The sequence below is a fragment of the Sceloporus undulatus genome, chromosome 8 (assembly GCF_019175285.1).
Source record: "Sceloporus undulatus isolate JIND9_A2432 ecotype Alabama chromosome 8, SceUnd_v1.1, whole genome shotgun sequence".
Taxonomy (NCBI): domain Eukaryota; kingdom Metazoa; phylum Chordata; class Lepidosauria; order Squamata; family Phrynosomatidae; genus Sceloporus; species Sceloporus undulatus.
In genome coordinates this window covers 24048268-24118166 of record NC_056529.1, presented here as the reverse complement: position 1 = coordinate 24118166, position 69899 = coordinate 24048268, and the positions used below count along the sequence as shown (strand labels likewise).

Genomic DNA, 69899 nt, shown 5'->3' with positions numbered 1-69899 from the left:
ACACTTTATTTATATATTTACCTTGGCACAGGGAAAAATAGGAAGGCAAGCGGACAGACTTGGCAAGGGGGACTTTGCCAAGAAAATCTGGGTGCAGCTGATATAAACCCCTTTTGGGGAGTCAAGCTGGAAGCGCAGGCAGCATCCCTTGGAAAGGTCAGGATGCTAAAAAGGTGTAAGAAAAGTTGGAGAGGGGAAAAAAGAGTGGTGTTATAATAACCAAGGTGGCATGAGACCAGGCTTGCATTGCGTGGTTGTCACGCCACCAAAGGCTGCCCAGGTGGCCAACCTTTTTCCCTGGGCAATCTGGACCCTTCCAAGGATGCCTGGCCCAAGGCATGGCTTACTCCCAAGGAAGCCCACCCCAACCCCTTTCCAAACCAGGTCAGAATTACTGGGCTTTGCAAAAATGGGGCCAAGATCCCACGCAGGATTCCCTACTCCAGAGTAAAGATCCTACCCTCTGCAGGGATTACTTTGGAGTAAATTTACACCCAGGCTGGTCATTCAAATGTTTCCCCTTGGATTCGCCAAAGAGGCACCAATCCTCAAAGAGTCCTTCTTTCCATTTTGGTTTTTACTCAAAAAGTCAGTCTTCTTGCAAATCCAGTCTCCTCTTTTTGCAGATGGAGTCCTCCAAAGTGGATCTGCTTACTCCAAAGTAAGCCTCCCCTGGACTCAAGAGGGGACCTTCAAGGTGCAAACTCACAGGCGACTGATTGATTGATTGATTGATTGATTGGCAAATGCTTGCATTCTCTTTTTAATCCCTAGAGGACAAAACCCAGCTCAGCCAACCTTGGAGCGCATCAAGCTTGGTGTTTACTCCAGAGTAAGTGCCACCAGGCTCAAAGGGAAGCCACTAACATCCAGCCAATGCTATCTTTATGGGGCCAACCCAAATGCACCATTCCAGGTTGCAAGTTTCCGAAGTCACACGGGCTTCTTCATCAGGCAAACCGGAGGAAAGAAAGGGAAGGCGTTAGGTCTGTTTTCAGGCTCAAAGGGGCTTTCCATTCTGGTAAAGCCCAGTGGGGAGGGAAAGCAAGAGAGGAGCCCCATTCTCAGATACATATATATATATATACATATATACATATATACATACATACATACATATATATATATATATATATATATATAGCTAAAGATGCCACTTAAATCCCAGCAGAAGGAAGGCATCTTCCAAAATACTGTAATAGTAATAATAGTAATAATAATAAGGGTATCAATTGTGTAGGAGCCAAAGATAGCTCTCTTTGCCGATCACCAACTAGTCCGGGGCTGGCTGGGACGATCCCTCCCTGGCCTTCCAAGGGGCCAAGCGGCGTCGCCCCCTGCCCAGGTGCCAAACCTCCGCCCCCAAACACCCCACACGACCCTCTCCCCCAACCTCTGTCTAGAGCTAATAATCCAAGACAGTAGTCTATTACATCTCTCTCTCTGGCCCCATCTAAGCCCTCTTCTGCCAGCCCCGGCTGATGGTGTGACTCACTGCAGTGGCCCTCCCCATAATGCCAAGCTGGGAGTCTTCCAAGTCATCGCCAAAGGCTGGCTGGACCCCCGAGAGGAAAGGGCGCCGGGGGGGGGTCTCCTTTTTGGGGGGAGGGCTCTTTTCGCCGCCTTCTTGCCGGTCTTCCTTTCCTTGCTTTGTCCAGGATGGGGAGCCTCTTCTCCTGCTCCTTTAGAGAGCCAGAGAAGGCATGCTTCCAGGGATCCTCCGCGTGGCTCTTGTCCTTCGCCGCAGGAAAAAGGCAGGAGCCGGAGAAGGAAAGGGGCGACGCCAAAAGCCCCCTCCTTGCCGCCTGCCTCCGATGCCAACGCAACACACCCCCCCTCCTCCGAAAGTCCTTCCTGGGCTCCAAGTGGGAGCAAGGCGGTGCCAATGGCCAACAAGCGGCGGAGCAGCTGGGGAGACTTTTACAATGCCCAGCAGCAGCAGCAGCAGCAGCAGCTCCCTGCCATCCGAGGCAGAAGAAGGGCTCTCTCTCGCTCTTGCCCCGAAGCGAGCCCCGAGAAGGGCAGGCCCTGAGTCTCTCCAAAGCCCAAGCCAAAGGAGGCGTTTGGGAAGAGGCTGCCAGGAAGGAGGCAAGGAGGCAGGCTACAGCTGGGGGGCTTCTCGGGGGGGCCCTTCCCGGAGTCAGGCCAGCCCCCTCCCCTCCTGCTCCCCGGACCCCTCCAGCCAACAGCCAGCGGAGCCTCTTCTTCCTCTGCAGAGAGAGCAAAGGCGCCCGGAGGAGCCAGGATTGGGGAGAGGAGGAGGAGGAGGAGGAGGAAGGAACGGAGGAGGCTCCGCTGCGCGCCCCCGAGGCCTCGGGCGGGAGCGCGCGCAGCCAAGTCCTCCTCGCTGCCTTGCCCTTGCCTTGCCCAGATCGAGGGGGCCTTGGAGATTCAGGGGGTCTCAGCCAGGCTGGCCCAAGGCAGCCAAGGCAGGAGCCTCTTCTTGGCAAGCCCTCCAGGCCAAGGGCCCTCTCCTGGGGGCCAACCTGCCTTCCAGGGTCGCACTTGGAGAAGGGGGGTCAGCAGCAGAGGTTGCTCTTCAGGCCTTCAAGGCAGAGGAGCCCTCTCTGGTTGGCAGCAGAAGTAGTAGTTGAGAGAAGGCTCCTCTGCCTTTAAGGGAGGGATGCATTGGAAACTGGAGCCAGGCTGGGCCAAGGTCCAAAGAGGGCTGCCCTCCGCTCTCTCTCCAGAGGCCTCCTTTCCCAGTCCATCCACTAAAGCTCCAGCCAGGAAACCTGCTCCCAAAAACAGGGAGAGTTCCCTTCCAGACAGTCTGCAGGACAGAGCAGTGCAGCCAGGGGGGAGGAAAACCGCAGGGTGGGGAATGCAGTCGCCTTTTAGGTGCTGTAAGACTACAAGTCCCAGCATGCACCACCAGCAGCTCTGCTGGCTTCGGGGTGTAATCCTTTAAGGGCCTCAGGGTAGTAATCTGCAGTGGCCCCAGAGCTCTCTGACAGAGAAGGCTCAATGGCTCCCAAAACTACAGAATTCTCTAGCATTGAGCCAGGGCAGTTAAAGCGGTCTCAAACTGGAGTAATTCTGCAGTGTGTTTTGGTCCAGAGTTAGCTAAAGTTGTTGGGAGTTGCCTGGAACAGCTTCCCATCCCCAATAAAACCAGTCCAAGTGTCTTAGGGAGTCCTTTAAAAAGTCCAGCAAGATGGACACTTCTCTTCTGGGCCAAGAAAATACAACGCAGGGCTCTTGTGCTTTTAATTGCATGATACCTGCTGAAATCCCTTCAACTGTTAAAGGTACAGGAGCCCCATCCTTGGTTTTGTGTTTTTCTTGCCAGGAATTAGAGTTGGCAGCCAGTGTCTCTCCATCCGCACTTTCCAGGGAACAGAAAGACCCCCCGTTTTGCTTGGGAAAGACTCCTGCAAAGAAGAAGCCAACACAAGACAGGAGCTGCCCTGTTTCACAATCCATCAAACCACTAAAACATCCATGGAGAACCTCAATCGTGGGACCATCTCTGAACCTTCGCTGGTCGGTCTCCCAAGGAAGATAACCTGAAGCTAAACTATGCTGGTATGTAGAGGTTTGGCCTTTCCTTTTTTAAACCTGGGTACAAACCCCACCAAACTCGATGATGTTTCAGTCTGCACTTTCTTCCCCGCCTCTGATGATGAGCAGCTTTGCTCTCGGTGGTTGATTCTCATTTTAAGGCTGTATTTCAATGGGATGTTCATGTCCGCAACCGCCAAGGGTCACCGTGTGAGATCACTTGTGGCTCCAAAGGAGGGAAGGCCAAATCCTATCAGAGCATTTCTTTTAAAGTTCAAATGGCAAGATTGGTTTGACCCGTGAAGCCGATTTTGCAGACCTGCCGACTGCAAGGAGGGTCTCCCCCAGAAGGAGAAGCAGAGGAAAATTGACTTCTGGAGGAAAAGTACGGGAGCGCCAACAACTATTTTAAGCCCCTTTCCCTGGCAAGAAAGGAGCCTGGATTATTTATAACAAATCTATCAGCCCGCCGGACGCCTTTTTCCATGAGAGACAGCTGTTCGTTCCAAAATGATTGAAGAGCCCTTATTTCATATTTATATTTAATCCGTGACTTGGTTCATGAATCTATTCATCGGTTGCAAGTTGCTGATGGATGCCTTTTTTTGTCCCTGGAGAGAAAGAGGTTTCCAAAAACAAAGGGGTCTTCTTCTAACCATTTCTCCTCCCCAAAGTAATTTCAAGGCGCCACAACTGCTCTAGTGTCCATTTGTTGCTGTTGTTGTAAGCCTCCAAAATCAATTTCAACTTATGGAGATCCAAAGACAACACCATCATAGGGTTTGCTTGGCAGGTTTCCCTCGAGGGGGTTTGCCATTGCCATCCCCCGAGGCTGAGAGAGTGTGACTTGCTTGAGGACACCGAGTGGGTTTCATGGCTGAGCAGGAATCGAACCCTGGTCTCCAGAGTTGTCAGGCAATGCTCAAACCGCTATATCTGACTACAATGCCTAGACATTGCACCTGTGCTCAATGGGGGGGTGATGAGTTGCAATCCAACCCATTTGGACTTCTGGGTCCTGGGGTCCAAAACACTGGAAGATATAAAGTTTGGGGATCGCTGTAAAGCAACTTGAAGGCCCTTCTATACAGATCTAGGATTCCATGGGAATGCCTCCCAGTCCAAGAACTTGGCAGGAGCGTTTGCATGTAGAAGGCAGCATCGTCATTTGATGGCTGAGAAGAAGTCCATCTGCAGAGATGGAATTGGCGCAAGGATGCCAATGATGTTGGGAGTCTGGCAGGGAGAATGGGGGCCAGATGGATCTGGGCCAAGAAGCCACGCGAGCAAAGCCAAAGAGAAAGACTGTGTGTGTGTGTGTGTGTGTGTGTGTGTGTGTGTGTGTCTGTCCGCACGGTGCCCGCTTGGGCCCAGCCTAGAAACATTTATAGCTAGGTCAGGAGGAATCAATGGACCGCCAGGACGAGAGGTGAGCTGGCAAAGCCTGTGCACTCAGATTTGGAAGGGCAACCTGATTCCTCTTTCTCCAGCCTTTAAATAGCTTGCCCTGCAACCAAAGGTGGAACGGGCGTTCAGTAGCACTGCCCAGTCTCAGAGGCTCTGGGTTCAAGTCCTCTTTAGTAACACAGGTCCCAAAATAGATTGCAGACGGCTTTAGCTGCCTTGGCTCAATGCTATAGAATTCTGAGAACTATCGTTTTGTGAGACATTTTGGCTTTGCTCTGTCTATTTTTGCAGGGAAAGGAGCAGGAGGAAGAGCTTTGTTCAATTTGTTCCCGGGGCTTGCAGGTTTTTTTAAATCACACACACACACACACACACACGCAGAGGCATTGGGTCGCAGATGGTCTCCTTATCAAAAACTGGCTCCGTTTTCCATTTGGCATCTCTCCTTTCGCCTGCAATTTACCAAGCCAGGCGTGAAAGGATGGCCTCACGCGGCCCCCGGCCCAACAGCTGAAGACATGAGCTGGCTGCTTCAACAGGAGAGGAGGCAATGCACAGTTTGCACACAACCCACACACAAACACACACACAGCACACACTCTGTATCCCCCCCCCTTTGCATCTCCAGGGTCTTTTCTTCATCCAGACACGGTCCTCCCCAGAGGATTTCTGCACTTCTGTCTCCCTCCGTGCCTCCGGAGAACCAGAAGGTCACTTGAGGTTCACAGGAACCGACATCCACGCGCTCTATTTTTCCTCCGCACTTAATGCCTGGCGCATGCGCCAGCGCATGCATGCAAAGTCCACTAATCATTTCATCTTCAGATTAATCTCTGACGTTCTTGGAAGGCCTGGGCCGTTTCAACATCTTGAGACCTGAATTACTCATCTTCCCTGACCTAGGTCGGTCGGGCCAGGGTCTGCTGCAGAGCTTGGGGCTTTTTAATTAAAAGCAGCTCGTTAATAACAACCAAAGGGTGCCCTGCGCTGCTTTACTCCAGGGAGGACTCATTCAGCCAGAGCCCATTCATTGGGCTGGGCATGCATGCACCACCTGGCTCCCGTCATGTGCAGGTGGAAGAAGGGTAGGATTGGTTTTCTTTTTCGATCCAGTAAATAAATACCTGTAGCCTTGTGGAGGAAAAGCATGCTATAAGTCCAAGGGTTGGGAGCGACCCCAAGGTCTGTCTATTCCATCCCCCTGCCATGCAGGAATACGCAACTATATTGCTTCTAAAAGATGTAAAAGATGTCCATCCAACCTCTGCTTAAAGACCTCCAAAGATGGAGAGGCCATCACCCTCCAAGGCAATCTGTTCCACCGTGGACCAAATCTTGCAGCCATGAAGTTTTTGCCAGTGTTCGGATGGGATTTCTTATTGTTTGAATCCACAGGTTTATGTCCTGATCTCTGAAGCAGCAGAAGACAAGATGGCTCCATCTTGGTCCTTCAAGTCTTTCAGACTTCGCCTCCCAGAAGCCCCAGTCAGCTTGGCCAACAGTCAGGAATTCTGCAGTCCAAAACATCTGGAGGAACAAAGTTTGGGTGCTAGATGGAAGGACTCTGTTAAGGAGATCTAGGGTATGAATTTGCAGGACCAGAGCAGAGCAGCGGAGGTTAAGGAGTCTTGGCGATGTCTCATCCAAAGGGTCACCATGAATCAAAGGTCACAACAACAACAGTGTCTGAGACGGTTCTTCTAAGAGCTCTGGAATGAAATCTCCACCCGTCCAAACACACCTCCCCGGGTCATGCTTCACACGCCTCTCGGTTTAAGCCGGGGATTTAATAACAGCCATTTTGCAAGCGTCGCAATTGGCTGTCGTCGTCGGTCCCTCGAATCCGGGAGGATTAGGCCTGAATGACAGCCAGAACTGTGCTAAGTCCCCCCTTAGCCAGTTTGGTTTCTTTTAAGGGAAGGCATGAACATCCAGGGAATGCCGGGGCAGAGAATTCACAATCCTCCATGACAAACGCTAAGCTCTGGTTTTCTGTCTTAATTTTGTAGTAACTAATCTCAGCTATTAAAAGAAGAAGAAGAAGAAGAAGTAGCAAAGGAAGGAAAGAGCAACCCTCAAAAGAGCATCTTCAAGGAGTGTTTTTCTAACACAGGAACCAGAGCAATATGCCCTTTTAAAAATCTTGCTTTCTGCTGTTTTCTTACCAAAACGCCCTACCTTTTCTTCTTCTCCTCTTCTTTCTGATTGTGTGCCTTCGAGTCATTTCTGACTTGTGGTGACCCTAAGGTCATGGGGTTTGCTGTGGCTATCCTCTGAGGCTGAGAGAGTGTGACACGGTCACCAGACATCATCCTTGCTCAGACCAAGTTGCACCAAGCTGAAACAGGCCCCATGCAAACCCCAGAGCTGCGTCTGTAACCCCAAGCCTCCAGGTATCTAATAAAATTGTTCTAAAATACTGTATATACTCACCTATAACTCGATACATAAGTCAAGGGCAGGTTTGGGGGCCAAAATTACAGATTTTGATATGACCCGTGAATAAATCAAGGGTAAAACTTAGGGGCAGGTGACAAAGGATCTAAAGGATGAAGCAAAGAAAGCAGTGCCAAGGAACTTACAAAATTTCAGCAGGCCCAACTATTTGTGCTCATCCTAATCTGTTTCCAGGACAGATTATGCTCTTGCTTTTCACTGCAGCATGGTTCCTTTTTAAATAAGAGTGAAAGTACAGTACTTACATTGACCCATGGATAAGTCAACTCAGGTTTTGGGGGTCAATTTTTGGCTAAGATTTCTGAGTCTACATAGGGACCACCAAACGCAGTGTCCAAACACGAATCAAGGGCCATGACAGACACTGCTGACCGGGTAAGCGAGAAAAATCAGCCGTAGCAGAACACATTATAAACCATCCTGGGCATAAAATGCTGTTTGAAAACACTGAAATTCTGGACCATGCCAACAACCATCAGGTCAGAACGCACAGGGAAGCCATTGAAGTCCATAAACATCAACAACAGGAAAGAAGAAACCCTTAAAGTTAGCAAAGTTTGGCTCCCAGTCCTGAAAAACACCAAAATCAAGACCCAGCAAAATGCAAAGGAAAACCAGCCAGGGTCAGAGGGGTTTCCCAGAAGACAATGGATCATTAAGTAAGTAGACATCCGAAGGCCTTGCCATTCAACATAGAACAATGCACAGATTCACATGGAAATTGCTTCCTCGCAAACCAGGATCACACAGTGTGTGTGTGTGTGTGTGTATTTACCCCACTCTCTTCTATGCCAGCATCCTCTGAAGATGCCAGCCACCAATGCTAGCGAAACACCAGGAATAAATTCTTCTGGAACGTGGCCACATAGCCCCAAAAAACCTACAGAAAACTATGGATGCTGGTCATGAAAGCCTTCGACTTCACACTGCTACCATTTTGCAATGTTGCAGTTCCAAGCCATTATGGATTTCTTGCATTGCTCCATCAGGGGTTGGAATTGATGACCTTTGGGGTGCCTTCCAACACTATAGTTTGCAAAGCAAATTGTCTCAGTCTTTATCCCCAGACCAATTTTTGTCAGAAATGGAAATGCCAGAGGCTGGGAACAGGAGCTACATCCACCATGGTCCCACCTTTGCTAATATATGTTTTTTGAATAATCTCTCTGGCTCCATCCCCAGTCCCTCAGTTCTGGCTCTGGCTCTAACTCGCAAGGCTAAACATCCTCCCAATTGGCTTCCCTTGGAGAGGAAAAACAGCAGGAAGTCCGGCGTCCCCCAGAAATGGGCAGAACATTGCGTTTGGAAATGTCAGGGAACATAAGTTGTCCCATGGGGGGAAGGCAGGAGGGAGATGAACAGGGGGGGGGATCGAGGGGAAAGAAACCGCAGAGGTGCCTTCTTTAAATTGCACAGTGATGGTTGGTTTCAAAGAATGAGCAGCATTCTGTGGGGTTTTAAGCCATATAATAAGGAAGGTAAATGCAAAGCAATTCCAGCTTCAAAGTGTGAATGTCAAATGTAAAACAACAACAACAGAAGAAGAACCGAATTTCCAGCACATGCATTTCCTTTTGCAAAGAGACAAGGGATGGAACAGGGTTGGTTCGCCTCTGTACCCAAATGTGGTTAATTCCATACTGTTGTTGTGTGCCTTCAAAGTGGTTTCCAATTTATGGTGACCCTAAAAGGCAAACCTATCACAGGGTTTTCTTGGCAAGACTTTTTCATGGGGGGGGGCTGCCTTCGCCTGCCTCTAAGGCTGAGAGAGTGTGACATGCCCAAGCTCACCCAGTGGGTTTTCATGCAAGGATTCAAATCCAGAGCTGTAGTCCAATGCTCAAACCACTTTGTCGTTGTGCGCTTTTGTGTCGTTTCAGAGTAATGGTGACCCTAAGGCAAACATATTATTGGGGGGGGGGGTGTCCTGGGGCTGAGAGTGTGTGACTGCTGGTCTCCAGAGTGCTATACCTCACTGGTCTTGAATTCCAGGAGAGATAGGCTGTAATAGGGAAAGCCATTACAGGTGAGACCAGCCAGTCCAGGTAGGCCACAGGTAATTGAAGGAGTTTGCCAAAGCAGAAAGAAGGTGCATAGCAAGATCTCCAAAACATCTCACAAGGAGCCAAGCTTTGGCAATAACCAAAGGCAAAAGAGGAAGACAAAGAGATGTAGAAACATAAGCCAGTCCTCCGGTCAAGACTCCAAAATAATCAGCTTGCAAACCCCAAGAGAGAGATGCATAGTTAGTTGCCAGACCTTGAGATCCCAGGTGATTAATTGCTCAATGTTTTGCACTTACGGGCAGCAAAGGGCCTTTCCAAAACACTGCATTTGTTTTCCAAAATGCTGCGAAACAAATTGCTTTTGGAAATGTTAAAGGACAGAAGTTGTCCCATGGAGGAGAGAGGAAGTAAGAAAAAGGGGGATGCGCTTCGACTCAAATCAATGCAGCTTCCAAGAGCTGCTCCCAAAACTTGAGGAAGGAAGGAAAAGGCAACCCAGGCCTCTTTCCCTGATTTGGGGGCTTTGCTCAGACTTCGTGTTTATGACGTATTGCATTTCATGCCATCTATATTTAGAGGGAGGCTGCTGTGTGTCTGTGTGTGTCTGTTTTCCTTCCCCCTCCCACCGCCCCGTCCTACTTTTAATATAAATTATTACACTTGAATCAGCTCCTGACCTAGATCTTGAAGAACTCAGGGATGTTCTTAGCTCGAATCCACAGACGTCTCCCCATCTCCCCCTGCAGAGTGACAGTCTATCCGGTCTGCAAGGAAAACTGGGAGCAAAAACATGACAGAAGAAAGGGATTTGCGTAAACACTGCAATACAAGGCGCTGCAAAGATTTCAGTGCTGGGAAGGCGGCAGAAATCAAACTGTGGGATGAGAACAGGTGTGAATTACCTGATCAAATCTTGAGATTCCTTGAGTTCTCCCATTGTTCAATGAGAGAAGGAAAATGGAAGCAGCTCGTGAAATGGATATGTGGCTTCCAAGGGCCAAACAAGGATGGCAATTGCTGGAGAATTGGGAAGATGCCATTTTAGAGGAGCCAGGATTGATACCAGGCCTGAAAGGTTCGGGTCTTTCCCAGGATCCAAAACTCCAACCTACATCCAAGCCTACATCGGTCCCCATGAGGACCAGAAACCTGACCTTCTCTCGGGGGTTTCCCCAGAACAGCAATGAGACCACCTTCTGCGTGCATTTTTGGAAAGGCGAGAGGCAACCCCGCATGGGGCATTGGGGCAGGGATTTCTGGACGAAAGAGGACAAAGGAGGGCATTGGAAGAAAGCAGGGGGGTGACTCTGTCTTCCATGCAAGGCAAGAGCCTCATTAGGAGCGAGTTACGATTCAATTATTCAGATGCCGCTGACGGAAGAGGCTCTTTACGGATGAAAGCGCATGCCACAATGGATCTATTAAACCGCCGCAGAGCTCACGGTCGTTTGATATTCCATCGTGCGGCGGGTCAGACAGATGGGTAACTGTCCACTTTGCAGCCGCTTTCTATGACCTGAGAGTTCTCCTGCTCTATAAATATCCAAGCCAGCAAAAGAGAAAAGGAGGCGAAGGCATGGCGGGCACCTGCTTTTTGGCCAAGCGACAGGAACGGAGCATGTCCCCTCCTTTACACTTCCCTGGCATTCATTATGGATGAGGAAAAATGGGATTTTTTTCCTCCCTTTAAGGCAGCAGCAAACTCCCAGGACAGATGGAAGCTGTTGTATTGCTCCTTGCCCTTGTTAGCGGAGCATGAAAAGCACACAAAGGCCTTCAGAAACACACAGAGACATGGATAAAGGCAACGCACCCCTTTCCCCCAAAATAATTTTGCTAGGTAACACTGTCCCATCTGTGATCGGGTTCTTCTTCTTTGCAGAGGTTAAAATCAGCATGGGGAGAAAAGATAAATTGCAGCGTCTTGAGACAGCATCTCCACCCATCTTTGGCCCTACAGACGTTTAGGGACTTCGGTTCCCAGAAGCCTAAATAACAACGGTCAGGGATGCTGGGAGGGGAAGTCCCAAAACATCTGGAGGGATGAAGGATGGAAAATTTAGGTCTTACACTATGCAACTATAGCTGTTTGGTCCCCCTTCCACAGCCTTTCGACACTTTGGAGATCTTCTATGAGGTGCCACCATAGCAATTCAGCTTTTTGTGGGATCGTGTGAGACTCTGCAATAGCAACAAAGTCTGTTGTTTAGCCTTCAGGACCGTGATATCTCATATCATCTTCTCCAGGCTTTTAGCTCTGTAAGAAAGTCTTTTCTATCTGTTCCAACAACCTTGCAATCGTGTTTGGTGGGATGTATGAGAGGGTCTTCTTGGTGGTAGTTCCCAAACTGTGGAACTCCCTGACACAGCAAACTAGCTGGCTCCATCTCTGCTTTCCTTCTTCTAGCAAGCAAAGACATCATCATCATCATCATCATCATCATCATCATCATCATCATCATCATCATCGTTTTCCTTTTGGCAACCAACTGCCTTGGGCAAATCCTAGCCCAACACAGTATTTTTCCCTAAGCTTCTGGATGCAACTCAAGAAGATGAACTTCTGAACTATTGGCTGGGAAAGTGTGCCAAAGCCGCTGCGTCTGTCGCTCCTTCCTTGGGATCTGCTTAAATAAACACCATTTCTCTCTCTATCAGCATTGGCATTGTCATCTTTGTTTCTCAGAGTCTCAAATTAAAGAATATCTTTAAAAAAAGAAAGACAAGGGGAACTGATTCATGTTCATTTTCCAAACCTCAAAGAAGTGCCAAAGAATGCCTGGCAGGCGTTCAGATTCTTCTTGGCTGATTATAATCTCAGGAATATATTAATATCCGCTCCGTTAATTTGGCCTAGCCTGGCTTCTAAATGGCTAGAGAAAGAGCCTTTTCTCTCTCTCTCTCTGAAAGCAACACAAATTAATTGTGCCTTTTATTAAGACGATCCATCGCTGTCTCTTGGGGGGAAATGGATTTGAACCCCGGATCGCCAAAAAGGTGCTACAATGATAATAACAAGAAGAAGTCAGGGTTGCTTTTTCCAGGTGGCACAACAAACACAAACACATACTGTACCAGTTGCAAAACACGCGTGCTACAAACGGGGAAAAGATGCAAGCAAGATAACAGCAGCAATGGCTGAAGATGGTATTATTGTCACTTGTGGCAATCCTTTCATCAGGTATTACTGGCCAGATTGCCACCATTGCCTTCCTTGAAAGCTAAACAGAGTCAGCCCTGGTTAATCCTTGGATGGGATTAACCGAGGAATCCCAGGTGCTGGAGGCTGCATTTCAGAGGAAGGAACCAGAAAAACCACCTCTGGGTATTCCTCGGCTAAGAAAACCCTATGATATCCATAGGGTTGCCATAAGTCAACTTGGAGGCACATATACACAAACAGACTCTTATGTCACTAACAAGTTGCCATCCCAGATTTGTCCATGATTTAGAGCACTGCAGGCATTTGCAAAGTGTGAATAAATCTCTCCTTTCCTGCTGGCTGTGAACTTTAGGCCGGAGACGCAGCCTTGAAGGGGGTTGTTTTTGGGGCTGGTGTTTTTGGATGCTGTGGCTTTGGCCCTGCTGGGCTTCCTCTTCCTTGCCTCACCTCTTTCTTGTTCTTTCCTGTCGGCGAAGGTTGTCAAACACCATCCCCGCTGCGGAGTTTCAAAAGGGCACATTAAAGTTGCATTGCTTGCTGGTGTCCATCTCTGCAAAGGCGCCCCGCGTGGGAACCGTGGGGGGCTAAAACATTATTGATGTTTTATCTGGAGGAGAGAAGAGGAGAGGAGAGAAAGATCACCTCCAACAAGTTGCAACTATCCAGCTGGAACTAAACTTTTGGGAACCCCTTGGGAAAACTGCCCCTTGCTCTCATCAAAATGAGGCACATAAATGGATTTAATGCCTGCAAGCGAGAGGTAGTTGCAAAGGTTTGAGCATGGATAACCTGTTGCAGGAGGCAGGCTTTCGGAGCTCCATGGGTTTCTTCATCATCAGGCAAGAGGTTACAAACCAAACAGGAGGAGAAGAAAAACAACAATTGGAGCTGTTAGTCAGATGCCTGCATGTTGTTTCAGTCCTTAGTAAAGATGGTATGCTGAGGAGGAGATCTTTGGCAGGCATGCCGCAAGAGGGAGATTTCCAAAGTCCAGGAAATTTAGGCCGCATTCCTATTTACAAATAAATCGCTTTGCAATCCGAATGATGGATCGGTTCGGCAGTGGAGCGTGGTTCATACTGCATTTGCCCCGATTGCATTTTCTTGCTGCAAAAAATAACTCACTTGTGGTTCACATTGACGAATGAATTCAAATGGGCCGCTCCACTGGTGAAGAGCAATTTAAATCAATTCCAATCCACATCTGGTTCACACTTGCGCGGAATTGATTTATCCAAAAAGACGCTGGAAAAAATCAGCATCAAAAAAACGTGGGTTTAAATGAGTCTAGCACATGCCCCCCCCCCGAAGTGATTCTGTTTAAGTGTGAACCTGGACAAGTATGGTCCAAAGTAAAACACAGGTTTATTCACCGATCGGGGCGAACAGCAACACTAAAATGGGTGGGAATCTCTGCACCCTTTGGCACAGGCACGAGCATTTTATAGTCCTTTTGTTTCACAATGCCTACAGTCTCCGTGTAACTTTTCTGATTAGTCTGTCCTGCTTACCAGTCCTGTCAGCAGGTAATTGGCTGCTTGAAGTGTGCACACTTTGTTCCTCTTCTTACCATAGATGGTGTTACCCTAAAAGCAGAAGCAATTGTACAAAAGCGGAAGGCAAAGGTTATGCCATATGTCCCTCTCAAAACCACTTTGCAAACCGGTTTAAAACGTAGTGAGAATGAGGCCGCAGTTGCGCATTGTACATTTTAGATATGCACTGTGGTTGTGCATTGTGAATGACCAGGTACCATCATGCAATGCACAATACACGCTACACAACTGCAACACACCCAGCCATTGACTTGTGTTGTGCCAATGTTGTGCTTCTGGATTGTAGTCTTGGCGTAACATATATTTGCATGCAAACGTATATCTTATCAAGAGAGGATACTGGATTGCAGCCTGTCATGAGCAAGAACTTTTTTGGTCCAAAACACATTGCAGAAACAATCCAGTTTGAGGTCCTGGCTCAATACTAGGGAATCCTGGGAACTGTAGTTTATTGTGGCAGAGAAGGCTAAATGTCTCACAAAACGTTTAGGTCTCAATCTGGATTGTTTCTGCAGCGTGTTTTGGACTGCTCTCAGTTCTGTTCAACTGGCCCCAAGATGCAAAGTCCCTCTTGCATCCTAAAACAATATCTATCTGCTGCAAGTGGAGAGGAAAATATCCTTTGAAACCATCCAAGTTTTGTTATAGAGCTCCACCTAATGTCAAGATGAATTAGGAAAAACCTGCAGAAGGAGTGATTTGTGGAAGTACATGTGCCTTCAAGTCCTTTCCAACTTATGGCGGCCCTATCATGGGGTTTTCTTGGCAGGTTTCATCAGAGGCTGCCAGCTCCTCATCCTCCATTTCAGCCTTCTGTCCAGGAGGCATTCCAAAGTGTCCTCCATTGTGAGCATGACCAAGAAGCATGGATTTATTATTTACATGAGTGCATTCAGCTTTTATTTGGCAGTCTACATCTTCCTTGCATGCTCTGCGTTGTCCTCCTTTGCACTTATGATATCTGGTTACTCCAGGACAGGATCTGTTTTTGCCAGTTTCTGCCCAAGTATTTCTCTTGAAGCCTTCTGCCGAAAGAGTTAACCATCTGGAAAGCTGGGAAAGCAACGAAGGTTCATACCTCCCACGGAAAAGCATCAGGAGCTGGCCTTGGAAGAGCGAAACAGAGAACGGCAGCCTTGAAAGGACGCTGCTTTTTAGTAGCAAGCCATCAGGTTGCATCATTTGCAAGCTCTGGCTCTTCTCGCTGTTGTTTGGAAAGCATTATAAAATAGAATATAATGTGAAACTGTCTATATACAGTTCTTATCTCACAGGGAGATGCGGTCAGCCACCAGTCAAAGCCTCCTGCTTTCTGCAGCGGATGTCGGTGCAAAATGTGAACTGTTGCACTTTGCCTAATGCAAAATGCAACATGTTGCATCATGTCCTATTTCAAACCTGGCTTCTTCTCTTTTTTGGTTTTAGCATACAATTAGCTATCACCGGACTAAATTCTGTTGGTTACTATTACTAAAGCAAGAGTAGCATAATGGATTTATAACTAGGGAATGCCCCAAAGGCACCAGATCCTGTCTGATCTTGGGAACTAAGCAGGGTCAGCCCTAGTTAGGACTTGGATGGGAGATCGCCAATGCATCCCAGGTGCCGCAGGTGAGATTTCGGAGGAAGGAACTGGCAAAAACACCTCTGAGTGATTCCTTTCTTCTAGCATTAGAACTCTCTGACCAAGAAAGGGAAATATCCCCTGAAACTACAACTCCCAGGGTTCCACAGCTTTGAGCCATGGCATTTTAAAGCGGTGTCAGACTGCGTCAATTCTGCACTGCAGATGGATTTGCCGCCCTGCTGACATGATGGGAACCATCATCCACTATTCTGCGAAATGATGGAACAAGGATTTATCAGCTTTTTCTCCATCGGAGTTAATCTGGAACGCCTTTCACGCCGGCAGCACTGAATTAGCACCACATTTGCAAGGGAGATGATGTTGCACAGGAGAGATCTCCGGTTGCTCTGGTGGATTAGCAGTCCTGGCTTGTTTGTGGGCCAAGCCTGATCGGAATATCAGGTCTGGCAAAAGGACATTAATACATCTTTTTGTTCCCTTTGTTTAAGACTTTCTTCTTTAGAGTTGAATTGGAACGGAAGAGGAAGGAAGGAAGGAAAGAAAGAAAGAAAGGAAAAAGAAGGTGGAGGGAGGAAAGAAAGAAAGAAAGAAAGAGGAAGGGGAAGGAAGGAAGGAAGAAGGGGAAGGGCAAAGGCAATATTCCAGACTAACATGGTTAGGTCTTTGGGGAGGACACAGGGATCATTGCAAAGGGTCTCTCTCCTAGCTGGCTTTTTAATCTGGCTCCATTTGGCCTTTGAGTTCCAACTTTGCAGGGAAAAAGCAAGATATAAACTATGATTACTATTATTATTATTATTATTATTATTATTATTATTATTATTACTAGAGGAGTTGTTGAAACCTGAATTCACCGCCTGCCATCCGCCACGGATGCCACCAGCCTCTAGCTGGGTCCAGATGTTTCATCTGGAGGCTACAAATGAGAGAGAAGGTCTTTTTTAAGAAGCCCATTTTCTCTGCACTCCTAGTTAGAGAGCCAGCTGCTGCCCACAAGCTCTTAACAACTGCCATGACTTTTAAAAGGGCTGTCAGAGAGATGCTCTCGCCGGAGGAAGTGAGTTAATGATTCAAAAGATTTTATATATATATATATATATATATATATATATATATATATATATCTCCTTATCCCCTACTATAGGGAAAGATTGTTGCAAAGAAGAACAGAAAGGGAAGAGAGCCACCAGAGGAAAAAGGAGAACCTAGTCTGGACCACATAAAGGGACCCAAGTGACAGGTGCTCCTTGTTGGAAAAGTCATTATTTTGGACAAATGACACTCCAAAAGCGGCAAGAAATGGTAAAAGGTTGCATTATAAGACTGAGAGACAGCACAGTGGTGAGAGCGGAGACCTAGCGGGTGCATCTACATTGAAAAAATAATGCAGTTTAACACCACTTTAAGTACACTACTTGGTGTACAGTTTATTCATGACAATATACAGGTTATATCGCGGAATTACACAAAACGGTTTCACACAGAACCCGCCATTAAAGTGGTCCTAAAGAAGCATTAACGCGCATCTTTTTACTTTTGGGATTTCCGATCTTGCTTTATTTGCGCAATTGCGTGTGGTGATCATTCGCGCAATGACTCCCCATTTCTGCTTCATTTGTGGGATGCTTTAAATGAGCTTTAATCTGTCTTTAATGTTGAAATCGGCCCCAGTGTGGTAAACTCCACAGAGGCATGGTTCAGTGTTTAATTAATCTCTTGCAAGTAGCAGCATCGTTGGAGAAGGGATGCTCTGATGCCGTCCCGGCCTTCACACTTCCCTTCCAAACCTGCCTCCCTTCCTGTGTCTTTCATTTCACTCCGGGCGATATCTGATCACTCTGCTGGACGGAGGAAAGGTCACTTCTTCCCCTGTCTTTTAATTAGAGAGAAATGAGCCTAAATGGCTGCCACTGTCCTCAGGCTCTAACAAGGCCCACCACCAGCTTGACCAGTCTCTGCCCCAGAGAAATGTCGCCAATTAAAAAGATTGTGCTTGTCAAGCAGATGGCTGTCGAGGTTTGCAGGGCAACAAGGCCGAGGAGGGGACCGTCCTCTTCTCTAAAAGGTTGCCAAAACAGGGACCAAAACCCAGAGTCATGGAATCATAGAGTTGGAAGAGATCTCAAAGGCCATCCAGTCCAACCCCCTTCTTCGGCCATGCAGGAACTCTCAATCAAAGCATCCCTGAAAGATGGCCCTCCAGCCTCTGTTTAAAGGCCTCCAAAGAAAGAGACTCCATCAGTCTCCAAAGCAGTGTCTCATACTGTCGAACTGCTCTTATTGTCCAGAGGTTCCTCCTAATGTTGAGATGGAATCTCTTTTCCTATGGCTTGCATCCATTGCTCCAGGTCCTATTCTCTGGAGCAGCAGAAAACAAGCTTGCTCCATCCTCAATGCAGCACCCCTTTAAATGCTTAAACAGGGCTATCATAGCACCTCTTAACCATCTGTTCTCCAGGCTAAACATCCCCAGCTCCCTAAGTATCTCCTCATAGGGCTTCATGGGTTCCAATCCTTCCACCATTTTGGTGGCCTTCCTTTTGACACATGGCTCCAGCTTCTCAACATCCTTTTGGTGCCCAAAACTGGACCCAGGATTATTCCAGGTGAGGCCTGACCAAAGCAGAATAGAGTGGCACTATTAGCTCCCTCAATCTAGGCACTATACTTCTATTGATGCAGCCTAGAATCGCATTGGCCTTTTTAGCTGCCACATCACACTGTTGACTCATGTTCAGTTTGTGGTCTACTAGGACTCCTAGATCCCTTTCATACATATAAGTCTCCTTAAGCCATTCTATATATATGCATTTCATTTTTTTAATAAAGTGATAAGATTCAACGTGTGAATGGCTGCCAAGGTTGTCCCTGGAACAAATGCAACAGTTTGCTAACACAACAACAACAATAACAACAACAACAACAGGTCTGGGGATACAGACATACCCAGCAAGGCCAACCTTTCAATGATTACGTAAAGGAACTTGGCAGGAAAGCCCATCCACAAAGTAGGAGTGCATTGCCAGTGACTAAAAGAATCATCGTCAGGAACTGAGCCATTTGAATTAATGAATCATCGGTGGCTCAAAGGAGCTGGCAAGGAAACCAACGCAGACCTTTGGATTAAAATAAAGCCCCGGATTGTGTCATCCACCTGCTTAAAAAACACCCTCCAACCCATGGGGCTGGGGGCATTTCCCAGGCCTCCTTTGGCACCTTTTTAGCTTCGAGGTCACGGCTAGAAACCCAGAGCAACAAATCCAGAGACCTGGGTTGGATCAAAACAGGAGGAAAGGAGAGAAAAGCGGGGAAATGAGAAGAATACACTGGGATGGGCAAAGAGGGGGTTTGAGGATGTTGTTGGAGTACAACTTTCAGAATGCTGGGAACTGCAATCCAAGGACATCTTATTTGCCACTTTGATCCCTATATAGAGAGAAAGGAGGGATATAAGATGATGATAATAATAATAATATCTGGGTATGATATCTGCTTCTCCAATCTCTCTAGACTGAGTCCCCTCGCCTTATCCAAAATGCTTAGGGCCAGAAGTGTTCTGGATTTTGGATCCTTTGTCTATACGGTGGTCCCTTGGTATCCGCTGGGCTGGGGTTTGGTTCCAGGATCCCCAATGGATACCAAAATCTATGGATGCTCAAGTCCCATTATTACTGTCTTATGCTTATGTTTATTTGTATGCCGCTTTCCTCCTAGTACAGGGACTCCAAGTGGCTAACAAATCCAAAACAGTCTAAGTTAAAACACTATAAAACATGCAAAATACAAGTTTAAAAAAACAATTAAACAATTAGAATCATATTGAATCACAGAATCGTAGAGTTGGAAGAGACCCCAAGAAGGGCCCTGATCCAGTCCAACCCCTTTATTCTGCCATGCAGGAACTCCCCTTCAAAGCATACCTGACAGAGGGCCATCCAGCCTCTGCTTAAAGGCCTCCAAGGAAGGAGACGCCATCCTTCTCCTTTGAGGGAGCCAGCGTCTTCCTCCTGAGGCTGAGCTGGAATCTTTTCCTGTCGCTTGCATCCATTGTTCCGGGTCCTGATCAAACAATTAAAAACATTACATTATTAAAATGTTAAAGTTCAAAACTCTTTAAAAACAATGATAAACAATGCATTATTATTATTATTATTATTATTATTATTATCCCTTGGTATCCCCTAGGGCAGTGATGGAGAACCTTTGACAGACCGAGTGCCCAAACTGCGACCCGGACCCCACTTATTTATTGCAAAGTGCCACGGATGTCCCTCTGGCTTTCTAGTAAGAAACTCTGGCAAACTCTGTGCTAAGGCAACAGCATGTGTGCCCAGAGAAAGGGCTCTGAGTGAGTGCCACCTCTGGCACACGTGCCATAGGTTCGCCATCACTGCCCTAGGGTTAGGTTCCAGGATTCCCAATGGACACCGAAATCCATGGAAGCACAAGTCCCATGATATACAATGGGATATTCTTATTATCTTTATAATTATCCTTATTAGTACAGTAGGGCCCTTGGTATCTGCGGATACCTTCAATGGATACCCAAAATCCATGGATGCTCAAGTCCCATTATATACAATGAGATATTATTATTACTACTACTATTAAAGTGGGCCCTTGATATCTGCTAGGGTTTGGTCGAAGTGTTAGAGACCTAGGTTCTTGGGAGGAGCCATTGAAGGAATAGTCAGGAGAGATCAAATCTGGTCCAAAGCAAACACGGGTTTATTCAGCTGAGGCAAACAGTTGAGCACCAAGTAGTACTAAAGAAAAACTGCCGCGCTATTGGCGCAGTTCCAATACTATTTATAGACAGAGACAAACAAGTAACAAATGTAGGATAATGTACACAATCATAGCATGACTGGTTAACCATCTGTGCCTGACCTTTGGGTTTGTGTACTTAGTAATAGTTAACTTTATAGTTTCCTGAGGGAAGAATAAGATTTAACTTTTATGTCTAACTAGCAGGAGATTCTTCAGTGTCACACAATTGACCTTTAACATGATGGGTCACTGTTTAACATGGTAAGTCAGGTACTGATTAGTTGTATATGTGCACAAATTCATCACACAGGTTTAATTAGTCCTACATTCTGAAGCCTAATAATATCACATATCAGCACTGCTAAATGCTGCTATGGCATAGTAGCCCTGGTATTAACATTGCTAGTGCTGATGTGTGGCATAGCTTTAGTAACCTTTGGAACCAGTTTTTACCAAATAACACAGTTCTTGCACCTATTTCCTTGTCCTGTTTGCAGAGTTACACTCCTATCTTAACATTTCATAGGTACATTGGTGCTAAACACCTGCGTTTTATATTTAACTTCAATGGATACTGAAATCCATGGATTCTCCAGCCCCATTATATACAATGGGCTATTTATTATTATTATTATTATTATTATTACTACTACTAGAGCGGACCCTTAGTATCTGTTTGGGTTTCGTTCCAAGTGGATCCCGAAATCCATGGATGCTCCAGTCCCATTAAATACAATGGCATAGTATAAAGGTGACCCTCCTATAAAATGCCAAAATCAATTGCCTTTGGGGGTATATATATATATATATATATAATGTTTTTGAGCCATGGATGGTTGAATTCATGGGCTAAAAATCCCCGGATATGGAAGGCTGAGAAACCTTGAAGATCATAGGAGCCAAGCCTAAATGTGAAATTCATTTATCTTTTGTGTACATAAACAGCCACTTACTGTATTGAATTTTAGGGTGATGATCCTATTAGGAGGATGCCCTGTGACCCTGTTTTGAGTATTTTAATTGTATCATTTTTAATATTTAATTATGTTTAATTGATATTTTAGGGGAGAGAAGGAGGGAATAATTGGGATTATTGTTATATTGTATGGATTTTACTCTAAACCGCCTCAATCCTGAATGGAGAGGAGGGGTAAAAATAAAGTTTTATCATATTATTATTATTATAGTTGTTGTTGTTGTTGTTGTTCTATACTTTATACACATGGCCTGAAAGGTTTGATACACAATACTGTTACGGCGGGAATCAATAATGAGTCAACTTACAATGACGGAGACAACAGCCAGAAGTTCAGTAGCTCAGATATGCTGTTTATTTGCTATAGCAAAGAGACTGACCCCTTGAATCACTTCAAGAAGAGCCAGCCTCAAAGGTTGCACAGAAACCACAGAAACAACCACAAGCTGTCACAACAAGTGTTCAGTTTGACCAGACAATTACACCATGGTCTCATTCTTACTTTCTGCAACCTAAGCAAGTCTATATTTGCAATCCTTGCAAGCTAGCAAGTTAACATGTGGCCCCCTTGTCCCCCATGTCTCCCCCTCCCCTATATATTTCCCGTTAGTCTAACCGCAGGACAGAAGTTTCCCGTACAGCGAATGTCCAGTATACTACCTACGCAATTTTGGTTATCCCTTGTCACACATCTCTTACAGTTAGGTTTGGCAATTTCTTGTCACATTATAGCAACTTTGAATTGTCAATGGCTTCTAGTTATCATTTACAGTATTACCTTTAGCCCTTAATTTAGCCTCCTTTTTACCCTATCAATACGAAGAAGCCACTTTTGTGGTCTCTGGGGAAGCAAAGGCCTCGCTGCCTCAGCATTAATCTGAGGGAAAAGACTGTAGTCCCCAAAAAGCGACTTTCCCAAGCCTTGTGTGATGCATTGTTTTACAAATTAAATGGAGTTGGGGACAAATGTGAGAAAACCGAAAAACCTGACAGAGAAAATGGGTTTTATAACCTCTGTCGTCCCCTGAGGTAAAAAAAAATCCTGTGACACGCATCTTTTGTGCACTCACACGTTACACTCAAGCGAGTTTCCCCTCATGAGTAGAAAAATCGCCTCAGAGAGAAGGCGCGTTTGTGAAGCCACGCCCCCAATCCCTGAAAAGCGTCTGTGATTGGCTGAAGCGGCCCCTGTTTCGCTTTCCTCTAAGGTGAAATAGAGTTGCTGGAGGGAAGGGCGGGAGAAAGGAAAAACTCGCTTCTGATTGGCTGGCGACCTTTTTGACCAAAAAAAAGGTAGCTGGAGGGAAGGCAGATTGGTCTGGGAGGTTTCTCTCAGCTCAGCCAATGGCGGCGAGGCAGGAGTCAAGGGCGGGCTCTCTCCGATGAGTGACAGACGAAGCTTCCAATTCCCGCCTTTGTATTTATCTCTCTCTCTCTCTCTCTCCCGCCCAACCCGTGCTGAGATTTGGCGCGTGCGCAGTGCTCCTCCTGTCTTCTCGCATTTGAACGGCGAGAGTGCTGCTGCTCGCTCTGTCCTTCCCGCCCCCAACCGGCGCCTCCAACGGTTTTGGAACGTTGGCTCTGCGAACGTTCCAGGGGCTCCCAGGGCCCCCTCCCTCTCCTCGGCCGCGCGTGCGCAGAAGGGAGCCAGGTGAGTCGGAGGCCTCCGAAGGGAGGGGCCCCCGTCCTCAGAGCGGAGAGAGAAGGTGGCGCTTTTTACACTGAAGCACTGCAGCTCCCAGAATCCCCCGCGTCCAGCCAGAATGGCTGAGCAGCTACAAAGCCCAGAATCCCCCCCACACATATAGACACCCCCCCAGGGGTCCTTCAGGATGGGGGATGCTGGGAGTTGTAATGGTTGAAGTGCCCCACTTTCAGCTCCCAGAACTCCCCTCAGACAAGCACACGCCATTGTTCCTTCAGGATAGGGGATGATAGGAGTTGTGGTGCTGGAATGCCTCAGTTGCTGCTCTCATAATCCCCCTCAGATAAACACACTCCATCATTCCTTCAAGCTAAGGAATGCTGGGAGTTGTAATAGTTGAAGTGACCCAATTACAACTCCCAGAACCCCCCTCAGATGAGCACACGCTCCATTGTTCCTTCAGAACAGGGGATGCTGAGGGTTCTGGTGCTGGAATGCCTCAGGCGCAGCTCTCAGAATCCCCCTCAGATTGACACACTCCCTTGGCCCTTCAGGCTGGGGGATGCTGGGAGTTGTGGTGTTGAAGTGCCCCAGTTATAACTCCCAGAGTCCCCCCACACAGACGCCCCATTGGTCCTTCAGCCTGAGGGATGCTGGGAGCTGTGGTGGAGGTAATGTGCCCCAATTACAACTCCCAGAACCAGACACAAACACCATTGTGACAACTCCCAGAATCCCCACCCACCCACAAACACACTCCCTTGGCCCTTCAGGCTGGGGGATGCTGGGAGCTGTGGTTTGCCCCATGCCTGCTTTCTACGTATATCATCTACTCCTTTATTATTATTGCATTTAGACCCTTCTTTTGCCCTCAAAGGGAGGCCAACCGGTCTACTTCTGAATTCCATTTACAGCCTGCTTTTGACCCTAATGTGAGGCCAGTGTAATTACTTAGGTCTCTGTTGTTGTTATTATGCCATGTATGCCCCTCTTCTGCCCCCAATGAGAGGCCAATGCAGCTGGCAACGTAACCTATCAACAGCCCCAAACGCACTGCAGGGATAATAGCCCACTTTGCGTCCGCTTCAACTGCCCTGGCTCAGTGCTAGGGAATCCTGGGAAGTGCAGTTTCTTGTGGCACCAGATCCCTCTCTGACAGGGAAGGCTCAGTGTCCCTTAGGACTACAGTCCCCAGGATTCCCTGGCATTGACCCAGAGAAGTTAAAGCCTGTGAAACTGGACTCTTATTTCTGCCTCTCTGCCAGGAATGTGAGGCATGGCCTTGATGGCAGAGACTGCCGCTTAGAGAGGCCAGAATCAAGGCTGGCAATCCGGGGGAGGAATGCCATTGCTTTCTCATCTCTGTCTCCGCAGGACTTGATGCCAGTGCTTTCCAAGGCTGAGAAAGCAAGCCTTTTCCTTTTGGAGGCACTTTCCCTCCAGCCTTTGGACCTGGCCAGCATTCAGGTAAAAAACCCAAACATCCCGAAGCCTCTGGAAGCATTTGCTATTTCTTTCCCTTTCCCTCTATTGATTGTTCCAAAAAGCAGCGACAGAAAGACAGACGTGATTCCCTTTCCTCGACTTAAACAGCAACAGCCAAAGGGTAGTTTCACTATCAAACCTCTGTCACAGTTTCCGCTTCCTCCTACTTTGCCATTAACTTGCCAATAGCTTTGCATTCTTTTAAATGGGTCTGAAACGCTTTTATCTCTTCTAACGGTATTTCATTCTTTCATACGCAATCTCTTTTAATGCTGCAATAGTTCAATTCTGGTTTAACGTAACACTTCTCTGTGTTTTCGGTTGTCCTTGCAAGCCTCTCCGGCTCCCAGTTTTGGGAAAGGTGCAGGATATACATAAATATAATAATAATAATAATAATAATGAAGATCATAATTGTTCTCTTGTGATCAATATTACCCTTTTGTTACTCCAGTATGTATATTTTTCTCTTTGTTGTGTATTCTGTATTTCCCGCCTCTAATGACTTAACTTCCTCACACCTTAGTAGCAATTCAGTAGTGAAAAACCAGTGTATATAGATTAAGAAGTTCCAGCATAAAAAAACCCACAGTGTTTAAAATCTTACTTCCACTGGTTTGTAATTCCACAATCTGTAACAATAAGGCAAGTATTTGTTTGCTTTTTTAAAGGGAGTGTGGAGGGATCCTGTCCAAAAGCAGAGGCCTTGCTCCTGGACGCCTCAAAGATCGGTGGGAAACGCTCCAAAGGATGGACATGGCCTTTTTCTAGGCAACCTCAAGGTACCTCTATGAGATACTATGCGGCTACTCTCCCTCGCAGGCACCACTTTTCTCTATCCACTGCTGCCACCGCATATATATGTCTCTAGGAATCTCAAGGTGCTCCAGTGCAGCTCTCTGGTCAACATCTACCAGAGATTGACCATAGAATGGCCCTGGAGACCCTACAGATGCCTGAAAAGTGCTCTCTAGGAATCTCTCGGTTCTCCAGCACCGACTCTGCCATCAACGTCTATCAGAGGTTGACCATAGAGTTGTGCTGGAGGGCCTACAAATGCCTAGAAAGGTGCTCTCTCTAGGAGTCTGTAGGTCCTCCAGTGCAACATCTGATGAAAGCTGGTCATAGAGTCATGAAGGAGGACCTAGAGGTTCCTAGAGAACATATTAATCAAATTCACGAATAAGCAAATCCACCAAAGTCAAAGCCACAAATGTGGAGGGCCAACTGTGTACAAACATACATATATGTGTGTGTGTGTGTGTGTGTGTGTGTGTGTATACTAAATTAAACAACAGCAGCAGCCCATAACATCAGAGTAATTGCCTTGAATCCCAGTTTTGAGAAAAGGGCAGCATACCATCATCATCATTATTATTTCTGTCATTTATCAGCTTAGTGACTCTGGCCATAATTGTCTTCAAGTTAGAATGACTTTTAAAAAGACTTGTTTTAATCCTAATCCAAGCACTGTTCCTCTTTTTAGGCTCAGAAACCAAAACAGTAGCAATCAGAACTGGAGCTTTGGTAAAAGGATCCAATGCTAGCTCAAAGTAACAACTCTGGTAAATGTACTCTTTGATTTGTTCCTTAAATCATGATATTAGAAAGGGGCAGGACATTGTTTGCTTATAACCTTGAGGCGCTGTTTTGTATCTTTAAGGTGTCAAAATGAACGGAGGCACGGACGTCAGGAAGCCCATGCGTGCCCGAAAAACCATGACTCCGAGCAGCCGCAGACAGATGAAAATGTTGAACAAAGTGAAGGAACGAGCAGAAATAGCGCCAAGCGGTGCCTCCAGTCAGGATAAAGATCTTAAGAACGCCGACGTCAACCAGTTCCTGAACTCTGGCGCTTTGCAGGACATACTGTACAGCTGGTATGAAAATGAACCCAGTTCCTCGCTGTGCAAACCGGTGGAGGTACACCTGGACGCAAAGCCCATCGGCTGCACCTTGGACGCTTCAGAGGCACGGCTTTCCGGTTCCCCTCCGGCAGGAGACACCCCTTCCTCAAGCACCGGGAGGAACACCGGAGGGATGGTTTTGGAACAGGAGAGTACCAACTTTCGCTTTCATGAGAAAAATACTACTGCGTTTGTGCCAGGTAAACATGGGTTTGGGAGACTATTTTGGAAGGAACAAACATATTTAAAGGACTTTGAGGACCACATCTAACATACCTGCACACGCCTCCATTTTCCAGTACCATTCCTTATGCATTGGTCTCTAAGCTGCTTAGACATTTGGGGCACATTTCCAACTTATGGCAACCCCAAGGCAAACCTATTGTGGGGTTTTCGTGGCAGGTATCTTCAGATGAGGGTTTGCCATTGCCATCCTCTGAGGCTGAGAGAGTGTGACTCACCCAAGGTTGCCCTGTGGGCTTCCATGGCTGAGCTGGAATTTGAACCCTGGTCTCAAGTCATAGTCCAGCACACAAACCACTACCCCACATTGGAAAGGTCTTGGATCATATAATAATACCGAATTAGCAGTATATACTGTGTGTGTTCACTGATCTTGGGCAAGTCCCATGCTCTCAGCCTCAGGGAAAGGCAATGGCAAACCTCCCCTGAACAAACCTTGCCAAGAAAGCGCTTGATAAGTTGGCCATAGGGTCACCATAGGTCGGAAACAACTTCAAGGCTCACAACAACAGCCACAACTGTGTTTGTTCAGGTTTCTCTGGTTGGCACTGTCAATTCGATTGAGGCCCAGGCCTTGCCGGCAAGGAGGTGGCTTCTTATTCCTTTATTCCTCCTTCACCTTTTAAAATCCTGCTGTACATGCCAGGCTCCTTAAAACCTGGAAAGGAGTCTTTATTTCAGTACTGACCGGGTTCAGCACAAGGCCTTTCAAGGTGCTGGGGCTGCCCTCCTGGCTCACTCTGCCAATATCTTTCCTCTTTTGCCCAAGACAATCCTCAGAGGAAGAGAACATCAGAAGACTCCAAAGGCGCCTTTTGCAAACGCAAGAGAAAAGCAGAGGAAGCCGGAGAGGGTTGCTGGAGAAGCTCACATCAAAAGCAGACTGGGCTGGGGAAGGTAAGCTGCTTTGGCTGGCAGATAGCAGGCAGTGGTTGTGACATGAGGTCCAGTGGCGCTGCTGGCGCATGCGTTCTCTTGGTGGCTGCACTGAAACCAAATTGCAGAAGGCTGTTCGCTGTGGGGGCGGCTTGGGTTCTCCAGTTCTTCTCGGCTTGCTTCCCAGCTGATTGGAAATGGCGTGGAAATGACTGTTGTTGGAGTTGTTCCCATCGGTTTTGCGTAACGCCTCCTTTTTTTGTCTTGATAGCTTGCCTCAAGCCCTCCTGGGGCTGGGAGAGTCTACAGGTAATGCCGAATGCTGCAGTTACGTTCCTCTGCAAAGAGGATGCGAGGGAGGGATGTTTCTTGTGTGTGGGAGGGTGACCTTTGCTATAAGCCAGTGGTTGTCCAGTTCTGGTGACAGCTGTGCACTGAGCACCTTGGACTTCTAACCAATGTGGTTGGAACATTTTGCCACATCATTTCACATCATCATAGAGTGGGCAGGGGTCCCTTCTCCAGCCCTCTGCTACTGCAGGCATCCAGCCATAAAGCACCCCTGAGAGATAGCCACCCATCCTCTGCTTCAAAACCTCCACTCTCTGGAGCTCCGTCACACTAGCAAACGGCTCTTCCCGTCGGGAAGGCTTTTTCGGTGTTTAATCTCCTTTCTGGTCCTTTGTGAATGCGTTGGCTGGGAATCGGTTTACTCTGGTGTGGAAGACAGAGGTGCCCTTTAAAGACTCTAGACAGGGAGATCCCAGCACCCTCCGAAGCAGCATCTTCTAGTGTCAGGCATCTCTTACAGTCAAGAGGTTCTTCCCGATGTTTAAGGTTTAATCTCTTTTCTTGTCATTTGAATCCCCTGGTTCCCATTTTAGTCTTTGGAGCAGTAGCAAACAGACTTGCTCCATTTTCTGCATGGCATCTCTTCGGATGCTTCTCAGTTACTATTCTCATAACCTCCAGCCTCATCGGGAAACAAGGCTCTCTCCCGCAGCCCTTGAGTGCATCCGCAAGGACAGCACAATTTTCATGGAACTTGTCCTTTTTGTGCATCTAATTCAGAGTCTTGGTTTGGGGCAAGGAGCAGGTGGGATGGTATCACATGCATTTCAATAAAAGGGGAGCAATTTGAGGTCGTATCATAGTTTTTCGATGGATAGCATGTTGGTACGTATTTTAAAAAATGTTTAGAAGCAGACTTGTGGTCCCTTTAAGAACAGAATTGTCTTATTGTGAGCTTTTCTGGATTACTGTCCACAAAGGAGATTGTAACCCACACTAATAAATCTGCTCCTCTTAAAGGGCCAAGAGCCTCCTTTTTGGTCTTTATATCACACAGCTCTATGAGCGGAAGAGTCAGTGCTATAATCCTGAATGATACAGAATGAATCTGGGAAGCAAACAGAACAACAAAGAGGTAGTTTTACTGTGAAAAGCAGAGTGCTTCAAGCTAGTGAATTTGCCTAGAAGAGGGGTTTTTAAAACTTTTTGCTGCCACATACAGTCTCATGTGTGAGATGTGCGTTTTCTTGATTTAAAGTATGTACGTGTGTCTCCTTCTTGCAGATGAAGGGTTTTATTCAGGAGAATATGGCTGCTTCAATGAGGACCTGGGACCACCAGCTCCAGCATTTGCACGAGCGGATCGACCACACGCAGTGCTTCCAGAAGCATAATGAAGCATCCATCAAAATTCAGGTAGGGCACATTTGTGTGGCAGGCAGTGTTGCTTTGAAAGCATCGTATGTGGCTCTGTTGTCGAACCCTTGCCTGTGCATACAAGAAGCAGGCTCTTACTATGGCTTAAACTGAAGGAGCCTCTACCATGATGCTGGACTGCAACTCCCATCAGGCCCTAGGGAGGAATGCTGGGAGTTGCCAATGACAGCCTCTGGAGAGACACATAATTCTCCCCTGTGGTTGGAGGTCCAGGCTAAGGGTTCACTGGCAATCTCTGGAGCAGCAAAGAGCTGGTAGATAAGCAGCCAGTGTGCTCTTACTAGTTTGAAATCCTTAGGCGGGTATCTGGTGATGCTTTAGTGTAGTTCTGAATGTGGCCTCCATGGCTGAGAAGCCCTTCTGTAGCCCAATGTACATTGTTTATACTTTATATTTTTCTCTTGGCAGAAAGATATATCCCGCCTCAACAGACGTATTAACGGGGTGATAATGTTACAGAAGAAAGAGCTATCCTCCAGAGTAAGTCTTGGCATCTTTCTGGCACCATATAAATCATAATACTATTGCAGACAAATGCAGTTAAATGCCCAGATTGGGGGCCTGACTGGTCTTGGAAGCTGAGCAGGGTCAGCCCTGGTTAGGCATTGGATGGGAGACTGCCAACGAATCCCACATGCTGGGGGCTATATTTCAGAGGAAAGAACTGGCAAAACCACCTTGGAGTATTCCTTGCCTGAGAAAACACTATGAAATTCATGTGGTCACCATACATTGACAAGCAACCTGAAGGCACACACACGCATGGAAACTTTTATCGCAATGCATTACAGACCTATGAGGTTAGGCTTACTTAGGCATGTTTTATTTACACACATAACACACTGGAAAGGTTGCCCTTTTTTAGATTCCCATCTCCCACAGTCCCCTGGAAAATATGGCCATGGGACTTGTGCTGCTGGCAGATTGGGATGTTTAACCCCCCAAAAGAAGTGTCCATTCTCTGGTTTAACGTTGTTGCTATGTCCCTTCAAGTTGATTCTGAATTATGGTGACCTTTTGGGGTTCTCTTGACAAGAATTTCTTTAGAGAAGGCTTGGCATCAACTTTCTCTTGGGAGGTAACTTGCCAATGGTGTTTATCAGACGAGCTCTTAAAGAGGTACTATTCCAGTGTGACTCCTCTAGCTGCCTCCTGTTGTATGCTGGAACTGGCAGTTTTAAGGAGGGGTATTTAGAATTCTCAGGCAGAGAAGTTCAACTCCTTAAAACTGCCAATCCCAGCATGCAACAGGAGGCAGCTAGAGGAGTCACACTGGAATAGTACCTCTTTAAGAGCATAGTGTGATAAACATCAATGTCTCCCAGTGGGTTTCTGTGAATAAGGTGGATTTCAACCCTGGTCTAAAACTGAAACCATGACATGCCTCTAGCTCTTAAAAAATAGGGTTTCCTTCTTCAGAGGAGGTTTGCCATTGCCTTTTTCTGAGGCCGAGAGAGTGAGCAAAGGCTCCTCTGTGGCTTTCCATGGCTGAGCAGAGGTTTGAATGCTCCCGGGTCAGTTTTCTAGGTCTCCCAGGTTATTTCCAAGGCACAAATCTTCACCGGGATCCTCCTGTTCCGCTGCAAGGGCTTTGCATCCAGAAGGACGCTGACATGTTTGTACAGGCAAATGGGCAGAGAATTCCTTTTCTTTTCCCTGCCTCCAGGCCAACCTCCCAGGGGTCACTTCACAAAATAAAATCTTAAACTGCCCTGCGATTCATCCTGGCGAAGAGAGCAGTGGATTGAGGCCGTCAGAAAAGGGGCCTTCAGATCCCAGGAAGATGCCTCCGGAAACCACCAAGGAGAGGTAAGAGCAAGGACGGCCTGGTCAACGGTGGCCATGTTTCCATACGTGTGTTATATTTCCATGAGACTATCCCTCCCAAGCGGCTCTCCATTTTTAGCTCTCTGGATGTTGATGGACTTGAGCTCCCAGAATCCTTGAGCATTGGCCATGCTGGCAGCAAGGGCTTCTGGGAGCTAAAAGCCAAACTTTGACAGTTCTGTATCTAACAATATCATCCTCTGTTCCTGAGTTTTTCACTGCTAGCTTTTTGCGACTTGCTTGATGGATATTCTGTACAAGTGAGGGGTAATTTAGGAATGTGGCGGTGACAGTCACGGCGTAAAATGAATTTATGGGCGTCTGTAAATACGACTTGAATATCTTAAACAGGGAGGGATGCGGCTGCTTTATGTGTCTTGATGCTGATGTGTTTTGTTACCAGAACTAATGACGTCATTATCCTGAATGAAATGAACAAAAATCCTGGTGTGGCAGCTGTGAATCCTCCAGGTACAAAGAAATAAAATGGGCATTTCTGAATTTATTTTTTAAAAGCAGATTTTAACAGAACAAGATCATTAAAACGGCTGCTCTCTTTCCCTTTGTCTCTCTTTTTCTCTCCCTCTCTAATAACACAAGTGCATAACTGGAGGAGACCTAAATGCACTGGGGTGAGCAGGCTAGTAGCAGATACTCTTCCTTTTCTTCCTTCTGGGGACACAATGCATGTTGAAGCTGCTAATACATGGCTAGAATATATCTATCTATCTATCTATCTATCTCCCCCCATCCATCCATGTGGTGCTGAACAGGCAGTTGAGAAGAACTGGACCAGTATGTCTTGAAGCAGGGATGAGCAGAGGTTGGCTTTCCAGATACTGTGTTGAACAGTGGTTCCCATCAACCCATGATGGGAGTTGTTGTCAAGCAACATCTGGGGGCCCACACAATGCCCACCCTCTCCTGTGGAGCTGGCAATATTGGACCAGGTGGGACCCATTGTCTACACGGCTAACGCTTCCAGTGAGCCTACAAAACTGACTGCAGAACCTATGGATGAGGGCTTGAGTTTGTGCATAGATCCTGCTTGAGACACTGCAGAGCTACTGCCAGCCCGCATCGACAGCCATAGTGTAAGGCAGTTTCCAATGTTCTTACAGCCCTGCTGCACATCATTCCTAGGTCATGCATGAGGACTTAAAGGTTGTCGCCAAAAACCTCTGCTGAGCAAAAAAAATCAGAGTTAATACCTCCTGATCTGAAAAGCAAGGCTGCTTCTGAGTCAGCTGCATTTGCTTGGATGAAAGCCTCTGCCCCCTTTCTCCCGATGCTTATTTGGAAAGAAATGGGCTGTTGGCCGGAATGGAAGCCTGAATGTACTCTGTTCTTACTCTCCTCGCTCTCATTTTGTGTCAGTGCTGTGTGTGGGACCCTGTCCCTTGCTGTGCCTGTCGTCTGTATTAGCTAGTTGCCTGCTTCCCTTCTGAATCTGTCGCTGAATGCCTTTATCACTTACCAAGTGAATGTTAAGAATTTAAAAATGATGCTTCTGTCACATTTCCTCAGCTGTTCATCAGGAGGAGAGGGCTGCAAACGCAGATGCTGCAACTCCATCCACCTCCAAGGTCAGATTCCAGATATCTTGCTTGTCTAGGCCTGTCTTCACATCCTTTTCCCCAGTTGCATTATGAAAGAGTCTGAATTATAAATGCTTGGGAAGGCTTGCATTTTGATGGGTGGAATAAAATAGACAACTAAACTGAGGTTGTCTTACTTTGGACGTGTCGTGAATAGACGTCACTCATTAGAAAAGAGAATGATGCTTGGTGAGGTAGTAAGAAAAATGGAAGACCATATTTATTGTCCCAGGGAATGGGAAATCCCAAGGAACACGCAATGAACTGCCAGGAGCAGAGGCCTCCAGGTCCTCCGCCTTGTGAGACTTCGGTTGGTCAGCTCTGAAAACGGGGAGATAAGTCCCAGTTTTATTTACAGTCTCTTCTAATTTCAGCAGCTGATAATTGACCTGACGGATGAAAAAAGCAATCCGGAGACAGGTAAAAGAATTTCAGAACAGCTTAAAAACCTGTTAATTTATTATTATTTGTACTGGTTTGCCTTACTCTTGCATTTTAATGTTGACTTTTTGCATGTTTTAATTATATTGCAATCCTGTTAGTTCGTAAGCCACCTTGAATCTCAGTCACAGGGGAAAGGTGGGATGTAAATGAAGGAGATGATGGTGCAAAATGCCCAGCGCCCAGGACAGGAAAGGAACAAAAACCAGGGGGAAAGGGTCCTGACGATAGAGAAAGCAAATTTCTATTGAGCAGCATAATCATAATAATACTCCAAAGTATAACTGAAGGAGTTTAAACAGCTGGCATAGTGAAATGTCATTGCTGTTTCATGCTTGCTTTTTGAAGAAGGCAACAGAAAATGCAGCCATTTCTACCAAAATGTTTAAAAGGAGGAAGGAGGAGGAGAAAAAGAATGGGGACTACCTGGTTTTCACTTTAGGATGAGCTTTCGTGGATGCGGTAATGGGTGATACTAAAGTGATAGTCCAACAAAGAGGGGATTGTAAAAAATATTGTATGGGAGAAGCGAGCCAGTGTTTAAAATGTGATGCTAACCTATAGTATATCAATAGGAAATGATGTAGAGAGGGGAGCTGCAAGGACGAGCAATTCAGCCGCAGACCCTGAACGACAGCCATCGAATCAGGTATTTAGATTTGGAAAAGATTATTTGCAGAAACGCAATGCTAGTTGCGCCCAGGAAGCCACCTGGCAACCCCAAAACAGTTGCACAACGAGGGGAGTTGAGATGAAAATGGAATAAATGGACATAAGATCTATGTTGCACAAGTCCTAAATGGTTATCAAAAGTCAGAAATGACTTGAAGGCACTCAACAGCCACAAATGTAACAGTCCCTGCACATGACAGTCCTTTAAAGCCAGTACTTTAGAGAAAGGGCAATAACACAAGTAATAAAATTGCAAGGCCATTGGCAATAGAAAAGTAACTTCCCTTGAGATCAAGCCTGCCCCAGTGCTGAGCAAAGCTAACTGCCCCATTTTTAGGCAGAGAACACTGCATTTCTCAAGAAGTCCGTATGCTATCATTGTTGGGTGCCTTCAAGTCATTTCCGAGACCTTAAGACAAATTTGTAAAAGGGTTTGTTTTATGAACCCTGGTCATATTCCAACACTCAACCCATTACAGCATGCTGCCTCTCTCCTGTGCTGCACCATCTGGGCAAATTAGGGGCTGCACAGGTACAACTGAGCCAGGGTAGTGTCACCGTGGTGTAAATCCCATCCGTTGTAGTCCAAGTGATGGAGAACGAAGATCCCTTGCCAGCCACTTGGGGACCGTGTTGGAATATCGTTTTGTACTTTATGGCATAAACACTAGCACTATTCAGTGGTTAATTTTTGGCCTGACTAACTGTCCTGATGGCTCCCAGACGCACAGCAGTGTGTAGAAAACACTGGTTTGCAAGGTTTGTGCATCAACCTTGTGAACAAAACTCTCCTCTTTTAAGTGCTGAGTCTTAACAGTTTGAAAGGAGAGGACAGGTGTTCAAGAAGCAGCAGCCTGGATGTTCAGTTGTTAAAATCCTTTCCAGGTTTTGGTGTAGTGGTTTGAGTGTTGGCCTAGGACTGTGGGAGGCATGGGTATGCATCCCCACTCTGCCATAGAAACCACACTGGGTGACTTTGGGCAAGTCCTACTCTCCCAGCCTCAGGGGAAGGCACTGGCAAACTTCCTCTGATCAAACCTTGCTTAGAAAACCCCATTGTAGGGTGGCCATAAAGTTAAAACCAGGCATACGACAACAGTGACCGGTCCTATTGAGCTCAGTGGGACTTCCCGCCTGAGCCCAAAGGCCTTGGGTTGCTCCCTTTCCGTTTCTGGTTTGCTGAAATCTGCCTTGGTTTCCTCTCAGGCTGATGACGACCTTTCCCACCTCCCTCCCCTCCCGAAAAGCCGCTTGCACCAGGAGCCAGTGGCTGCATTCCAGAACACGCTGCCGCCTCTAAAGCTGGACCTTTCGGTGGTTCGGGTCGAGAACCCCAAAGGCATCGCCCTGAAGTGGAACGTCCAGAAGGCTGACCCCCGCTGTGCTCCCCTGGAGAGCTTCCACCTCTTCCTCTTCCTCAAGGGCAGCCAATTCCGGAGCTGGCAGGAGACCAACCAGATCCTTGCCAAGAAGCTCCCCATGGCCTGCACCTTGAGCAGCTTTCCGGAGTCCTCCAGGTGCTACCTGGCCATGCGGGCCAAAGACATTTATGGGCGCTACGGACCGTTCAGCGACATCAAGTCGGTTCTTACTCTGTAGTTTCTGTGGACAGAGGGGGGGATATCTCTGCGAATTGCCAACCGTGGACCCTCCAGATCTTTTGGACTTCGGCTCCCAGAATCCCTTGCCACACTAGCTGGAGACTTGTGAATCACCCAAGGTTGAGAACCGATGCTCTTCCGTATGCTGGGACAAGGGCAAGGTTCAGTGTTATTTCTTTTACAGACACCTCCTTAATGTTACCGTGGGCAATCTAGTAACTCCTTCTGTACCAGCTGGTGGATTCTGGATGTTGCAATCCTTGGGTGTTAGCACAGAGAAGCTGTCAGGAAAGCTAACTCTGGGGCAAGGTGAGATGTTGAAAGCCTTCTGCTATCCACAGTCATTGCTTCTGTGGTGGCGGCATGGCTGTCATATTTTTCCATGCTAAGCCAGAAGAATGGAAGCCAATTACACCTAGATTTCTTTTTTGGACTGTTAAAAATCTCACTATCTTGCGTGCTGGGAGCCTTCCTTGAATGTCCATAAGCTTCCTTTTTGGCTTCTAAGATCCAAAAGAGACCCACACATACACACTGAGCCTGCCTTCTCAGCCCTGAAAAGCCTGGCATCCTAGGGATTTTATTTATTGATTGATTGATTGATTTATGTTGCCATCATCCCAGCCCTGTATCTGGACCTCCTCCTGCTTCTCCATCCATGGCTTCACTGGCCTCTCCAATGGGGTAATTTCCTTACTTCTTTTCCCTTCTGAATACAGTCCGCCCTCAGTATCCACAGGGGATCTGTTTCCAATCCTCCCTTCCACAGATAACAAAATCCACAGATGCTCAAGTCTCATTGTCACCAGTGATGGTGCGCTCCACCATTGGGGACAGTGGGACTCTCCCTTCCTCTTAGCTTTCACTGGCGGCAGGCAGGTGCCTCCTCTGCCACTGCTTCCTCTTCCTCCTCCTCTGCTGCCGCTTCCTCCTGCCTTCTCCACTGCCACTTCCTCCTCCTCTCACTTCCTGCTGCTGCTGCTTCCTCCTCTTTCTCCCACCTCCTCTGCCGCCACTTCTTCTTCCTCCTCCTCCACCATTTCCTCATCTTCCTCCTGCCTCTTCTTCCTCTTCCTCCACTGCTGCTGCCTCACCATGGGCTTGCAGTCTGTGGCTACTCAATACTTTGACTGCCGTGGCTTTGTCATCCTATGGCATACTGAGGTTAGTAGTTTGGGGAAGGACTGTCTGGCCATCTGTATGAGAATTCGTAGTACCTCACAAAATCACAAATCCCAGGATTCCATAGGATGGAGCCACAGCAATTAAAGTGCTATAAAGGTGTTGTGTAAAAGGGCCACTGAACTGTTCACGAATGATTGCTCTTAACCGGTTAAAAATAGAGGGTTCTGCCAGGTGTTGGGTGAGAAGGGGAGGCTTTTGGGGCACTCAGCCAGTGGGCTAAGTCTTCTCTTGGTGGCTCATACATGTAACCCATCAGTTCCTTTCTTCTTGTTGTTGCTGTTGTTAGTATTGTTACTTACTTAGATCCTGCCTTTTTCCCAGTATAGGGACTCAAGGCAGCTACCAACAAACTTAAAACAGTACATTTGTTAAATTTCCGGTTCTTCTTCTGCCGTTTCCAGTTCTTCCTCTGCTGTTGCAGAGCTGGTCTTGTGTCCTCCTACCTACTTTCCCAACTGCGTCAAAACTCTTTAAGACAAAAAAAGAAAAGGGGGGGGGGGTTTCCAAAATTCTAGAGTCCAGAAGTCTGTGGCATGATTTAGACTGAAGGTGTGCACCACAAATTTAGTTTACGTTTGGTGCGGGTGATGTTTTTCTAAGTTTGAGCCGGTTGGACCCTGAGTGGTGGTTTGTGAGGGAGAGCTCTTCAGTGCAAAGGAGTCCATTCCCAGCTTCTTCTGACTCCTTCCTCACAGCCCCAAAATCTTACGGTGTGAGGCTGTCGTCTTCTATCAGAAGACCTGTGAGAAGGGCTTTGCAGATGTCTCAGGTGGGAAGAGATGGAAACAGAGTCATTTCCCAGGTGGGAACCTGCAGACTGGTTCTCCTGTGACTTGGGCAACCAAGCAAAGGTGGAAGACAGCATGACTGCATTCACTTAGCTTCTTTATCCTGGCAAATGCCATGGCGGTTGGGATGGGTGACCCTTGAGGTCCCTTCTTTGGGATCCTGTGATGTCTGGTTGCAACAGGTCTAGTGAGGCTCTTGGTGCGCAAACTGGGGCAGGGTTTTCACTTAGCCTGAGTATCCTTTGAGCTCGGCGGCGTCTCTCCTCTGATTGGCCCATAGTGCTGTCTGTCTCCAGTGGCGGCGTTGGGGTCTTCCTGCGGCCACTTGCAGGACCTGATCCATTTAACCCAAGGATGGATTGTTAGGATTCTGTGACGTTGCCAAGACCAGAACCAAAAGGCAAAGGCAATGTTTTTGTAACTTTTATTTCCATATACACCATGGGTATATAAAATACAAAGGGACAGAGGCACGGTCGTCGGTAGGGTTAAAGTGAGCAACCTCAAAGAAAGATCGTCCTCTTTAAAAAAGCAATCCAGGATGTCTAGCTGTTCTCTTGGGATGGAAGCGCAGGTCCTGACAACGTCCGCTTCTTCCGGGCGGAAACACAAAGGGTTGTCCGGCTGATGGTTTCCTTGTATTTTGTTTAAAGTAAGATTTGGCAGGATTACTGGTTTCAGTTACAATTTGCTTGTTTTCATGAAGGGCGCCTCAAATGGGAGTATGTAAATATATATGTATGTACAAATAAAAGATGTGGGGATTTTTGTAAATTCAAGACTATGGTTTTTCATTCTTGGCAACTGGGAATCAGCGGTGCTTTGTCTCTAAAGAGCCTGTCTGGGCAGGACTGCAATACGACCGAAGTAGGCTTGAGAGAACTGGGGCAGGCAGAAGCAAGGAAAGTGGGGGGACTGTCAAGAATCTATGGAAGGAAGGAAGGGGGCTTGCATTGGAACAAAACGGCCAAGGCATGCTGCTTCAGGCCCCTCTTCTTTAATGCAGGGGCATCCAAACAATCCAGGGAGGCTGTTTTGCTGAATTTAGGCGTTGGAGTCCTCCATCCCTCCCAACAGCCCCGGCCAGTGAAGAATGCTGGGAGTTGCAGTCCAGTGTTTCTTGAGAGCCAACCCCTGGTTGAAGGTTGCAACAAGGAGGGAGAAAGGACCAGAGTCCCATTTCTTCTGGCTTAGAGAGAACCAAGGTCCAAAGCACACTGCAGAAATAATCCAGTTCGAAACAGCTTTAACGGCCCAGGCCCTATGTTAGATAACTCTGGGAGCTGTAGTTTTGTGAGACTTTGCTGTCAGAGAGCTCAGGTGCCACAATAAACTAGGGCTCCCAGGGCAGTTAAAGCAGACTCAAAGTGGATTATTTCTGCAGTGCATTTTAAACCCAAGACTGTGTTCTCTATAATGTAATCTGCAGGATTAGGTGTCTGCTGCTTTGTGTTTTTGACTAAGAGGTCCTTCAAAAACAAAAATGAAGGCCTGTCATTTCAGACCTCAAAAGACTGCAGAGGAAGGCAGCCACTATTTGGCTTCTGCTAATGGCATGTTCTCCTCATTGAAATACAAATGAAGCTGGGCTGCACACAGGTTGAAGGTAAACCCAAAAGCTCTTTTAAAACCAGACAAGATGACCATAGCAAACTCTAGATACTGATCTTAAGAAGGAAGGCCCATTGAGGCCAAGGGTCTGTTCCCAGCAAGTGGTTTAGGACTGCAGCCTCAACAGCAACCACTGATGTCCTTTCAAAATTCTTGCCTCTAGAAACTCAGTTGGGAGAACTATCCTCTTGGACCAAACCTGGCAACCTTACATGCAACCCGAATTTCTAACAAGCCCCAAACCTCCTTTCATTCATTTTGCAAAACCCACCATGCAGTTTCTAGGACAGATTTTTTCTCCAGGCCCAGATTGGAAAGCTGTAATAGAACTACCAGCAAACCAACTGGACTGCGTACAAAATACTGCTTTTTCTAAGGCACTGACCTCAAAAAAGGGCCAATGCTGGTCCCTGGCTAGTTTCTAGGAAGGGAGGGGGGCAATGGTAACCAGTGGTCATAAATGGTAGCCAGTGGTCACAAATACAATGGCAGCACATGGGGCTGGGCTGGGGGCTATTGCCAGAACCAAACGGCCCGAGGAACATTGTTCTCATGTATTAAGAATTTAGGAAATTTAAAACTTCTTTAGGAAATTCTTAATATGTGAGAGTGAGCAGCCTGAAATTGGCATTTTGGAAGAGGCAGCAGCTCTTCGGAGGCAAAAGCATTCTGTGGTTGAGCTTGCTTGTTCTTTTCATTTCCTAATTCAATTTAAAATCTGGTCTTTTGGAGTCTCTGCTCTGTTTCTGTTTTTCCAAAGCAAAACCTTTGCCAGCCAAGAGCAGCAAGAGCTGGATTTGTCATGCAAATGGGCGCAGTGTTTGCCTGACAGAGGAAGCCCATACCCTCCGGAGCTGAGCTTGCCTTTACCTGCCCAAAGGACTTACTTCTACCTGCTGCAGGTGAGAGTTGCCCTACACACACCATGCCTTACCCTTGAGTCATACCCAGGTATGCCCTACACTTACTATGGGGTTTTTTAATTAAAGAAAAGATATTTCCCCCAGCTGCGGACTCCCTTGGAGGGTGGTGGGCTCTCCATCTTTGGAGGTCTTTCAACAGAGGTTGGATGGGCATCTCTCAGGAGTGCTTTGGTTGCGGATCCCTGCATGGCAGAAGTGGCTTCAGTTAGATGACCCTTGGGGTCCCTTCCAAGGAGTCTATGGGGTCATGGAAAGAGTAGACGAAACCCTAAGAGGGCCACATTTGGACCTAAGGACTAAGGCTCTCCACTCCTAAGTCAAAAGAGAGAACCCAGATAATCCCCTTGGGTTGCAATGGTCCTCCCTAATAATCCTTGAGTTCCATATATTGCACTCTGCCACCTATAATTTATTATTTCAAGGGTTATCCACAAACCCCCCTCTCCCCTCTTTTGTTAATGCCTATAGAGTCGCTTTGGAAGCCGCAGGACAAGAGGAAAAGACATACAAATGTGGGTAGTGCATTCTGCCCATGGTTATTTTGGGTTGCTGGGTTGCTCTTTTTCCAGGCGGGGAAAGGGGTGGGATGTGTCCAATCTGCCCGCCATTTTGTTATTCCAATAGTCCTCCTTTCATTCCAAGGATGAGGCTCAGGGGAGACGGGGACGCTTCGGAATAAAAACAATAACTTCTCCTACAAAACCACTTTCTGACTATATACAAAAGAGTGACTGGGATTCCAGTACTGCATATATGTGTGTCGTGTCGTGTTGTGTTGTTCTTTAACTACCTGCGTCTGTTCTTATTTGCGCTTCCTTAGTATTAGGTACATGATCCCGCTGAGGAAAGTGAAGGCAAAGGCGATCCAGGCCAAGATGTAGGAATAGCCATACTGGCCGCCCTTCACTTCGAAGAAGTCGTAATGGTTGCCCTTGTGGATCTCCTCCCGGCGGTCGGTGTAGATGGAAGCGGCAATCATCACACAAAGGCCTGCGGAGAAACCCAGAGAAGGAAAGCCTCACAAAACGCATCACACAACAAGATCAGCTGAGGCCCTACGCCAGGGATAGATAGGGTAATACATCCGTCCTGGATTGTGGTCTGACCTTTAACAGACCTACTCGAGATCTGCTACAGCGATAGGCTTCTGTCCTTTGGATGACCAAAATAAAAACCAGAGTGGGTTTGCCAACCCAAATGGCATCACAGAAACCAGTCCCTGCTCCTAGCTTTCCATAGCGTTGGCTCTGCTGACCAAGGAAGCTGGGAGTTGTAGTCCAACAGCACCCCATGGGCTGCATGATCCTCATCTCCATCCTAAGCTGTGTCAGGTTTCAAAGGCTCCATAGCATTGCTCCCCCAACACACACACACAAAATATTCTATGTAAAAACATGACATTTAGGGTTTTTAAAAAATGAGACCCTGAGCGTCTTCCTTCACTGTGGGAAAAATGGGCTTATGATGAGGAGCCTGAGAAATATCTGGGTAGCTATCCCTGCAGCAGATCTTGGACTTCAGCTCCCAGAATCCTGAAGCATCGGCCAAGATAGCTGAGGCCCCTGGGAGCTGAAGCCTAAAACATCTGGGGTTTGGGGATCACTGCTCTAGACCAATAAGTAAGGTATTCATTTCCTTTAAAAAGAGAACTACTCACAGGAGAGGAGTTGCAGGATGGAGGTCAGCACAAACCTCTCCCCTTGCTTTAGGCGGAAGAGCTGGAGGATGAAGACGAAAAAGGCCAAGCAGCAGAGGATGGTGGACAGGATCATCGTGGCCTGGATGGCCTGGATCGACTGGTAGTCTGCAGGAATAATCATCATCATCATCAACATTAGTGAGGATGGCTGGAATCTTTTAGGGACTTACGTCTTCTTAAATGGACTGATGCCTGCGTGAATTAGAATTGGGCAATCCGTAATATTCATATCCATTTAGTACAGAGGGGAGCTGGCAAAGTGACTGATGCACAACGGGACACCAACCAGGGAACACTTGTTGGTATCCCATTACACATTTTTGCAATTTACTAATAGGGTTTCTTGCTGCCTCTGCTACGTAGCAAAGTACAATGGTCCCTCCAAATTCACTGAGGTCGGGGTAAAAGACCCCTGTGAATGTGGGGAAACTGCAAATAAAAGAATACTATTCTTTTTATTGGAGAGGACACCTCTCTAGGAATCTTCAGGTCCTCCAGTGCAACTCTGTGGTCAACATCTGCCAGAAGTTAATCCTGCTTTTCTCTTGGACCATCCATGCATCCGAGGAAGAAGACCCAAGCCTACGAAAGCTCATGCTGCCAACTTCGTCCTTTCTTTTGGTCTCAGGGGTGCTACAAGTTCTCCCTCTGCCTGCTTCCTTTGCCACGGTTTATGTTCCACTTGGCTTTTCCTTCTCAAGGCCCACCTGCATCCTGCCAGCCATTTCCACCAACCTCCCTGGTAGCTTTTGTGTGCAATGCAAAAAGGCCACCCGTCTCTTGCCAACTCCCCAGAAAATCATTTCCTCCCTAAAATACAACTTCCGGACGGAGGAACTCCTTGGATTTGGGTCGAGGAAGGGACCCTCCCTTCCTTCTCTTGTTCCTGCAGGGAACTTGGGCAGAGCTGGAGGAGGATAACTTTTGACACAATTGGGAGCCAAAGGGACTTCATTCAAACTGTTTTTTCCCCCTAAGAAAAAGCAACAGGAGGGAAGAAAGATGCTTGAATGCACAAAAGCGAGAAGGTCTGCAGAGTGTTCTCTTTCCGGTCTATTAGCAACAGGCAAATAGTTAGCAAAGTCCTGACAACGAAGCTCCTTTTTGCAAAGTCTTCCTATGTTCTAGAATCCTAAATGCCCATCCCTAAACTATCAATCCCAGCAGTTTGTAGGATTTAGCCACTGACAGTTAAAGTGGAATCTATGACTGTTGTATTTGTGTGATGCAAAAAGACTCGTTTTTCAACCTGTAGAGGGTGCTAATATTTCACTTTTCCATTGTTCCCTCTCCAAATCTCTCTTTCTGTTCTGTCTGCTCCCAGGACCTTTTAATATCAGCTCCCCAGGTCAGTTTATTTTAACTGGCCTGGAATAAAATCTACAACTTTTCAGTCATGCCTCTTGGAGTAAACTGGATGCGTCCTGAAATAAACTGAGGATAAAGAGGGAAAGTGGGAGAAGGAGAGAGAAACTGGGACATTTTAAAAACCACTGAGAAAGTGGGACTGCAAAGGATTCATGGGAACTGTCCTTCCAAATTCAGGAAACCTGGAAGGGATGCTATCTACCTTCCTCCCTAGGCGAAAGGGAGAAGAGTGGAGAGGAGCAACGCACATCATGCGCAATTTGAGGTCCACTGTCGCTGCAAGTGGGGCAGATTTGGCATGCAACTTACCGGGAAAGCTGTCGTCGAGCGTCGTACAGTTTGTTCCATTGAAGCAGCGATGCCAGACGTCTGTATACAGATCATCTCCAACCCACCAGGCCTGCAAAAGGAGCGTAAGAAAAACGCACAGAAAGATGGCGTGACGCATGCGTGGGGGGCTTGCAATAAGCATGCAATGCGAATCTTATTGCTGGAAGGGACCCCTGAGGGCCATCTATTCCAACCCCTTGCCATGCAGAAATACACAACATGGGCTGCTTTGGATTGCATTATCTTCCCACAAGAGTGGAACCTCCATGTTTAGGGGCAGCCTTCCCCAGGGCTTCAACTGCTTGGGATCAACAGCTTATTTTTATTTTATTGTGGGATTTATATCCCACTTTTCCACCAAAATTGGGATTCCAGGCAGCTTCCGGTTTAGTTTAGAGCTCTCCCAAAACCATCTTAGGGTGCAATCTACAACCTAAGAAATAATGCAATTTTGACGCCACTTTGATTGCCATGGCTCCGTCCTACATCCTGGGATTTGTAGTTTGGTGAGACATGGAAGGCTCAAGACCTTTGCAAAACTACAAATCCCAGGGGTTCCATAGCACTTAAACTGGTGTCAAACTACATTAGATGCACCTATACATGCACCCTAATTCTATAGTTCTCAACCTTTCTTTCTCCAAGGGTTGGCTAGGGGATTCTGGGGATTGTAGTCCTCCCCCAAAAGGATCTTTTCCTAACTTTGTGACACACAGACACACCTCACACAGGTTTATGGGTTGAACTTACGCTGTCGATGGTAGAGATGAAGAGAAAGGCGGCAGAGGTGATGTGGAAGATGATGATAAAAGCCAAAAGGATCAGCATTCTTGCGCAGGAAAAATGGAGTTACTCTAGGAGAAGTTACTTCTGTTCAGAAACAAAAGGGGAAGAAGGGTTCAGAGTGCTGCAAAAAAGATATACAGCTGATGCAAGTGAATAGAAGAGTTTTTCCAAATCAGACCTTGGATTATTTTCTGGATTATTTCTGCACAATATTGTCCCAATCCATATTTCTCTCCTTTTTTAAAATTAACCAAACTGGCCTTTTAAACTAGTTTGCAAAACCGGTTAAACCCATTTTAGCAACCTTTCCAACTTGACGTTTAAACCACAATCCATAACACATTAATCCACTTGTTCAACTATCGGTTGTGATTCATTATATCTTCATGTCATCCTTTTCTGGGCTGTTCTCCAGCTCAGTTTTACCCCAAAACAACCCTGTGCAATAGCTAGATTAGGGTAAGCCTGGGTCTGAGTAAGTTGGTGAGCATCGTGGCACAACAGGAACAATAAACATAGAATCCCAGAATCCCATCATCCCTGACCAGCATAGTCAAAGGGAACGTTTATTTATTGACTGCAGCTATCATCATCCCCAACCAAACTGTGAATAGGCAACATGTAGTTTCTCCAGATATTTGTGGACTACAATTCCCATCAGCCAACACAGCTGGCTGAATTAGGGGCAGGGATGAGCAAAGTGTGTACCTCCAGGTCTTTCTGGACTGCAGCTCTCATCATCCCCACTTAGCACAGGCATTTCAACCAAAGCAGGATGGGCAAATTGTTAATCTCCAATATATTAACTGCAACTCCCACTTTCCCTTCATCACTGCCTGGGGAAGAAAGGATTTGCAGCCCAGCAGTCTCTAGAGGGCCACAAATGACCCATCCCTTGGTCAAGCTTGAATGGTTTGCAATGCCTGGGCATGATGGGAGTGGCACTCCAACCATATCTGGAGGATACAAGATCAAAAGGCACAGAGGACGCATGCAATCTAGTCCTGTGAGGTGGACATTGGCATCTCCAATTTGGTCCAGACCCAAAAAGTGGCACATGATGGGCCCCAAACATAACGCTCCTTGTCCGCTAAGCCGCATTTCCATGTGCCAGGGAATAATGCGCCTGACGCTTCTCACAAGGATGTCATCAGCCAATTAGCCAGAACGATGTTCCCAAAGGATCTCCATCCCTTCTCCCTCTTGAAGGGCTTCCAAGGAGAAATGGAGGAATGGGGAACATCTGCGGCTGGACGCCATGGAGCCAAACTGCGTTGTCCAAGGCATTTTAAAAGCCAGAGTCACATCAGGACCCCCTTCGAAAACAATACAACGCAAGCTATTTCATCAATTAAACTTCTGATTCCTACTCGTCGCAATATGCCTTCTACAACTTATTGCAAACCAGAGAGGAAAATACATACCTTTTGCAATCTCAAATTATTTGTGTAAAGGATGCTATGCTAGGATGCGGATGTGTATAAATGTATTTGCAGCTCTGTATTGACTCCCGCACAACCCTAAAAGCGCCAGATCCCATTTGACTTTGGAAACTAAGCAGGGTTAGCCCTGGTTAGTCCTTGGAGGGGAGACCGCCAATGAATCCCAGGTGCTGCAGTCTCTGTTTTAGAGCAAAACCACCTCCAAGGATTCCTTGCCCAAGAAAACCCTCTGAAATTCATAAGTCAAAGGGCAACTTGAAGGCACACACACAAAATGTCTAAATATCCTAAGGGCACCAGATCCTTTCTGATCTTGGAAGCTAAGCAGAGTCAGCCCTGGCCAGTCCTCGGATGGGAGACCGCCAATGAGATTCCCAAGTGTTGGAGGCTGTATTTCAGAACTGGCAAAACTACTTCCAAGGATCCCTTGCCTAGGAAAGCCCTAAGGAAAACTCACTGGTTGTCTGCTAAAACTGTCTCTCGGTGGGATTTGTGGCTCAGCCAGGACTCGAACCTGGGTCCCTGGGTCACTTCCAGGGGTGAGAAAGTCCATCCTTCCCAGCATCCTGCTTCCAGCTGTAGGACAGTGCAATGGCCTTGGAAAGTGTCTAAACAACGCACAAAACACCAAACGGACGGAGGAATGTAGGCTGGAAGCCTGTTTTCCAAATAGTTTTGAGGAGTCTCTTTTTTGCAACGCTTCAAAATAGCAATAGTTCCAAACATTTGTTGGGAGCGGAAAAAAAGAAAGCCGAATCTTTGTGGGGAAGGCAAGGAGGGTTGGGAGTTGGCCACTGCTTGGGCCCGATCCAGGGAGAGGAAAGATTTAAACACCCAAGACACAAAAGATACATTGCAATTTGAGCTCTACCTGTTTCGACACCTGGATGTTTTCCTTGCAGGAAATGCACACAAACAGGGAGCTCCGGTGACGAAATCCTCCTTCTCCTCCCAGAGATGGGGCTGGCAATTTGAAACTTTGGAGACAATGCAAACATCGCAAAGATCTTTTTCCTAGGTTTGGAGTAGGGAGCTGAGTGCGAATCGGAGGTTCTATGCAAGTCTCATGATCAGGATGGTGCGGACACTGCTCATGAGCCAAGAGAGCTACTCCAAGGTTCTCCATTCACAGCTTGCATTTCAAAACTTGATAAAATCATAGTAGAGACAAAAGCCCATTAGGGAAATGTAAAAATACACACTTGCCAGTAGCAAGTATGCTGCAATCGCATCAGGTGTTGCTCTTGTACATTAGGGACTTCTGCAATGGCTACTTTTGATATGTATTAGCCATTTCTGGTGTGCATTGGGTGCTTCTGATGTCCATTAGGTACTTCTGATGTGCACCAGGCACTTCTCATGCCTCTTGTTAACAAGTAGTTGTTAACAAGTAGTTATTATTCTTCCATATATAGTTACAACCGAGGCAACCAGACTGGAAGAGGGGAAAACAGAACAAAATCCTGAAAGCAGACACTGTACTAGGTAACACTTTCTAGTACACAATTCCACCTCTGAATTAGAAACAGGTGATAGCCTGGCCCATTAAAACTGCCTTTTTAGCAATAGCTATGCTGGAGTTGCCTTTGGAACAACTAAAGTTTAAAAACTCAGGTGGCACTTATAAAAGTAGAAAGGCTCATTTTCCAAAAACTTGCATCCACCATGGATTAAGTTATCTTGTATTTGCCAGCTGAAAATTCTGGCAATGACAGAACCATCTGAAGCTCAGCTGTGGGAGGGTTGAAAATAAAGGGGTGTCCTAAAGAAAAAAGGACTTTAAAAAAAAGTTCAAATGATGCTGGGGCACAGGAGAGTAGACAAAATGTTCTAAAACCTCCATTTGAGTTGCATTAGGGACTTCTGAGTTGCATCTGGTGTACTAGGGACTTCTGATGTACATTAGGGACTTGTGATGTTCATCTGATACTTTTGTACTTTGAATTCAATTTGCAGAAATTGAAGTAAACTGAGGACAAAGGAGGGAAGCAGAAGGACAAGCGAGATGGAGAGGAACCGGGACATTTTAAAAGCAACTGGGGGAAAATGGGAAAGGGGAGGATTAATCCAGACTGTCCCTGTCAAAGCTGGAAAGCTGGAAGTATTGTGGAACGATGAGCCAACGCACAGGGAGATCACATTGGTTCAGTAGGTCTACTCTAGTGGGGACTAAGAATAGGATTTAGGCCCATATTTCTGCATGAGGTTCTGTAGAAGTCAGATGCTTGCATTGTGGAAAATGTTCCTTCTGTTTGGCACAATCCATATCTATCTTTCTCTCTCTCTCTCTGCCTGTCCCTTTGCAATTCTATTCCAAGTTGTGTAGCAATCAATACTTTTGTGGCGCCTGTTGTTTCATCCTCCGTGACTGAAGCGAGCGACTGCATTCATGGGGTACATGCGGCTTAGTGTTTACGTGATTCACTCCACGGAGCGAGACACTTGGAAATGCCCTTGTTGGCGTCAATCCTTTCATTGCACTGCATGGAAACACTTGATCTTTTAAGTGGGAATAGAAAGGCTTCTGTGGCTCAGGGGCAAAGGGACAGTGTCCACCAACAGAGAGACTTTTGTTGTAAATCGCAACACATCATGTGTGAATCACACATGTGCTGGCCATTCTTTAGGCAATGTGCTCCGCATGTCCAGTTCCATGTCTTTCTATTGCTTGTTCCTACTGTCTAGTTCTCCCATTTTGGCAGTGACTGTCCCAATTAATCCCCTGCCATCCCTCTTTTTCAGTGGCTTTTAAAGATATACATTCCAAGAAGCAAACCTTGGGACACCATTTTATTTAATGGGACTTGAGCATCCATGGATTTGGGTATCCATGGGGAGTCCTACAACCAAACACCAGCAAACACAAAGGGGCCGCTGTGTTTGTTCATTCATTCATTCATTCATTCATTCATTCCTCCCTTTCACAGAGTAATCCAGGTCAGGACACAATAGAAAAATACCATTTATCCATCATTTAAAACATCAGCAATAAAGAAGAGTTAACTTCTTGCCATTATGCATCTTTGCAATTCACTAACAAGGTAAGTGAAGCATGGCATAGTGGCTTGAGCGCTGGACTATGACCTGGGGACCTGGGTTCAATTGCCCACTCGGCCAAGAAACCCACTGGGTGACCTGGGGCAAGTCACACTCTCTCAGCTTTGGAGGAAGGCAATGGTAAACCTCTTCTAAACAAATCTTGCCAAGAAAACCCCATGATAGGGTCACCAAAAGTGAGAAACAACTGGAAGGCACACAACAACAACAGCAACAACAACAACAGGGTTTCTTAGAGCCTCTGCTACACAGCTAGACATACATAAAGTTACATAACATAACAGGTCATACAGGATTCCAGTGCCTAATATCAATAGTACAGTCGGCTTTTCGTATCCTACTCATATAGGATTCCAGCAGCTAATAACAATAATACAGTCGGTCTTTTGTGTCCATGGATTCCTTATCCATGCATGCAACCATCCATGACTTGAAAATATCCCCCCCACCCACCCAAAAAATAATTCAAAAAGCAAACGTTGATTTTGCCATTTTATAGAAGGGGCACTATTTTATTACCCTTTTTATTACCCCATTATATATCATGGGACTTGAGCATCCATCGATTTGGTATCCTTAGGGGGTCCTGGAATCAAACCCCAGCAGATACCAAGGGCCCTTAATAATAATAATAATAATGTCCCATTGTATATAATAGGATTTGAGCATCCATGGATTTTGGTATCCTTAGAGGTCCTGGACCCAAACCCTGGTGGATACCAAGGGCCCCGCTGTCACAATCACACTACACAATCTTCAAGCACTAAGGTCCTAGTACTAAACATCTCCAGTGCCTAGATAACAAATTTATTTTGTTCATATTTTAACATTCAGCCTCGTTGCATTCCCACAAGGAAGAAATCCTACAGTTTGGGACCCACTGTGGAGAAGACCCCTGTAAAGCAACCCAAATCCTTTCCAGGGACCCCATGCAAGGATGACCTTAAAGCAGTGGTTCCCAAACTTTGGTCCTCCAGATGTTTTGGACTCCAACTCTCAGAAGCCCCAGCCAGCTTGGCCAACAGTCAGGAATTCTGGGAGATGAAGTCCAAAACTTCTGGAGGACCCAAGTATGGGAGCCACTAAAGGAAAAAGAGGTTGATGGTGGAGGAAAGGGTTGTTTGGAATGCTTTGAAGTTATCCTAAGCTGTGAGTATTTCCTCCAATATTCCTCTCCAAGAGACAGGTATGCAATGCAAAGGAACCCACTTGTTTGCTCATTCACACAAACCTTTTGGAAAGTGATTGTTCAGGGCTTTTAAAGGAATTTATATGTGTCCGTGTTTTTGTGTCGTTGTGGAGCAGGGGAACAGGTTTTCGGAACGGCTCTGTAAGCGCCTTGCCAGCAATTCCAACAACTTTTAGAAGCAGGCTTATAATTAACCAAGCAGCCACCTCTTCATGGTTCCTCCAAGGTCTTACAGAAGCTAGCAACCTGACCAACGAAGCCTGGGATGCGGCATCCCAAGACAATTTGCTGCCCGAGGCAAAGGACGGTATGATGTCTACCTCCCTCTCAAAGACAAATGCTGAAGGGACTAAACCTGAACCAACCAGCTAAAAAGGTGATTCTAGGCTGCATAGTTTCTGAGTTAAGGGACGCAATAGCCCCTCTCTCTTCTGCTTTGGTCAGACCTCACCTGGAATAATATTGTGTCCAGTTCTGGGCACCACAGTTCAAGAAGGATGTGGACAAGCTGGAGCGCATCCAGAGGAAGGTGACCAAAATGGTGGAAGGTCTGGAAACCATGAAGCTGTATGGGAGCTGGGTATGTTTCGGCTGAGAAAAGAAGGTTAAGAAGGTCTATAAACAGAAGCTGGATGGCAATCTGTCCCAGGAAGAGCTTGGATTGTGTGTTCCTGCATGGCAGAATGAGTTTGGAACGGATGGACTTTGGGGTCTCTTTCGACTCTAGGATTGTTGGGACACGTTAGCCCAGTTTAAATATTGGAAGGGATGTTATTTTGGGGATGGAGCAACCTTGTTTTCTGATGCTCCAGAGAATAGGATATGGAGCAATGGATGCAAATAATGAGGAAAGAGGTTTCACCTAAACATTAGAAAGGAATTCCCGATGGTAAGAAATATTCGACAATGGAAGATGCTGCCTCAGAAGATGGAGGAGTCTTCTTCTTTGGAGGTTTATAACCAGAGGCTGGATGGCCGTCGGTCAGAAGTGCTTTGGTGGCATCTTCATGAATTGCAGAGGGTGGTTGGGTTTACCCTCGGGGTCTCTTCCAACTCTAGGATCATATGTATTCCTGCATGGTAGAAGTGGGTTAGACTGTATGGTCCTTGGGGTCCCTTCCAACTCTAGGGTCCTATGATTTGGAGTTGAATTGGGAATGGGATCATGTCCTCCATGATCACACCTGTCTCCCAGGTCAGTATGAGGTGAGGGAATCTGCCTGAACTTTAAAAGGGAATGTACCTAAGGCGCTGAAACCAGGGTTTAAACCAATCTGCAAAGGGATCTTGCAGCATCTTTGAAACTCACTGAAAACAAAGAGGTTGGTAGCATGAGCTTTCATAGACTTGAGTCTACTTCCTCAGATGCATGAAGTAGCAAGGCTGGGTGGGGGATTCTGGGCGTTGTGGTTTCCCCAAAAAGAAAAATCCCCCCTGTCAGAAATTTGAATGGCTACTACCTTGAACAAATACCCTAGAGCTCTCCAGCAGCAATTTTGAGCCCCTCTCCAACTACAAATCTCAGGTTTCCACATGTTGGAACCACAGCTGTTGAAGTGGTATTGAAGTGCTCCAAGAATGCAGTGTGGACACACCCAAAAAATACAACAGCCAGGTAGAAATGCCAGCAGCGTCATTGCGGGGTGGGAATTAAGCATTGCCAGGTCAGGTCATGAGATTTCAGGGGCAAAAGCTGAGATTTTTCAAAGTCACAAGAGTCAGGACCTGTTTAGTATTAAAGCATGAAATGTTAAGCATCAACTCTGGCGGCACAAATACAAATAAAAATGTAAAATTGGAGGTAAGACCCTGCATCATAATTTCATAGCATCACAGACTCATGGAGCTGGAAGGGTCTGCCATGCAGGAATATTCAACCAAAGCACTCCTAAAAGATGCTAATCCAACCTCTGTTCAAAGGCCTCTAAAGATGGAAAGACCCCTACCTCCAAAGCAGTCTATCTTCCACTATGGAAGATCTGTAAGAAATTGCCAAAGCCCACTTTCATAACATTTTAGAGTAATAAGGGACACAAGGGTCTTAAAGTCCAACCCCATTCTGCCATGCAGGAATACACAACGAAAGCACGCCAGAAAAATGCCCATCCGACCTAGGCTTAAAGGCCTCCAAAGAGGGAGAATCTGCCAGCCTACAGGGAATCTATTCCGTTGCATTGTCCAACAGCAATTACAGTCAAGACATTCTTCCTAATCTCTTTCTTGCCGTTTTAATCCACCAGTTTGTGCCCTGAAGATATTTCAAGATGGATATCTGTTGTCACAGTTGTGCCTAATGATGCCAACCCCATAAAAACTCTACTATCACAGCCTGGTAGCATCCTCCACTTCCAAAATGCTGCAGATTGGGGTGTTTGGGAAAATGCTTGTCTGCAATGCACACAGAAATGTGTGCATGGCACATTGTGTATTAAGAATATGTGGCTGGACAGAGACCTTCCCCAAGGATCCTGCCCCAGTCGGTTGCCTCAAGAAATCCCATAACCAGAGGGCATTGCAGATCATTCTTTCCTGTCTCCAAAATGTTGGAAAGCCTTCTACTAAGGCATCCCCAAGTTGCAATGGGTGGTTTAAGGGCTCGGGTTTGGCTGTTATTGACCCATAAACATGAATTCCCCAGCTTCCATACATCCTGCAAAAGATCTTGCAACTGCTGAACAAGACGTCAGCTAACAAGTAGAAATAAATAATGCAAAGACACACACTTTTGCATGGAGATTTGTCCTCCTCGCTATCAGGACTGGAGAAAAGGGGGCCAGGGACAATACTGGTGGGGTTTGTAGTGAAATGGGATGACATAGGGAAAGGAAAATTGCAAGTTGTAAATACTCTAAAGGGCCAGATCTAGTCTGATCTTGGAAGCAAAGCAGGCTCAGCCCTGGTTAGTCTTTGGATAGGAGACCACTAATGAATATCAGTTGCTGGAGGCTCAGTTTCAGAGGAAGGAACTGGCAAAACCAGCTCTGAGGACTCCTTGCCTAAGAAAACCCTACAAAATCCATGGGGTCGGTGTAAATCAACAGGAGACTTGAAGATGGACAGACAAATGCCTAAAGGCACCAAGTTATACCTGATCATGGAAGCTAAGCAGGGTCAACCCTGGTTTGTCATTTAATGGGAAACCACCAATGAATACTGAATACTGTAGGCTCCATTTCAGAGGAAGGAACTGGTGAAGCCACCTCTGAATACTCCTTGCCTAAGCAAACTCTGTGCAATTAATGGGGCCACCAAAACTTGAAGGTGACTCGAAGGTACATACAGAAACCTTCAAAGGTCTGGTTTTGCACATAAAGCGCCACAACAAGTCACACAGTCTCAGCCGGTTTGCAACGTGGGTTATTCCCTTTCCGCGCCTGATCCCACCCTAAGAAAGGTGCCGAAAAGGGTGCGGAAAGGAAAGGGAAAAACAGGACAGGTGAGGATCCACCTTGGCTAAACACAAAGGCAATCCCATGTCAGCCCACTAGAAGGCAAGCCAGCCCAATTGCATTTGAAAAATCATCAGTGCCACCCATCTGGATTTAGCTCCTCTTAAATGATGCACCCAGAGAGGCAGCTCTTGGTTTGAGAAGAGCAAAATGAGGGCCTCAGTCCCCCAAAAATAAGTCCCCTGTCGCCCAGATGACATTCTCCCCAAACTGCTAGCATTGCAGAGAGAAAGACAGTGCCCATCATTCACACCCAGACCTCTTGCATTCGTTGCCTCCCCACGGACATCTCTGCCAACTCTTTTTCCTTGGACTCCTAACCTCTTATCTCTAAATGCTCAAGTTTTAAGTTACTGTGATTTTATATATTTATTGTTTGGGGTGCAAATTTCACCCTTAGCTATACTTTTGGGTGAAGTTTATTTGCAGCCAGGTCAGCAAAAGACAAATCCACAGAGAAAGAAAGAAAGAAAGGAGAAACCCAAGCAAAATGGGACAATTCTGATTAATACAATTAAGATTAAAGTTTCAATTCTACTAATTTTTTTAAAATCTTTCTGCAGCTCAAATATTAAAGAGAAGAGAAGGAGGAGAAACCAAGGAAGAGGCGGCAATGCAATCCTGACGGCGGTAACCCTCCCTCCAAATTTTGGAACCTTTTGCAATCCAAATTCAAAACAGTAAGAAAATTAAAAACCCAAGCCTGCTGCTTTCTTTCTCAAGACAGGACCAGAGGAAGGGAGGAGAAGAAGAGAGGGAAACATTATCATCATCATCATCATTATTATTTAAAATGGCATTTACAATCCCAGCCATCTCTTGCTTCCTTTTATGTTTTCCTGAGGCCTGGAAACAAAATTGCAAAGGAAAAAAAGAGAAAGTGAGATTGGGAGAGAAGAGCAACAGCTGCAAAAAAGGAAGACACTCTCTGATACTTTCTTTCTTTTGGGCAAAAATGGGAGGGAAGCCTTGCCTTTGAAGTTGTTTGTCCTCCCAAATGGCACACTCCTTTCCTTCTTTCCTTCCTTTGTTAGCAAAGGCCCTCCAACTAGCCTTCCTAGGACGAATTCCCCCCTTTTCCCCTTCCATCTGTTCCGCTTCACATCTGGCTTTCTTGCTGCAAAGAATGTGCAAGCGCCTGGGAGTTCTCCAAAAGTTTTTTCTTTTTTCCCTCCACCTCTCCACCTCCTTCCTTCCTTCTTTCCTTCCTTCCTTCTTTCTTTCTCACCCTTCCCAGTTGTGGCTACTCACAGGCCGGTGGTGTGCGGTGGGCCACTGGGACCACAGTGGAGGTAGCCAAAGGAGAGGAGAAGAGTGGGGCTTGTTTTGCAGGTCTGGCTCTGGGTTCCCTCCTCTGCTGATGTCAGAAGCCAAGCTGGGTGTGGAAGAAAGGAGGAGGAAAAGGAGAAGGAGGGAGGGAGGGAGGGAGGGAGGGGAAAAGGGGGTGGTTCCCCCCCCCCTTTCCTTTCCAAAATGCCTCTCTGGCCACTCCAGGGAAGGGAGGGGAAAGAGACAGACAGTCAGAGAGAGAGAAAGAAGAAGAAAAGGGGGAAATGCTTCCAAAAACCAGGACAAAAATAGCAAAGCAAAGCCATCCTTGTAGGATGCAAAGACCTCGCCGCTGTGCGACTCTGGAATATCAGGGATTTTGTGGCACCTGTGAGACTAAACTGAAAGAAAGATGGTAGCATGCATGCATGCCTACATACAAATAGGCTCAGGTCTAGGAAAGGTCATCTTCTGTCTTTCGGTGAGTCTCTCAAAGGCGCCGCAAGATCCTTTTGCAAACTGATATCCCTTTTCATTTGAGGAAGGAGACCAATGTGTTCTTTTGTGGTGTGTGTGTGAAAACCTTTCGCACAATTAGTTGGCATTAATGCTATGTTCACGGGATGCTGTAATAACACTTTAATATCTATTTAATGACAAATGTGTCCCCCGTGTGATAAAGTCCCACAAGTCTAGGAAAGCTTTAAGCTACAATATCTTTAGCTCAGTTAGTCTCAAAGGTGCTACAAGATTCCTTTGCAAACTGACATGCTTTTGCATTTGAGAAGTAGAAGGAAAGCTCCTGTTCTCACCTTCTCTCTTTTAGTGGATCTCAAGGGTGCTGCAAGATCCCTTTGCAGATCGATATTCTTTGCATTTTAGGATTGGACCAAGTCTAGGAAAGCTTAGGTCACAATATTTTCAGCTCAAGTCTCAAAGGCACTACAAGATAGATCCCTTTGCACTCTATAATGATATATATAATGATATAATGAAAAAACAGTTGTATTTAGAATTGAAAGACACGGCGGTGTTAGTCTGGGGAAAAGGTATGCAAAGGGATCTTGTAGCACCTTTGAGACTCATTGAAAGAAAGAAGATGGGAGCATGCATTTATGACTGGAAGTAGGCTCAAGTCTAGGAAGGATGTTTAGGTAGAACCTCTTTTCTTGTAATTTGAAGCCATTGGTTCATGGTTATAAGCCCAGACCAGCCTCTTGAATAAGATTTGTTGAACTCAATGGCCCTTCCAACTCTGTGCTGTAGCAAACCCACTAAACCAATAGGATTTACCCAAGTGTCAACTCACCATGCAAACTGGATTCAATGCCTCTACTCTTCCAGGCCCTGATGTACTTGCTGTCGGTCCTCGTGGGTTTAATTTAAAGGATTCTTTAAACTTAAGGGATCCTTGGCTAAAGGCCAGTCAGATAGCTAAAAGCAAAGGAAAGTGGGAGGGAAATCTTAACAAAAAATCCATTAAGCTCTTATGAATATTTTCCATCAGGATTCTCCCTTTTTGCAAACTGACTCCCAACCCTGGGAGAGGCACTTTCTCCGTTTGCATTTCATCTCGTTGACCCCACCCCATAGATATTAACTTTTAAAACCTCAAAGAAAATGAAAACATTTTTTAAAAACAAAGCTCATGTAGGTAAATTTTTGGAGGCAAATGCAATTGTAGCAAGTACCTCTCCACACCTTCCACAAACAAACACCGAACGCAACATCCAGCATCCCCTCAGCATAACATAAATATCCTTATGTGGAAGTATGATACCCTCTGACTGTCCTGGTTTGGCAGGGACTGTCCCCATTAATCTTCTGCCTTCCCACTTTTGCAGAAGCTTTAAAACTGTCCCAGTTTCTCTCTTTTCCTCCCACATTCCCCTTGTTGACACTGCTTTCTTCGATGGCTGCAAACTGGGGCCTGTTACAGACAGCCAAAATAAAGCTGCTTCGAGTCACAGTGGAGGTATGGTGTTTCAATGATGCATGCGTTCTAAGAGTCCAGAAGCCACACCAAAGCCAATTTGGCATGCAAAAGTGTGAGCCTTCTGTGCCTTTCACTTACATGCCTGCTGCTGCTGGGATCATGCATTTTTGTTCTGGAAAGCTGTTAACATGACATTCCTAGTGCCCCATACTACTAACTGCATTTCTTCCAGGATTGCTGGGATCCTTTCTCTGTGTTATGCATGCATGATTTCCCCTGCTAAATGCATTTAGAAGTTTTTTGCCCAAGGAGCTGATTCAGCATTCAATGCAAGGTGGCAAAGATGCCAGTTGTGGGTGTGGTGCCATTGGCACATGAGAATGGGCATTCCCAATCTATGCATATCCATTTGCCCCTGCCGAAATTGGCAATAGTGCTTCTTTGCATATTCAGGTTGTAGGGTTGTGTTGCATAATCAACATGCCATTGACAATCATGGCTAATTCTGCTACTAGAATCATTGAAACAAAGAGCTGGAAGAGACCCCCAAGGGCCATCCAATCCAACCCCATTCTGCCATGCAGGAACTTGCCATCAAAGCCCTCCCAGGGACAGATGTGCAATCCTGAAAAATGCACAGCATCATGCGCAAACATCTGGCACCATGCACAAACAGCTGCCGGACTTTGCACAGATGTTGTTGAAAGGTCCAGGATTTCCCCTGGACGTTGTGATCCCAAAAAGGAACTTTTCCAAGCTCTGGTGAAAGCTACATCCATCGGTGGAAAAGTCAAACCTGCCCCCATGTTCTGCCAGCATGTGATTCAGCAGAAAAAGTGCAAATTGTAGTGCAAAAGGAGAGAGGAAAGAGTGTGCAGACTCACAAGGCTGTGCTCTCTGTTGCAGATGGCTTCCAGGGATCAGAGGAGAGGGACATATCTAAGGCATGAGAGCATGGTTCCTGGCTATTGGCTTCGTCTGGTCTGCTAATAACATTTCCAGAGGTAATTCTCTCGTTTATTCTGGCAGGGCGGCTGCTGTTTGCTTTCTTCTCCTCTGCTGGGGCTTCAGTTGCATCTGCAAGGCACAACAGGGACATCTGCAAAGAGGGACCCGGGTTGCAAGCCCTCCAACGTTGCACAGATGAAAGCTGGGCCACATGTGGCCAAACAACGTGGTCAAGATGGCAAAAACTGTTCATAAGGAAGAACACAGAAGTTGGAAGATGCTGCAGAAGTTTGCTTTTGCCTGAGCCAAATGGAAAAAGCAAGAGGCTTTTTCCCACTTCGTCTCCTCTCTCCTCCATAGAGTAAATGGAGTGCAAACTCCTTTTGCATTTTGAACTCATTTTTGCAGCAATGGAAGTAAGATGAGGACAAAAAGGGAAAGTGGGAGGATTAGAAAGAAACAGGGACATTATGAAAATGGGGCAGTGGAGGAATTCCTGAATTCCTTGGTTCAAGAACAGGATGGAAACAGTCAAGAGAATAAAAATAATACTAATAATCCTGGTGATGCACTGGGTTATTCGGCTTGATATCATGCGCTTCCCCTTAAATATGTTTAAATTTAACTGACAGCTAATTGGTTTTCTATAGAGACAAGCTGCCCTCTGTTCCCATCCAGAACATGGATTCCCCGGAAGAGTCCATAATTCACTTAACGCTGGATTCTTCTGTCCATTTGAGTCAGATGTTTTCTCCTAAATCCACCCAAAACAAACTAAAATGCACACAGATTAATGCTTACATTTCTGAACGTCTTCTGCAGAAATATCACAATGAATGACAATGGAAACTTCCATCTCAGTGTGGCAGTGCAGAATCCATCCAGGCTTCACCTATTAGTAGTAGTAGTAGTAGTATTTCGTACACTCATATACTGTTTTGAGTGCCTGTCTCCACTCCAATCCTTGCACCTTAAACAGAACTCCTTTAAAGTTTGGGATAACTGGGACATTTTTAAAAACCGAGACCTTTTAAAAGTGAGTGAGAAAGTGGGATGGCAAGGGATTAATTGGGAACGCCAAACTGGAACAATTGGTGGGTATGCCATTCACCATAAGGAATCCTTACAGGGATCCTTACAGGGATCCTTACAGGGACAGGATTCAAGAAATCCTTTGAAGACACTAGTCGATTGAAATTTTTTAAAAGGAATAACATTTTCTCGCTTTGATGCGGAGACGCTTCTGCTCCATTTAATGCATCAAGTTCTTTGGTGGAGTTCTTTGGGCCAAAAATGGGAGGAAAACCTGGGAAGAAAAGGAAAGGTGCCTGGTGAGTGTTTCATGTGAATGGGGAGCCATAGGAAAACAAAGCAAAACAAACCAGCCTCTCTCAAAGAAACAGAAGGCTCTTAAAAGACACAAACTCCAACAACACACACCTGAAAAACAAACCGGATTTGCCCTTTCATTTCCAATGGTAGATATCTGAATCGTTTCCAAGGGAGGGGATCATGTTCCAGGTGCAGTTTTACCTTGGCTGGGAACACTGTCAGGCAAACAGATCCCAGATTCATTGTCTGGATTCTCCTCTAAGGGGTAAAATCAGGCCATCGCCCCCTAAATAGGAATCCTTTCCCCCAAATGCCCAGCATTGCATTTGCAGCAGCCACTTAAAATTTCAGCGGAGCATTTAGGCATTTAGAATTTTAGGCCTCCAAAGAAAAAGGGGCCAACCAAATGCAAAAAAATAAAATTAAAACAAAGTAATACATGTTGAAAGCTTTCGGAGCTTCGTTATTGGGCAAACCAAATGCCAAAAATACACAGTGCAAGCTTTCAAAACGCTTAAAGTTTGCAACATGTTTGGGGTGGGTTTTTTTTGCATTTGGTTGGCCCAATGAAGGTGTCACTGTTTTGTGGATCATGGATGTTATTGTTCCCTCTGGCCATCTGACGTCTGTTTAAAGTCTTCCTTTGGAGAGCCCATCCTCCTCCTCCTGAGGCTGTCCAAACAGCTCTGACTGTCAAGAAGCTCTTCCTGATGTTTAGGTGGAATCTCTTTTCTTATAATCTGGGTCCATTGTTTCTGGAGGAGCAGAGAACAAATATATTGGTGCTTTTGGAGCCATGGATCTCCTGCCTTGGAACCGAACCCTCCCTGGCCTCTCTCTTTTCTTCCTCAAAGCCGAAGGAGCCAAAGGAACAAAAACCAGATGGTTTGGCCTCCAGTTCCTTCCAGGAGCCAGAAGGAAAGAGAGCCCCAAGTCTCCCTCCTTCGTCCGCTTTCTCTGTTTTCCTCCCAAAAGGGAAAAGCAACGGAGGAGAGGACTTGGCAGGAGCAGCCTCTGAAGGGCAGAAACCCAACTCCAGCGTCACATTTCCTGCTTTTGGAAGCCATGCGCTTTTCCAGGGAAGTGTGCATTTATGAGAAAAAGAAAAGGAGAGGCACATAGACTCTAATGTGTGCACCAGAGGTGGGCAATTGTGGCGGGTCTGGTGGCTGTTTTGTGTCTCGGGGACTTTTGGGACGGAAGAAGAAACAGGGGGAAAGATAGCCCAAAGCATCTGGAAGTCCACATCGCATTGTCATAAAATAGGAATTTTTGGATCTTAAACCACTGTACAAAGAAGCCTTGCAAAACTGGAAAATGGTTGCATCTGGAGTCTTCCTGGACCAGCATTCATCCTCTTTTCAGGCCAGGAAAAAGGTCCATCCAGGGCAGTGATTCCCAAACTCTGGCCTTTTTGGACTACAGTTCCCATACGCCTTTGCCATCATGGCCAATAGTCTTTGATTCTTGGTACTGAAGTCCAAAACACTTTTTGGTCTTCTATTCCTTGGCCTTTTGGGTTGTCTTCTCTTTTTCCCTGGATGGGCTTTTTGGTCTTCTACTCCAACATCTTCTGATGTTCTCATGTTCTTAAACGTTCATGAACAAGAGGAAAAGAGATTCTGGAAGTGCTGAAATGGAGCATGTGCAGAGTGCTTCAGAGAGCTCAAAGGAGCAAGGCATATATAATCACCCATAGGTAAGACACAGAGCCAGGTATGTGGCTTTGTGTCGCATGACAGGGAGACACCGCCAATCTTGCCACAGAGAGTATAAACAGGGATTTCCAAAGTTTTCTGCCTTGCGTTGACCACTCAGAAAAGTAGCCGAAAGTAACAGAAAAGCAGCAAGCGGCGTAATGAGGCAAGTTACTTTTTCAACACCGCAATGAGTTAACAGATTACTTTGCAAACACTCCCAAAAGGGCTTGGAACATACCCTGCTCCCAGGACACACACCAGAACAAGTTACTTTTTCATAATAATTTGGCAATATGGCGCACGCTGCACTTCAGCAAGGCTTTTGCAAGAAGATGCCCTCCTAGGAGATTCACTGCCACATGGCTTAAATCTTTATCTCTCTCCCGCTGTTCAATCTTGAATGCATTTTGGTACTTTCCAAAAACTGTAACTACTTAACTGGAAGGAATTATATTTCAGAAAGTAACTTCCCAAGCTATGGTTCCTAGATGGCCTTTTGGGTCTTCTCCTTTCCCCTAGATGGTCTTTTAGGTCTTCTTCTTGTTCCTAAATGGACTTTTGGACCGCCTTCTCCTTGTTCCTAGATGGGCTTTTTGCTCTTCTACTCCAACATCTTCTGATGCTCCCATGTTCTCAAACATTCATAAACAAGAGGAAAAGAGGTGGCACTTTTGTGGTTGTTTGTTCAGCACAGAGAGTTTCTTGCCTTCTTCATCTTCTTCTTGTCCTCCTCCTCCTCCTCCTCCTCCTCCTCCTCCTCCTCCTCCTCCTCTTCCAATTCTGGGGTGGGCGGAAAGCTGCGGAGAGCCCTGTTGAAACATGTCGAAGGGAGAGCTTGATAGCAGGAGAAACCAGGTGGTGGCTTGTGAGAGGCGGCTAAAATAAACACAGTGTTTCCGACTAAAGAGAAAAGGGAGCCCAGGTTGGTGATCGTTCTGGAACCAGATGGATGGAGGCCTCTCTTGGGGATGGTCAACCTCAAAATGTGGAGCTCCAACCTCTTGGCTCCAATGTCTCACCTACAAATTCTTGCTAATAGCAGATGCTTGGTTAATGCAGCTCTACTTCTGTATTAGCATATCCCACTCTCTCAGCCTCATAGGAAGCAATGGTGACAAAGCTCCTCACCAGTGCAATGGTTTGAGCCTTGGATTACGACTCTAGAGACCAGGGTTTGATTCCCTGCTCAAGCATAAAAACCCACTCAGTAGCCTTGGGCAAGTTACACTTTCTCAGCCTCAGAGGATAGCAATAGCAAAAGCCCTCTGAAGAAAATTGCCCAGAAAACCCCATCATAGGGTTGCCTTAGGGTCGCCATAAATTGGAAATGACTTGAAGGCACAAAACACAAACATAACAAACAAGATGTTGCTCCAGAGACTAGAACGCAAACCAATAGATTGAAATTACAAGAAAAGAGATTGCAACTCAACATTAAAAGGAACGTTTTGTTTTGCTTTTTACTATAAGAGTTGTTTGAGATAGGAAAGGTCTGCCTCAGAAAGTGGAGGACTCTCCTTCTTTGCAGGCCTTTAAACAGAGGATGGATGGACATCTTTTTGGGAGGTTGGATTAGATGACCTCTGGGGTCCCTTCTAACCCCAAGATCCAACAATTCTGCCATTCACAATGGTTTGGGCCTGATGCCACCCGGCTGGGCTCAGGCAGCAAAATCTTCCAGTTCGATGAAGAGATTTGGGAGTGTTTGATGGGTTTCCATACTGTATGCTTTGAGGAAAAGGAAACCAGAGAAGCGTGATCGATGGAGGAGTTAAGCCAGAGACCAACACAAACATGTTTCGACTGGGACAGGAGGATTAATCTGAAAAGAGAGGAGAAAAGAAGTGGAAGAGAAGATCCGGGTGCGGCTGGGAGTGGAAGACAAGGGCACAATGGTGGCCGGAAAGGGCTTTTTCGTTGGTATGCCCAAGGTGGCAATGGGGAAACAATACTTGATCCACGGATGTAGCTGCAGAGCAAGGTCTGGAGGGACCAAATGAAGGCCACATACAAATTCTGCCTCCCTCTTGCATGTAGTTTTCCTCCAGTCCCCAAATTCCTAATGTTGCAATAACTTTAAATGTTGAAACAGAATTTTAGCATCCAAATTTGGCTGCTGCCACACTGCAGAATTAATGCAGTTTGACACCGCTTTAACTGCCTGGGATTCATAGTTAGAGGAGGCACTAGAACTGTCCATCTGAGAAACCTAAGTCCCGCTTCCTCAAGTGCAAACCCCAGTGTTGCATAGGATTGCACTGTGATAAACAAAGCAGACTCAAAATGCTATAACTGTGTAGTGCAGAAGGGCCTGAACAGGTCGCAACTGCAATGCCTTTTTTTCAAATCCACCTTTGCCAGATAAGGACCATTTTTTATTATCACTGGAAGATTTACGCTGCATCCACACTGCAGAAATAATCCAGGCAGAAATAACTTTTTTATTACCTTCCAGTGATAAGAAAAACCACTTGAACTGCCACGGCTCAGTGCTACAGATCCTGGGACTGGCAGTTTGTCATGACACCAAATCTCTCTGACAGAGAAGGCTAAATATCTCACAAAACCACAAACCCCAGAGCATTGAACAGCTAAAGTAGGATCAAACAAGATTATTCATGTGGTGTGGATGCAACTGCTGCAAATCTCTCCAAGCAACAGACGGTGCAACTCCTTGGAGAGGTCTGCGCAACCTGGGAAGGCAACGCCAGCCGCTTTATACAAGCCGCACCTTCCAGGATGCCAGCTGCTTGTTAGTTTAAGCAAAGCCAACCTTTTGGTGGCTCAGAAAGGCCTCTCTGGGTGGACTGAGAAAGCCTGGCACTGGGGGATGATGGTTTACCTGGCCTGACTCATCCCCATAGCACTGAGCCAAGGAGCCATAAAGCCGCCCCAACCCTCAACCGCTTCCCAAGCCCAGAACCTGCTGGGCAGGTGTGGGAACAGGTTCTCCGGAGGACACCTACGGCCCCTCCAGGTGCAAGGAAGGTGCGGCCGGACGGTTGTCTTTTTTGCAAAATGCCTGGGCTGCCAACCGGGCAGGGCCTTGGAGGTGTGACTCCAGAAGGCATGCGAGCCAAATGGAGAAAGAGACAAGCCCCCACATCTACCAGGAGTTGCACAACAGGTCTCCTCTTCGCCTACTCCTCCTTCTCTGCTTGGTCTTCTCCTCCTGCTGCGTCGTCGCACCTCCTTTTCTCACACTTGCCACTTTTCCTTTCAGCAGTCGGGCCTCCCTTCCGCCCACGGGAACCCCTAACCAGAAAAGCCACAATTGTGCAACAAGACCGGTTGTGCAAACTTGCATCTGTTATGAATGGAGTGAACCGCAGGTTTCTTGCCTTTCCTTGATTCAGCGATTGTTTTGGAAGGGAACAATGATGGACTGCAAGGAGATTGGTACATGGATGAGGTCTTAGGTGCAAACCCAGTCATTTGCAGCTGTTCATGATGGCCCAGACCCTACATCAGAGGGATCTGGAGCTGCGTTGCAACAGAATTCCTGTTAGTGAATTGCGAAGTTGTGCATCTGGGTATCTGCAAGTGTGCTCCAATGCATTCCACGCACTTCTGAAGCACATCAGAACAAAGCAGCCTTTGATTCATTTCATAGAACCTTAGTCTCAGAAGGAATCCCCCAAGAGTCATCTAATCCACCCTCCTTCTGCCATGCAGGAATACATAGCTAAAACACTCCTGAATGATGTCCATCCAAACTTTGTTTGAGGACCTCCAAAGATGGAGAATCCACCACCTTCCAAAGCAGTCCATCCCACTTATAGTCAAGGCATTCTTCCCAATGTTTAGGTGGAATCTCTTTTCTTCTCATTTGAAACCACTGGATCTCATTCTAGTCTCTGGAGCATCAGAAAACAAGCTTGCTCCATCTTCTGTATGACAACCCTTCAGATACTTAAAGATGGCTATCATCATAACCGCCAATATTTCATGATGGCGTCTCCATAGGGTTTCCACAAATCAGAAATGACTCGATGGCACAAAACAGCAGCCAAATCTCCAACAGGATTCCCAACCAAAAAACCACTCTGGTGATTATATATAATCTTTCTCTGTGTGTGTGTGTGTTTGTGTTTCCTGGAGCTTTTTCTCCAGGGCCTCTGTGAGCTTCCTGACAAGTTAGAAATTCAACAGGCAAAGCTGCAAATCTTCGGTGCCTCTCTGTGCCAAGGGAAACCACAGCCTGGCACATTTTTTAGCTTCCCACGCAGCTGTCGGAGGCCCAGGAAGGATGCCAAGACAGGGACCGGCTCAGGGAAATGCAGGCAACCCTATTTATAAACACCGTATATAAGAGGTAAATATTCATGCTCTCAGAGTAACAACCAGGAGAGCAATTGAAGAGGTGAGGTTTTGTCTGCAGCTTCTGCGGCGGGTAAACAGAGAGCGTCCGCCTTTACAAAACCACTTGATGCTTCGCTGAAAGAGGAGATGCGTCTCTTGCTGGGTTTCTCAGTCATCAAAGACATAGCCCTGCCAGGCTGTTTCTGCATAAAGAACTCCCGCAGTACCTTTGAGGCCAACTAAGAAAAAACCAAGAGCTTGCATTAGCTTTTCTGGAGTCCAGTCCACTTCATTAAATGCCTAAAATGAATCCTCAGCGGACCGATGGATATAGCAATAGGACTGGGAAGTGTGAGTTGTGGTAAAAAATGCAAACAGATGGATATGATGATGGAGTGACCAGCTCAGCCTCAAAAATGGTTGCAAAGAGTAGTTGAAGACGGGAAGCTTATTTTATATATAAGTCACAATGACAATGACGATGATGATGATATAAAGAAAAACAGAATGAAGGCCTCTCATTCATCAAGTTGCCATTGAAGGTATCAGTTAACAACCACAAGATAAGGTGTGAAACATGGCAGAGGAAGTTCTTTACTTGAGGCAGGACAAGTCAAGTGTTGCAATAAAGTAGGCGTGAGAATCCTGCTTCGTAACTGAATTGACAGCTTGTGTTCTCTCATGTGCAGAGTGCCATAGGCTGAGCGTGCGTTCTTGTCAAAGGGGAAGATCTCGCTGCTTGCAGAGCACAAATCTCCACCATTGAAGCACAACATCTCTCTGCAGCCCGAGTCTATTGCAACCCCAGGGAGGGACTACAAACCTCCTTGCAAACGATCCAAGCTGCTTGAACCAGAGATCGCAGCAGTGTAAGTCACTGACAGGATTCTGGCCACAGGCCCTGAACCAGGACTAGAGAGAAGGGCAAAACTGAACATATATTATTGTCAACAGAAATTAAAAAATTAGATGCAACAGGCTCCAAAGGCTTTAATAAAAAGCCACAATTTGATTTGGAGCTGCAATGGCACCAGTGCTGGGCGCAACAGGGCCTTCATAGGGAAGGCATCCCATAGCTATTATTCCATAAATATTCAAGATGCTAACTGGCAATGATTTCCACCTGGGAGGCTTTGGAGAAGGTAGCAGAGGGCCTCTTGGGGGTGTAGTCCACACACTTCCATCCTTCACTCTGTCCCTCCTTTGTAACGGTTAAAAGTCTTTTCTGTGTCCAAAGCTCAAACCGAAGCACATCAAGGACCAGATCCTTCCCTCTCTTGGAGAGGCACTCTTTCTCCACTGAAAGTCTTTTGTTAGAGCCAGGGCTGCAAGACACCCACCAGCCATAGTTCTCTGAATATTTGGCTGCGAGGAGGAGTGCGGGAAGGCAAGAGATCCCCTTTGTCCAAATGGCAAAAACGGCTCTTGACGCCAGATGACCTTTCACAGAATCCCTACCCGGGCAGAGTCTCTTTCTTCACCCACTCCCTGGTTCTTCCCCCTTTGCTCTCCTTTCTCCACCGGGGATGTTTGGGGAGAAACCTCCAGATTCACAGCAAAGGAGGGAGGTTGAGAGACAGGGAGGTGGAAGGTTTGGCTGAAAAGAAGGGCCTGCTGGCCTTGGACCTTGTCTCCGGATGACAAAAGGCATCCAAGAGGATTGTGAACCAAGGCAAAGACTTCTGCCCAGCTGGCAGGCAAGCCTGCAATGCACAAAAATAACACAACAGTTATGGGTTGCAGGTGGCTGGGCATGCTTTGTGACTGAAGGTGAAATGTGACTCCTTCCAGCCTCCTGCTCCAGCGAGGCTCCTGTCTTCATGCCTTTGTTCCCCAGTCAATCCAAAGACACCACTAAGCCATGTGTTTCGATTGCTGAGCACCAGCAGGGAAACTGCAGAGGGCCAAAGAGGCTGCATCCAGACCGCTGTCTGGAGTTGGTGGCAAGGAGAATAGAAAGTCCTTCTCACAACAGCTTCTCTACTGACACAGACATAAGAGTCGTGCCACCAAACCCTGCACTAACTTCCCCGTCGGATGCATGGGGCTTTTGAACAGTTCCCCTGTGCAAATTTTAATATGTGTACCATTGTTAAACATATAAACTTCAACTGGGACTTAAAAGTGTGATGGGCTTTGCAATAAGCAGCTATAGTTGGCCCTGCAGAACCCAGAAGGTGACACATTTGTGCACCTCCAGTGGAATTCTAAATGCTACCCTACAAGGTTTCTTTTTCCACTGGATTGTGCATAGCACATGTTCCGTAGTGTCCTTCGGGTTTTCTGCCGGGGAGAAAGAGGCATCCTTGACCCTCCCTGGTGCCTGGCCTCTGTCAGGCTGAACTCATTAATGCCTCCAAGGACTTGGATTTATTCCGTACAAACTGTCCCAGGCCCTTCCCTTGGGCAAGTGGAAAGCCTGGCCAGGTTTTGTAGGGTGTTTTCTTTTTCCCCCCAAGCAGAGACCAGCTCAAATATTTGGCTCTGGTTGAAGGCCTAATGTTGAAGAAGAGCTTTCATTGTAGCCTGCAAGCAATTCTTCTACCTTAATTTATAGCCTGAATTGAGAAAGCTGCCTTGCAATGCGGGCTGGCCAGAGCAATGCAACTCTTTTGCTGCCGCGGTGATGTTTTAATCCACACTTTGACACCCGGATGGTAGAAGCAGCAATCCGGTTGCAGATTATTATGAAAGGCCAACTGAAAGGGAAAACCCTCCAAAAAGGGATGAGAAAAGCCCTCCTTTTAAAGACCTTTGAGAGATGCAGGATGGGTAATATTAGGCTAAATTAAGGATTTGCCAAGTATGGGAGAATAGGGGAACAATGATAACGATGATGGTTTTCATTTGTATGCTGCCTTTCTCTCAGGAGGGGACCCAAGGGGGTCACAGATAGAAAAGCATTTTAAAAATTCAATAAAAGTCAAAACAATTAAAATCACCCACAAACAATAAACACTAACACACACACCCCACAAATTACTTGGAAGGCTGAATCACTCAATTTTTGCCCCCAAATGCCCTCCTAGGGGAAGCGAAGAACATTTTCATGGTGTTTTTACTTCCTAGACTGCATCCAGACTGCAGAAATAATGCCACTTGACACCACTTTTATTGCCATGGGTCAATGCTATGGGTCTATGGGATTTGTAACTTGCAGTGGCACCAGAGCTGTCTCACAGAGAAGGATAAATCTCTCACAAAACTACAAATCCCATTACTGCATTAGTGCTACAGTGCAGATGCATCCATAGTCACTACTTGGTGTTTGTTTTTTAAGGCTTCCTTTGGGCTTAAAATACCCCAGATATTGCAAAAATGTGCCCATAAATGACCTCCATACGTTCAAGACATCATTTTGGGACAAGCAAATTCTTATAGCTGTGTGCCTTCAAGTCATTTCTGACCTATGGAGATCCTAAGGCAACCCTACCATAGGGTTTTCTTGGCAGGATTTTCCAGAGGAGGTTTGCAATTGACTTCCCAGAGGCTGAGAGAGTGTGACTTGCGTAAGTGGGTTTCATGGCTCAGCTAGGGAAGTGCGAGAAGTGAAGTTTAATGGCCAAGCTGGGAATCAAACCCTGGTTTCTTAGAGTTGTAGTCCAATGCTCAAACCACTACACCATGAGAAAAAAAAACTTCTGGAGGGTCCTGTGGGGTCAAGGGATCTGCATTGGCCATTTTTCTGTGGCTGGCAAAAGATGGCACAACAAGGCAAGAGTGGAGAAGAAGGGCACAGAACAAGTAGCTCTCTGCGTTCCAGAGCCTCCTTCCAAACCCAACGGAGTCAGCTTTGCAAACATTAAAGAATGTTCTGTATGCAGAAAAGTCTGACAACACGAAGAGACCTCTTAATTGCTCGTTTTGTGCCTTGCCGTCCAATGGCCCGCGATGGCCTCTAAGTGGCCACTTGTTGAGCGCCGTCCAGAACAAGGACGAACAAAATACCGCTTTGTTTGCATCCAAGCCCAGGCTTTGCTCAGGGAGACAAAGAATGTCGCCCGATTGTGGCAGAAACAGCAATCTGCAAAGGAATAAACGGGAGGTGAGACCATGGTGAGGCTCTCAGGGTAGGATTAGAATCCAAGACAGGTCTAGGGAGTGAGTTGCTATGCAAACTGCCATGCATTGTTGTTGCTCTTGCAACTCTGGCTGCATCCACACTGCAGAAATAATCCATCTTGACACCGTTTTAACCCATCATTTAAAATTCACAATTTTAAAATCATCCAGAAAAGCCTGGCAGAAGAGACCGGTCTTTAAAGCTCTTTTAAATTCGTAGAGCGTATTCAGCTGTTGAATCTCTTCCCTCCTTCCTGAAACTTGTGGAATCTGCTTTTTACATTGCAAACAAGGACTGCAGAGTATACAAACTTGGCCATAGCCCAGTACAGTATATTTGTCTCTATTTATGTATTTATTAATATTTTAGAAATGCAAGCAAGGCTAGGGAGACTTGGATGCAGCAGCCCTGGGGCAAAGGCACAGCTTTGAACTGGCACCGAAGGAAGACATTATTTAATTGCGTATTCCCAGCGAGCGTGTTCTTGCGTGACATTTCGGCGCTTGGCTTCTCTGACTGTACTTATAAAAAAGCCAGGCTGAGACAGGCCAGGCTGAATCCCCCTTTTTCTGTTGTGTCTCCTATTCAGATTTCTCATTACAATGGTGAAAAAGGCCCTTGAGCGATCAATTGCTTTCTGTGCTTTTTTATGGGGAGCGCAACACAGATCAGGACTGAGTCAGATGAAGAAATAATCAGACGAATGAGGATCTTTTCACGTGCCGCAAACAATGTGGAAGGCTTTGTTTTGTCATGATAGGGCCCTTCTAATGATAACAGATTTGCAATCAACTCCAGCTTTGCGTGAGATATCAAAGATATCACAGATGCTATTTTGCATCCACACCGCAGAAATAATATGGTTTGAAACCACTTTAACTGCCACGTTTTTTACTTCTGTCTTTTTAAAATTATTGTAAGCTGCCTTGAATCCCATTGTGGGATAATATAGATAAATAAAATAAATGGCTCCATATTAAAGAATTTTGGAGTTGTAGTTTGTCGTGGTTTTGGCGCTGGACTACGTCTCAGGAGACCAGGGTTCGAATCCCTGCTCTGCCATGGAAACCCA

At 46.4% G+C, this 69899-nt stretch overlaps 3 protein-coding genes across 14 annotated transcripts in view; 1 reads left to right on the top strand and 2 right to left on the bottom strand.

Annotated features, from left to right (window-relative positions):
- The window catches only part of GRIN2A (glutamate ionotropic receptor NMDA type subunit 2A), a 112735-nt gene extending 93077 nt beyond the window's left edge, over window positions 1-19658 (bottom strand). Inside the window, exon 1 of one of the 2 annotated variants that reach the window (XM_042438023.1) lies at window positions 19602-19658. The gene's annotated coding sequence lies outside the window, so the exon portion shown is untranslated. Of the gene's footprint in view, window positions 1-1495; window positions 2146-19601 lie in introns of those variants that run through there. The other variant, XM_042438022.1, reaches the window with a different exon arrangement.
- A 3270-nt stretch (window positions 19659-22928) lies between these two features.
- ATF7IP2 (activating transcription factor 7 interacting protein 2) lies at window positions 22929-38197 on the top strand. 7 transcript variants are annotated; one of them, XR_006100483.1, is made up of 15 exons: window positions 22929-23078; window positions 24447-24539; window positions 25229-25339; window positions 26044-26122; window positions 26221-26664; window positions 27477-27892; window positions 29159-29290; window positions 29720-29791; window positions 30978-31120; window positions 31542-31609; window positions 31739-31770; window positions 32666-32724; window positions 33111-33156; window positions 33753-33826; window positions 35056-35076. XR_006100483.1 is itself a non-coding variant. In XM_042437390.1 (14 exons), exons 4-14 carry the CDS (start codon window positions 26098-26100, stop codon window positions 35446-35448), a joined length of 1584 nt encoding a protein of 527 aa, XP_042293324.1. In that variant the 5' UTR covers window positions 22929-23078; window positions 24447-24539; window positions 25229-25339; window positions 26044-26097; the 3' UTR covers window positions 35449-38197. The 7 variants fall into 7 exon arrangements, 5 of the variants coding, with proteins under 5 accessions (XP_042293324.1, XP_042293323.1, XP_042293319.1 ...); XR_006100484.1 differs by having other exon boundaries at window positions 33114-33156; window positions 35056-35074; XM_042437390.1 differs by lacking the exon at window positions 31739-31770 and having other exon boundaries at window positions 27477-27604; window positions 35056-38197.
- Window positions 37832-55973, bottom strand: EMP2 (epithelial membrane protein 2). Of its 5 annotated transcripts, none has more exons than XM_042437392.1 (5): window positions 55856-55973; window positions 44105-44224; window positions 43334-43424; window positions 41615-41761; window positions 37832-40947 (listed from the first exon to the last, which is right to left on the bottom strand). In XM_042437392.1, exons 2-5 carry the CDS (start codon window positions 44180-44182, stop codon window positions 40760-40762), a joined length of 504 nt encoding a protein of 167 aa, XP_042293326.1. In that variant the 5' UTR covers window positions 44183-44224; window positions 55856-55973; the 3' UTR covers window positions 37832-40759. The 5 variants fall into 5 exon arrangements, with proteins under 5 accessions (XP_042293326.1, XP_042293327.1, XP_042293329.1 ...); XM_042437393.1 differs by lacking the exon at window positions 55856-55973 and adding an exon at window positions 54529-54649; XM_042437395.1 differs by lacking the exon at window positions 55856-55973 and adding an exon at window positions 54506-54631.
- Between the last annotated feature and the right edge of the window lie 13926 nt (window positions 55974-69899).

What these genes read in the sequence shown, in the direction of transcription:
- EMP2 (XM_042437392.1), bottom strand. Translation starts at nt 44,182, where the DNA reads ATGCTGATCCTTTTGGCTTTTATCATCATCTTCCACATCACCTCTGCC. An exon ending in GCTCGACGACAGCTTTCCCG is followed by an intron (nt 41,762 to 43,333) that starts GTAAGTTGCATG and finishes TTATTCCTGCAG; the next exon opens with ACTACCAGTCGATCCAGGCC. An exon ending in CATCCTGCAACTCCTCTCCT is followed by an intron (nt 40,948 to 41,614) that starts GTGAGTAGTTCT and finishes GTTTCTCCGCAG; the next exon opens with GCCTTTGTGTGATGATTGCC.
- ATF7IP2 (XM_042437388.1), top strand. Translation starts at nt 26,098, where the DNA reads ATGCTAGCTCAAAGTAACAACTCTG. An exon ending in GGCAGCTGTGAATCCTCCAG is followed by an intron (nt 31,610 to 32,665) that starts GTACAAAGAAAT and finishes ACATTTCCTCAG; the next exon opens with CTGTTCATCAGGAGGAGAGG. An exon ending in AAAAAGCAATCCGGAGACAG is followed by an intron (nt 33,157 to 33,752) that starts GTAAAAGAATTT and finishes GTATATCAATAG; the next exon opens with GAAATGATGTAGAGAGGGGA.